This window comes from Xenopus tropicalis, chromosome 2 (assembly GCF_000004195.4).
Source record: "Xenopus tropicalis strain Nigerian chromosome 2, UCB_Xtro_10.0, whole genome shotgun sequence".
NCBI lineage: Eukaryota > Metazoa > Chordata > Amphibia > Anura > Pipidae > Xenopus > Xenopus tropicalis.
Genome location: NC_030678.2, coordinates 125,933,360 through 125,994,307, shown reverse-complemented (window position 1 = coordinate 125,994,307; position 60,948 = coordinate 125,933,360). Strand labels below are relative to the sequence as shown.

Genomic DNA, 60,948 nt, shown 5'->3' with positions numbered 1-60,948 from the left:
ATCTGCTTGTTTTCTGTAGATCAGCACAGCAACTTGTACATGGCTGTAATATGAACATATCACTCCCCTTCGCTAGCCAGTAGCCACAGTTTAAAAAAGACAAAAAAAATTTTTGTGATCATTTGATAACATTTATTGGCTAATAAAAATGCAAGCTTTTCACATTAAAATAAAATGACAGCTCTTCATTAAGCATAATAGATTCAGGATAGGAGCAGCTTGTGCAATGCATGGAGACTGGCTTCTCTTTGTTCCCAATGTGTCTCTTCCTCCCTCGCTTTGCATTTGTGGGAGGGAGCCTGGTGCACACATTAATATTCCCACTGCTGACAGGAGGCACATTCAGTGAGATCTGAGCAAGATGCAGCCCCTGTCCCTGCTGTATGGGAGCTATCAGAGATCCTGACTGCAGGTACCTGGATTTATCAGCCAGGGCAGCATCCTGGAACATTACCCCCTAGGTGGAATTACAAATTAAGGCCGCTGGGGATTTGAGACACTGGCTATAGAACGCTGCAGCAGTGTGAGCCATGGCAGAGGTAAAGTGCAGCAGCAGCACTGGGTCTCCCACTACTAATGGGCTGGTGGCGAATGCAGAGCTGGAGGTGAAGAAGCTGCAAGAGCTGGTGAGGAAGCTGGAGAAGCAGAATGAGCAGCTGAGGAACCGAGCCAGTGCAGTGAGCAACTGTACGCCAAGCCCACACCTGCTGCTGCAGCATCCTCCTTCTGTGGTGCATCAGTCAGGGACATGCATCCTCTCTTCCCCTGTGCTCACACGGCCCGCAGGGCTCTGCCTTCCCAGTCCCGTGCCCACCTTGCTGTGCACTTCAGCAGTGGCCGGCAGCCTGTTTTCCCCAGAATCCATGGGCTGTTTTAGTACCAACAAAAGGCTGCATTTGTCCTGCATCAATGCTGCAGAGGGGCCCCAAAATGACTGCCCAGTTCCAGGATCTACCCTACTGGATGAGGTGCAGGTTCTGGATTTGGAAGACGGGTATTGCAGTGGCGATGAGGATACCTGGTAATGATATACTGGGGGTTTGGAAGGCTCTGAAGTTGAGAACAAATGATAAGCTTTGTATACATTGCATTCACTACATTTAAATTTGTACCTTTAAACAGCTCTATACTTGGTTATGGGTGTGCTGATTTACATTCAGATTAGTTAGCAGTCGTTGGACTGGGTGGGGAACTGTTTTGTATGGTACTACTGGGTATGGGAAGAAAGATTAAAAGTATATGAAGGCATGCAGGAGCATTCACTCCAATAGGAAAACTACATATTTGCCAAAGAGGTTTTAGCTTGTTATTCCTCAGTGATTGGGAATAGTAATACAATCTGCTTTAGGCAATAGGATTTGCTTTTATCTCAGCCTAAATCTTACAGAGCTGCCATCATTTATTTATTAACTGCTTCAGCACTTGAGATTGAGTTTATATTCAACTCTCACTTGCCAAATGCCTTTGTGATTTTTTAATTAATGGTGAGGATCTTGGCATCAGGTAATATTTTAGGGCAGGTTAAATTGAAGGACAGAGGGCTGTTTTAGTTTGCACCATGCCATCTCTGCATTTCAATACTCTGTAGGATCAGAAGAGAAATGCTTGCTTTTCTTTGCAATTGTTTTAATCCTTTTGTAATAAGTGATATATACAGTATCTATAAGTAACAAATAATCTTTTGGAAAATACTGATATTAAGTTTATTGGCAAAGTGTGTGTGGAGTGTGTGGTAAAGTAGTCTCATGATAGCTAAATATATCCCTCACCTGATTTATACAGAGCATCATCAAAGCACATGCTCAAGCGGGAACCTGGAAGACAGAAGCCCTCACCACAAAGGCCAATCTGTAACATCTTTATATAGATCACACATTTTTTCATGTAATGAAAAGCACAGACTTGTATCTTCTGTACAGCTGAGTGAATGAAACTGTATTTCAACTTGGAACCACAAGCACATCTAGGGGAAAGCTCACCCAGGGGGTGGGGTCAGTACAAGTGTATTATTACCCACCTGTTGAGCTTAGAATTGCTTAGGTAGCAAAACAATTTCCTGCAATAGCCCTAAGTGTTCTTCAGTCTAATTTGTCAAAAATGAACAAATTTGCATCAAATTCAACTATTTAATTGACATAGTAACATAGTAAGTTGGGTTGAAAAAAGACATACGTCCATCAAGTTCAACCATAATGCCCTATATACTGTATAACCTGCCTAACTACTAGTTTATCCAGAGGAAGGCAAAAAACCCATCTGAAGCCTCTCTAATTTGCCGCAGAGGGGAAACAATTCCTTCCTGACTCCAAGATGGCAATCGGACCAATCCCTGGATCAACTAGTACTAAGAGCTATCTCCCATAACCCTGTATTCCCTCACTTGCTAAGAATCCATCCAGCCCCTTCTTTAAGTTATGTAATGTATCAGCCAGCACAACTGATTCGGGGAGGGAATTCCAGAACTTCACAGCTCTCACTGTAAAAAATCCTTTCCGAATATTTAAATGGAACCTCCCTTCTTCTAAACGGAGTGGGTGCCCTCGTGTCCGTTGGAAGGACCTACTGGTAAATAAAACATTAGAAAGGTTATTATATGATCCCCTTATATATTTATACATAGTTATCATGTCACCTCTTAAGCGCCTCTTCTCCAGTGTAAACAGACCCAACTTGGCCAGTCTTTCTTCATAACTGAAACTTTCCATACCCTTTACCAGCTTAGTTGCCCTTCTCTGGACCCTCTCTAACTCAATAATGTCCCGTTTGAGCACTGGAGACCAAAACTGAACAGCATATTCTAGATGGGGCCTTACCAGCGCTCTGTAAAGGGGAAGAATAACCCCCTCCTCCCGTGAATCTATACCCCTTTTAATACAGCTCAAAACCTTGTTTGCCCTTGCAGCTGCTGCTTAGCATTGCTTGCTACAGCCAAGTTTATTATCTACAAGGACTCCAAGGTCCTTCTCCATTATGGATTTGTTACTGCACTTAGCAAAAAAGCCCTTTGGTGAATCAAATATTTCATCCATATGAACAACCTGTCATATATGCCAAATAGAAATTGTTTCCTCACTGTCCCATTTTTTTATATGAATGCCAACATAATTGGGGTGAGTTATAGCCCCAGTCAGACTATTGAAATGAATTGATTGACTTGTTTTAGCAGTTTTAGAAAATGGTTCCTGACCTATTTAACTCTAAAACTCTAATCGAATTACATATTTTGATTACATATACAATATTGCCTACATTTTTATCAATTCAGCAGCAAGCCAAAGCAATAGGGTTGGGAAACTGGTTTGCATTTTCTGCAATTACTTGCCCCAACTAAAGAAGGGCAAAGACTAATAAATATGTCCATTACACCACTTTCCTCCTCCTGCATTTGGTACACAGGTGCAGGAAGGCACATTCACTTCATGCGGTCAACCCTGTAGCTCCATTGACAGGCCGTGTGTCAGCCTGTGTGGAGCTACAGGCAGCAGAGATTGACGTACAATGCTATATGTGTCCTTGGCCTTACTGATTTACCCTACTGGCTAGTTTTCATTAGGAAGCAATTTATATTTAACTTAAACAAGCACACTTACAGGTGATCCCACATGGAGATCAGTCTCAGCTACCGCGGCTACTCATCTCCCTGAAATGCATTTACACCGCACCACAATCTCTGGTGGCAAGGCATACTGCATGAGGAAACTTCACGCGAATTTGGAAAACAAAGCAACGCATATGCCTTTCCACTGGTGATTTACTTTATTGCTGGTGGAAACACATTTTGGGGAGATTAGTTGCCCATGGTAACCGAAATTAACCATGGACGACTGATATCCAAATAGGACATCACCCTAAAACCCCACTGCAGAAGGCCTGAGCATTGTAAACAACATGATTTATGTACAAATTTTACGCGACAAAATTGTATTTGTTGAAAGTTTGAGACTTCCAAAAAGGAAGGATCAAAGTTAGAAAGGTTTTCCCACCGTTTACGATCGTTCGGATACGAAAATTTTCTGACTATCGGATGGGCAATACGATATTATCGTGACTATTACGATTTTTCCGTAAGCATTTACAGGAAGACATTTACGAAATTATCGTATCTAATATGAATTTTACCCATTTCGGGATTCAAACTCGTACTTCTGCCCCCAAGTGTCAGTTTGGTAGTCCATTCTTTTGGCCCTATACCTGAGTCAATAAACTGCTGCTTGAGAGGGTAGTCACTCAGCAGATGGTAGCCAATGTCAGCTTGTGTATTGCCACTTTTACTTATAGTCAAATGTTTACCGCCAGTTGCTGATTGGCTGCTACAGGTAACCTTTCTGGTGCTGTTTTAAATTAACATTAGTAAAGTAGGTAGCCTCAGCATAGTCACTTCACTCTATATCAATGATGTACCTTGCTGAAAATAAATTAATTAATTAGATTAGCGTTAATGTTTATTTCAGGATCCTGTTAACCCACAGTTCAACTCTTCATCCTATAAATCGGCTTATTTACAACACATCATTAAATCTGTGTTACTGCAGGTGACAAATCTCCCTAAAATTACTTGCCATTGCATAACATAAAGAAGGGAGGCAATTTCCCATTATTAAGCCAGATCACTAAGGGGCACATTTACTAACCCACGAACGGGCCGAATGCGTCCGATTGCGTTTTTTTCGTAATGATCGGTAATTTTGCGATTTTTTTCGGCGTCTTTACGATTTTTGCGTAAAAACGCGAGTTTTTCGGCGTCTTTACGATTTTTGCGTAAAAACGCGAGTTTTTCGGCGTCTTTACGAAAGTTGCGCAAAGTCGCGATTTTTTCGTAGGGTTAAAACTTGCGCGAAACGTTGCGCCTTTTAAGTTTTACCGCTACGAAAAAGGCGCGACGTTGCGCGCAAGTGTTAACGCTACGAAAAAATCGCGACTTTGCGCAACTTTCGTAAAGACGCCGAAAAACTCGCGTTTTTACGCAAAAATCGTAAAGACGCCGAAAAAAATCGCAAAAAATACGAAAAAGTCGCAAAATGTTCATTTCCAATCGGAATTTTTCCAATTCGGATTCGAAATCGTGTCTTAGTAAATCAGCCCCTAAGAGTAATACTAATGTTATGCTATGGTAAGTAATTTTGGGGAGATTTGTCACCCATGGTAGTGCAGATTTAGCCACGGGTGACAAATGATGCCATGTGCCAGACAGCCAGACTTTCAGACTGTCTCCTAAATGAATTAGGATATAAGCTTTTCTCATCAAATTTAATCTGGTCCAATAGGTTCAAAATGACCCCTCCCTAGAATGGCCATCAGTTCCTCTCCAGCATAAAAACACTTTTAGATACCAAAGTTTTACATTTGAGTTTTTGTTTTTTTTGTACCTTCCAATAGACATTTTATTTTTTGAACCATAATTTGCATTTTGAGAGTTATAATTTAAACAAACTTGAATAGTGGAAAACATATACTGTAAATTTGAACATTGATAAATCACTCCCATAGTGTAGCTTGCTATCATAGTATAGCACTAATTTATCGAATTAATACTTTCAAACAATTATAATTGATGACTTTGGCATGATAACATTTTGCTGCTTTGAGTAAATGGCCTGTACATAACACCCCATCTGTTTAATGAACATGAATATGTTCATCTTTTCCTCTCTCTTGATAATCACTTCAAGCTGAATGACCAAAATGTCAGCAGAGGCAAACAAGTCTTGTGTTAGATTGCCATGAAAAATACTATCGGTGGTGGTGGTCTGGTGTCTAGCCAAAAAATAAAAAAGTGCCAAACCTATCAAATCTATATTTTAAAATGGCAAAGACCAGCAGTAATACATGGTAAAAATCCAATGTGGCAATACCTGCACTTCTCCCTGTGAATATATGCCGTGCCTCTAAAAAAGGCAGTTACCCTTTGTTCAACAGGACTTTGTGCTTACAGTTGGCTATCCAATTCATCCCATAATTAGGCAAACTTAGAAAAAAGTGACCTGTAGGGCAGAAATCAATCTCATTTACCTCTGCAGAAAGAACTACAGTTTTGATAACTTTTGGTATGTTATATGTTCTATTCTTAGCAGCTTTTCAACTGGTCTTTATTTTTTGTTTTTTAATTATTTGCTTTCCTTTTCTGCATCTTACCAGCTTTTGAAATGGGAGTCACTGACCTTGGCAGTGAAGCTAAAATTTTTTGCAGTTGTTACTTTTTTATTGCTTATTTTTCTATTAGGCACTCTTCATTTCACATTCCAGTCTTTCCTTTACACCACTGCCTGGTTGCTAGGGTACAATGAACCATAGCAACCAGGTAACAGCTGAAATTCCAAACTGCAGAGCTGTCAAACAAAAAAATGAAGGCCAATTGCAAATTGTCTTAAAATATCACTGTCTGCATTATACTAAAAGTTAATCTAATGGTGAACTACCCCTTTAGAAAATAACACTAACACCCACCTTGCAATATGGTACCTTTAATAAAGGATGTATGAACAGAACACTGGAATCTCTGCATCCTCAAGTCAAGTGCATTCATTTTAACAGTCTTGTTAGAGTAGTGCAAAGGTAAAGGTGCTGTTTTCAACTCCTGAACAGAACCTAACTCCATGGCATTTGTTAGAAATATAATAAAAGACACCGATAGAAAGAGAACAGACAGATGTAAGTGTAATATGTAGTGTTGGAATTTTTTGGCCTGTTTTTGCAATTCATTATATTACACTTTCCATCTCATTAAAATAAAAAACCATACCAGTTAGATTACTCTTGATCCATGTCAGTTTACATCAGGCAGGCCTCCTATCTACCCAAAACCCTCTTCTCTTCCCTCCTCCTTATTCAGGGCTGCCCTGTTTAACTGGGTAGTATGTTATATCACAAATAGGAAGTAAAAACATTTGCTACATACATGTTTGCTTGCATTGCCCTGCCTTCTTACGTATGTTATCTATTTAATTTCGCCTCTTTATACCTTATGCCAAATAATTTATATGGAATGGAATTTTTAGAAAGCCGGAATGGATCATGATCTGCCTGATGATATGGAGTTAACTAAGATCTCTGGCTAAAGGTGTGGGAAGCAACATTATGTTCCTTCATTATTTCCTATAAATACCATATTGTAATTGCAGCAGTTGTTGGACACAGTACCTCTGCATCCTGGGAAAATTGAGTAGTTTGTCTTTTCCATGCCAGGAACCGCAAATTGTGTTTACTTAGCTTTGTGATGTTATTCAAATGATAATCGGGGTAGCTCACCTTCCATTGTATGTGCAAGATAAGTTGGTAATTGTTTATCTAATGAAAATATAATTGTACGGAGCCATTTTAACCCTATAATATACGATATTCCTATTAGTAGATTAAATAAAGCAAAAAACAGATGTAAGCTTTATTCTGGCATGGTAACCTGTAGCAACCTCTTGAGTATTGCATCTTACTGATCCAGTTGCTGCTTACTGATCCACTCTCATTGGTTCTTATTTGGTTTATAAGGTTGAAATACACTCCCTTTTAATGTAGGACATATGGACAACTTATTCTCATGATGGTTAACTAGATGCCTTGTATATCATTTTGTACTATGATTCTCAGAAATCCAACTGAGAGCCCATGGTGGGTATCAGGTTTTTCATTTCTGCCCCATAGTCATGTTTGATGCTAATTTCTGACTGCTTTACATGTGAAAACCTTAATAATCTACAGCCCTTCTATTTATAGTAAAGAAAGCTTTTTTATAGATAACATGGGGTTTTTGAATTATTAAATCCAGATTTGAAATATATTTTTCATGTGTTCTTTCCCTTAAACAGCTCTCTCTCCCATTTGTGACATATATAGGTTTCTAGAGTCAGCAGTTAAAGCAGTGCCATTAGGAGCAGCTTGTGCAATGCATGGAGACTGGCTTCTCTTTGTTCCCAATGTGTCTCTTCCTCCCTCGCTTTGCATTTGTGGGAGGGAGCCTGGTGCACACATTAATATTCCCACTGCTGACAGGAGGCACATTCAGTGAGATCTGAGCAAGATGCAGCCCCTGTCCCTGCTGTATGGGAGCTATCAGAGATCCTGACTGCAGGTACCTGGATTTATCAGCCAGGGCAGCATCCTGGAACATTACCCCCTAGGTGGAATTACAAATTAAGGCCGCTGGGGATTTGAGACACTGGCTATAGAACGCTGCAGCAGTGTGAGCCATGGCAGAGGTAAAGTGCAGCAGCAGCACTGGGTCTCCCACTACTAATGGGCTGGTGGCAAATGCAGAGCTGGAGGTGAAGAAGCTGCAAGAGCTGGTGAGGAAGCTGGAGAAGCAGAATGAGCAGCTGAGGAACCGAGCCAGTGCCGTGAGCAACTGTACGCCAAGCCCACACCTGCTGCTGCAGCATCAGCATCCTCCTTCTGTGGTGCATCAGTCAGGGACATGCATCCTCTCTTCCCCTGTGCTCACACGGCCCGCAGGGCTCTGCCTTCCCAGTCCCGTGCCCACCTTGCTGTGCACTTCAGCAGTGGCCGGCAGCCTGTTTTCCCCAGAATCCTTGGGCTGTTTTAGTACCAACAAAAGGCTGCATTTGTCCTGCATCAATGCTGCAGAGGGGCCCCAAAATGACTGCACAGTTCCAGGATCTACCCTACTGGATGAGGTGCAGGTCCTGGATCTGGAAGACGGGTATTGCAGTGGCGATGAGGATACCTGGTAATGATGGTGGGATTGGGTTCAGACAGGAGCCAATACTCACATCACTGTTTGAGCTGAACAGATAGGTAGCTGTGTAATCCCTATTTAGTATCTGTTTCCCTTTAAAACGATCCTTCTCCTTTGGGGCTATGGCACATAAGCCTCTATTTCTGGCATTAGCTGCTTGTGTGCGCTGAGCACATCCGTGATTTGCATGTAGATTAGTTTGCAGTGGTTCCTCTCAATCTGAGGTTATGTTTTTTTCGCACAGCTCTGAACCTAGATCTGAAAGACTAAATGAAGGCGAGGAGGAATATTTCTGGCAGCAAAGGCCCTGATTAGCTAAAAAGGCTTTAGGCATTCACAGTAATAGTCTGTTCCAGGCAATAGGATTTACTCTTATCTCAGACAGATATTTATATCTGTTCAATTCCTCTGTTAACTCCTTCAGTGCTTGAACTACATTTCTGTGGTATGTTGAATGAGCATTTAATGGCACATTGCATAGGATAAGTAGAAAGATATGGGGTCATTTGGTTTTCACCATATTTCATAAAATTGCCTTTTGGTTAATTATCTGTAGCAAGCTTAATATACATCTGTAGTCCTGTTAGCACAGTTTGCACTACTATTTGTAGTCTGTAGGGTTTTAGGATTAAACCACCTTGTCCTAACATACATTACATCCACATACATCATGACTGATGATGCACCCATGATGGAGCCATGTAGAATGTATCTAAATTATCCCTTTAGTATATACATTTTATATTTTGTTTTCTCAAGATTTTTTTCATGTGCTGGATTCTGCAGTCCTCCTATTAATGTGCTTTGATAAATACCCATCCCAGTGTTTACACTTTTTTTTAACACTTTCCATCATGTCAGAGATTGACCATTGTCCTGTCCTATCAAAACTCTCCTAAAGAGTTAACAGACCCTATTTTTTTTTACTGAACCAGTACCAATGGGACACAATATGCAGAGTCTCATGTGCATTTAACTCCTTATGAAAGAATAGACTGTGTTAACTCATGCATTCCAGTGCTGCCCAACCCATAAGTAGGCCGCAATAAGTAAATACTCATTTGTAAGGGTCCTAACCCATTGAACCCTCTTACTTTGTAGCTAATTTACTAAGATAGATACTAATTTGTACAAGTTGCCTATAGCAACCAATGAGAGCTTTGCTTCATTTTTTAACTGGTAGATGAAACTAACTGATGATTGGTTGCTATGGGTAACTTGTGCTATTTAGCACATATGCTCTGAAATGTCTCCAGAGGGAGATTTTATCAATAATCTCGGCAACTGTAATTTTACATGTAATATATATAAAAAATTGACCTAAAACCTGTTGGAAGGAACAGTCTAAGTATAGCGCTGTGGAGTAGGTCTAATAGAAATTAAGGTTAATAACAAACCCTGAATTAATCTTTTTTGACACTTTTTTACTTCTTCCTGAATTATTTAACTGGAAATGAAAATGCATCATTATTTTGTGAAGAAGAAGGAATTTAATTTCCGATAAAAGACAAGTGTCCCAATCAGAAAGGCTTAGTTCCTATGGATGTACAGTGTAGTGCTTGTATGTTGATGTGCATTGTGCACAGTATTTCTTTAGGGAAGATATCAGCTGGATGTTGATATGCTCACAGACAGGCAAGTCATAAATAGGAATTGATAGTGCAATTAGTGTTTTAATTATTGATTTTTAGAAAAAATTATTTACACTATAAAATGTACCATTTCAAATTAAAATACACTAAATTGACCACAAGGCCAAATCCAAAGATTTTTTTACTAAATCTTAAAGCTAGCTATATGCATGATGACATTTTCTTTCTAGCCAACCTATATATTGGCTGCTACTGGCAAATAGAATGTGACAAGTTTTGCACCTTTTATGTTGTAACTCTTGGGGAATAATGTAATAAAAGGTTCAAAGTTTGCTGGCAGTCTTAAAACTCCTAGCCAACAATCGGCAGGTAGGATTTACTGATCAGCTGCTTGAAAGCAATCTTTGCCCTTTTTATTATATTATTAAAAGCACAGGTGTACAGCCCCATAAGAACACTCCATCCCATCCATATGTAATAACAGGCACTAAGTTTGCTCAGGAGCAGTAACCAAAATCAACTAATAAGATGTTTGCTTTTTAACAGGTGACCAGTACATGGCACCTGCTGTTACTGTACCAATGCAGACTCAGTGCCTTTTATTACATGCCCATATTTATTTTAGCAATTTTATTGAAGCAATAAGAATAGACTGAAACGGATGCAGTGTTCCAGCCTGCCAGGAACACTTTATTTCATGAAAAGCTGGAACATTGCTTCTGCAGCAGTCGGTGCCCATTGCTCCAGGACTTAGGAGTGTCTTCATGGTGCTGTACAGTTGTGCTTTTGACTGCATTTAAACAGATGATCAGTAAATGCTATATTCTGATTGGTTTCTATAGGTTACTAGACTAGTAATAAACATTGCACCTTTTATTATATAACCCTGTTAGCCAAAAATACTATGTTTTAATATATATGATATATAAATATAGATGGATGTTTAAATGTACAGTGATAGTTGGTGATGTAGGCAGTTGGTTCAAGCCTCTCCACTTTGTTATTGATTATGTTGCAGGGGGCTCACATTTCCTAAATGCTCCAAGAACTGCAGCCGGGCTCTGATTCAAGTAGACCAACCAGGCCTGTTTATGTCGACAGAGACGCAGCTGTTTCATTGTAGGGTGGTCAGTTCACTAAAAACTCCAGGATACGTTTAATAAATCTTGTTGCAGGAACACTGGTATTTTCAAGTAATCTGGTCACCCTAGTTTACAGTGGCCTTGATTGAGCTCTTTTGCTTATAGAAAATGCAGAATTTGTAGACTACAGGAAATCAGATTGATTGCAGCTAACAGTAAAGATTAACACTTCCATTAGTAGTGCTAATCCTTAGCGAGGTGTTTCTGTGATTTCACTGTGCCCCCTAGGTGAATGTTATGCTGCCCACTGAGGAGTTCCATGGCTATATAAAAGCACAAGGCTGCATGCTGAGTGCTTTATAAGACTCATGTAACTCTCAGGTGACTTTTAATATCCTTATATTTTACAATGGGGGCACATTATACACAAGTTTCTCTGGGGCATGTGACACATACTACATCACAAGGCATGGATTATAACTGATTACAACACACAGCACTGTTTATTAAATATTTTACAGACTGTTTATGGCTCTTGTGTACTGCACACACACTCACACACTTACCTGGTGTTAGGTCACAGCAAACACTGCATTCTTATTTCACAGTACTTACATAGGTAATGAAGTGTGCTTCTCATTAGAAACCAATAAGATCTTTGCTTTCAAAGTAGTAGGCATATCAAAACTTAGGGAGAGATTTACTAATCCACGAACGCTCCATGCGTGTTTTCGGCGACCTTTTTGTACCTTGCACGACTTTTTTGTACTTTGCGACAAAATTTGTGTGACAAAATCATATTTTTGTGCCGAGTACGAAAGTTTCGGATTCATTCAAGCTTCGTTAACGTGGCTTTCCTTGGGACAGGTTGGAGCTGCAGAGTGCCATTGAGTCCTATGGGAGACTTTCCTTGGGCCAGGTTGGAGCTGCAGAGTGCCATTGAGTCCTATGGGAGACTTTCCTTGGCCAGGTTGGAGCTGCAGAGTGCCATTGAGTCCTATGGGAGACTTTCCTTGGGCCAGGTTGGAGCTGCAGAGTGCCATTGAGCCCTATGGGTGACTTTCCTTGGGCCGGGTTGGAGCTGCAGGGTGCCATTGAGCCCTATGGGAGACTTTCCTTGGGCCAGGTTGGAGCTGCAGAGTGCCATTGAGTCCTATGGGAGACTTTCCTTGGGCCGGGTTGGAGCTGCAGGGTGCCATTGAGCCCTATGGGAGACTTTCCTTGGGCCAGGTTGGAGCTGCAGAGTGCCATTGAGTCCTATGGGAGGCTTCCAAAATCATGCACAGAAGTATCAAAGTCGGAAAGGTTTTCCCGCTGTTTACAATCATTTGGTACGAAAATTTTGGATCACCAATACAATATTATTATGACTAATACGATTTTTTCGTAGGCATTTTCATGATACTTGCGATCTTCAGAAATTATCATATCCAATCCAAATTTGTCCCGTTCGGGATTCGAACTCGTGTTTTCATGAATGTAGCCCTAATTGTTGATTGGTCACAACTGGCAGCTGCATTGGTGGGATTCTAGATAATGACATAGCAGTATAGCTAAGGTTTATTTACAGATCAGTTTATTGGTATATTAGTGCTACTAGTCAAAAAATATGCTTTGGTAGAAAGGCCTTAAGCATGGTCTAAAATCTATATACAATGCTTTTTATCAATAGTGATTGACAGGCAATCAGATTTAGGGTGATGGCACAGGGTGATGGAGATTAGTCGCTTGCAATAAATCGGTTCTACCTCAGGCGACTAATCTCCTAAAAATGTTTTCCCCCTGGCAATACTCTAAATCACCTGTTCATTTTCCTTATGTATGGCCTTAAAATCCATTTAATCTAGTTATAGGATTAAAATCTGTATCCTGTATATTCTGGTGTTGGAATATTGGGGTACAAGCCAAGTTATTTGGGAGGGGGGCAGGGCGAGTTGTCATATTTTAATGAGGCTGCAATAAATCATTTTAACTCCTGCGGCGTCCACCCTAAATATGCTCAAAATGCAAAGCACATGGCTGTGCACCTGACTGAGATTCTCAAGCCAAACTGGAATACTATGCAGTTCCGCTATAATTATATAGTTCCACCTTAAGGCACACACCTGTTGTGTCACAAAAGTATGTTAAAGGAATACTGTCATGGGAAAACATGGTTTTTTTTTTTCTTCCAAACGCATGAGTTAATAGAGTTTCCCCAGCAGAATCCTGCGTTGAAATCCATTTTTAAAGGCACAAACAGTTTTGTTTTTTTTTAATAGCCATGTTAATAGACATGTGACCTGTGCTCTGATAAACTTCAGTCACGCTTTACTGCTGCGCTGCAAGTTGGAGTAATATCAACCCCTCCCTTTCCCCCCCAGCAGCCGATCAGTAGAACAATGGGAAGGTAGCAAGATAGTAGCTCCCAGTAGATATCAGAATAGCACTCAATAGTAAGAAATCAACGCCTGGCTTGGGACTCCTCCAGTTACATGGGAGTAGGAGAAACAATAGGTTACCTGAAAGCAGTTCTACCATGCAGCGTTGGCTCCTTCTGAAAGCTCAGACTCGGGCACAATGCACTGAGATGGCTGCCTACACACCAATATTACAACTGGTAGGGGGCAGCTATCACAATGAACTATCATGTATTTTTTGAACACTTTAAATATTGGGATGCACACCACTAATCTTTCATGGGACCAGAATGTAAGGCATGAGCGGAGTGAGGCCAGTTGGCTTCTAAACCTGTTCGTAAATAGCCTCACCTTCCTAAATGAGCCCAGCTCATCACCTCAAACTTACATCATCAACTAAAACAAGACAGTAGTCACCTGTATGTTTTTACATAATTTAAAATGGTATGAAATTAAGTAATTTAGTTATAAGGAAAACAAATCTTCATGTCAGTATGATAGTTTAGTGCAAAAGTATATTTGCTGTGGCACACCTACAAATGTCTAACTAGGGTCTTTGAAATGGTGAAACTAGTTAGAGGTAAACTAAAATAAAACCTTCAGGGTGAAGACACACAAAGCTACTTAGTAGCAGCTACTTGTCATGGCTACTAAACTCCATAAAATACCCTGCCATAGACAATACGGAAAATTGCCTCTGCTAAAACACACGTAGAGACAATAATCAGTAAATAATCTGATTGTCAGTTTTGGTAGCTGAGACAAGTAGCTGCTACTAGTAGCTCTGTGTGTCTTCATCCTTATAAAGTAAGGACTCTAGGAAATACCAGCCATCAGATAACTGAGAATAGGCACGCCTTTGCTTCATCACTTAGGTACTGAAACACTCCCCTGAGAATCTACTGATAGTGTTGCTGTTCTTCAGGATGGTGTGTGGACAAAGCTTCTACTACATAACAAATGTTGTCTCCAGCTGCTTACAGCAACATAAAGCAGTAGAACTGTGTACAGCATTTATTGTTATGGTTTTTAGCAAAGGATGAATTTTGTAAAAAAAAAATCCCATTTTTGACAAATGGATCATGCTTCCGTTGCTGGAATAAGTCATTGAACCCAAAAGCCTCCTTGGGGGTTTGTAACAGTACACTCTCTCACAATTCAGCTTGTTCATCACAGATGCTTACAGAGGTCACAGTGCAGAAGTAATACACTGTATTATTCATTCTTCCCCATTAAAATCGCTAATGGGCCATCTGTCATATTAAGAAAATGATACCACATCCTGACAAATAGACATTTTTGGAGTTATTTTATGAAAATAAATGTTGGGTGGCAATCATTTTGGAGTTAAACTTTATTTAACCATGCATATTAAATTAAGCAGCCCCCATGTCATAAATCTGAAAACATATTTAAACACACGTATTTAAACATGTGATTGCAATTTAACAAACTGGCTCTGGTTACTTTTTTGGAGTTAAGTTTTTGAGTTTTTTAAGACATTATTGCATTCTATTAAATAGATGTCTGTTTTTATTGGTAACATGGCTGCAATGGCTTCAAAGTACAGGAGTCCTTCCTGCCACAGTTAAGATACAGCATAATGTGTCCCCTCAGAAACCATGTAACTGTGTCTTGGAAATGGAGAAAGACTGTTTCAATTTTGTACAGTCTGTTTGTTGCTTGGCTATGAATTAAACTGATACGTTTCAGGGGTAAATTATATGTCTTGTCTTACATTTCACTAAAATTGAATGCTCTCTATCAGTTTGAGACTGGGTCTCCTAGGGTCCGTCAGAGAGCCTCACAACTTTGGGCCCTTTTTCCCAACACTTAGATACATACAAACGGTATAGGCACTGTGAGCAATTAGGATGGGCTGATGGGATTTTCAAGGCCAGGAGATTCGCTAATAAATCATTCTGACTCTGCTCTAAACTCTTTTTGGTTTTAGGCAATGGAAATATTAGAATTGTCTTCTAATATATTTGTTTCTTCATGAGGGCTTTTTGGTTCATTTATACCCTTTTTCCCCTTAACTGGCTTTTAAATCTACTCCGGTATGACATATCCCAACAGAATCCCCCCCTTCCCCAGAAAAGAACATAATGTGCAGCACAATGCAGACATATAGATGGGGTATGTAAAGCAACAGTTAAGAACAGCAGAGGATAGCAAGTGTATGGGGCAGATTTATCAAAACACGAGTTTGAATCCCGAATGGGAAAAATTTGGATCGGAATCGAAAATGCTTACGGAAAAATCATATTAGTCACAATAATATTGTATTGGCGATCCGAAAGTCACGAAATTTTCGTACTGAACGATTGTAAACAGCAGCAAAACCGATCCGATTTTTCCGCGATAAAAATGAGAAAAAGTCATGCAAGCGCCGGAAAAGTAGCGGAAAATACAATTGGACCGATCGAACGAACGCTCGGAGCATTCGTGGATAAGTAAATGTGCCCCTATAAGTGCAAGATGACAATAGTAGGGTACCATGTAGATTAAAACCTTGGTCATTGCTGAAGTGCAATTTCCAGTGCCAGTTTTGTTTTACCTTTTGTCATACCAATTGCAGCCCTCCAAATCAGACAGACTGTTAACAGGCTGCTTAATTAGTCAGTTGCAAATTCATGACCCAGTTTAATTGTTTTCTTCCTTCTTCTTAAGCCTTTTAAGCTGTTGATACCAGTCTATCTTCTTAGTGGCCCAGGAGCTGGGTTACTAAACATTCCACAGGAAGGCCTGCAGATTACCTTTATATTCAGAGCAGGAACCAAGCAAGAAAACAGTCCCATTCCTTGAATCAGGACAGAATTGTAACTCCAGAGATTGTGTGGCTTTGACATTTGTGGCAGTTTATTGAGTAACACAGGCGAAAGGTGCAGTGGCTTTTGAATAAATACAATAATTATACTGGTCGCCGTGATTTGGAGTGAGGCCATATCAGCCTCTAAAAACCATTGCAGTTTCACAAAATGTGTATTAAAGGGGGATATATCATGCCAAGAACAAATAATTTTGAATACAGAAAAAAATGTCAAATTTCCAGTAAAAAGGTAATAACTCACCAAAAGTAACGTGGGGACCAGGTGCTCATACCCAGACTTTCAGCTTTAGGAGTAAATTTGAACTTTACATTCATGCTGGTGGCGAAGACTACCGGGTCCCTCCCTAGGGCTAAAGTTGTTTAGGTATGGGACCAGTTATCCACAATGCTTGGGACCTGGGGTTTTCTGGATAAGAGATCTTTCTGAAATTTGTCTCCCCATACTTTAAGTCTTCTAAAAAATCATTTAAGCATTAAATAAACCTAATAGGATTGTTTTGCCACCAGTATGGATTAATTATATCTTAGATGAGATCAAGCAGAAGGGACTGGTTTATTATTACAGAGAAAAAGGAAATCATTTAAAAAATTATTTGCTTAAAGGAAAAGTAACACTAAAAACTTTTAAGTAAAAAATCTATTCTACCCTGCTCCAATAATTGCCCTATCCTGCACACCATTTATTAGTTTGAATGCTTTATTAGCTATACAGAAGGAAGGCTAGGTTCGATCAATCGATCGTCGCATAGTGGATTCTTCCCTGCGTCACCGTATCACCCTATTGCAAATGACCGGAAGCCAAGTTTTAGCAGGTATTTTCTAATAAAGCATTCAGAATAATAAATGGTGTGTAGGATAGGGCAATTATTGGAGCAAAGTAGAATAGATTTTTTACTTAAAAATTTTCAGTGTTACTTTTCCTTTAAGCAAATCATTTTTTTAAATGATTTCCTTTTTCTCTGTAAATAATAAAACAGTCCCTTCTGCTTGATCTCATCTAAGATATATTTAATCCATACTGGTGGCAAAACAATCCTATTAGGTTTATTTAATGCTTAAATGATTTTTTAGAAGACTTAAAGTATGGTGAGACACATTTCCCATAATTCTGAACTTTCTGGGTAACAGGTTTCCAGATAATGGATTCCATATCCATTGCACATATTTTTTGTATTAGGAATTGAGGCACACAGTGACAATCAAAAACTGCATTTTAATAGCGGCTGCAGGTAGAGTCCCTCAAAACTCTGTGTGTGCCACGTCCCCTACATCTCCTTTTGTAGTTCAAATACTGCAGCTCAGCTCATGCTTTGTGCAATAAATCTTACCTTTGTTGATACTACATTCTTGTTTCATGCAAATTATTCCTTATTTTCAGGTTATATGTCTCACCTACAAAGGATCAGAGGACATTTGACTCATCCGTGAGTCCACTGCAGTGGTGTAGGCAAGTTCTGGACCATCCATCGCCTGAGATAGAAGCAGCTAAGCGATCCCTGTGCTTCAGACTAGAGCAAGGTGAGCAAGAGAGATGGATTCTACATTTTCTATAAACACTTTTCTTTTAGTACTATGATCCTCAAATACAGTACAGTATGTATATTTTTTCTGCAGACACTGAGGCTGTACCCTCTATACCTGCTTCCTCTGGCCGCACCGCTCTGCAAGTGGCAGGTGATTTTGTTGCTGATTCAGTGCAGAGGGCTATATGCTCTGCTGTTATTCTCCCTGTATTCCTTATCTAAGTGACTGTTCACAGCTAAAAAGTGCTATAATTTTCAGAAACTCTTGTCGTAAACTGTTGTAATCTGAAAATGCTATAAGTATGACCATGCAGAGCAAATCTGGTAAAATGCAATAGAATATGAAGAATCATCCTTGATGAGCAGATAAACTGCACTGAAATATCTATAATATCTTCACATTTTTTGCGTGTACTAAGCACAAAGCCCGTACAATGACATTTTGTTTTGCAGTAGACTTTCCATAAGCTCATTGTGAATACATTTCCATACAGGAAATGGCATTTCCATTTTATGTACCTGTTCACGTTATTATTTCTCACTAGCAGGAAATTAATAGATATTATTTAAACATTTGTTCAGAGGCTGAAATAAAGTGAAATGCCATAAAGCTAACATTCCTGCAGAAGGAAAGTTCAGAGGTTTATATTTTTTACTTTGCAGAAACATATAAATCCCTATACCTTGAAAAATGATTGTTGAAATGTATGCATGTATATATGTATATATATATATATATATACACCTGTATGTGTATATATATATATATATATATATGGATCATAGGAAGCCGGCACTCACGTAAAATCGATGTCATTCGCCTGGGTGCAGATACCACAAGGAAACGATTTGTAGTTAAAGTTCAGGAACCGCTCACACAGGTCTTATGTAAGTTGAAATAAATTTATTGAAGGTGAACAAACGACTTTGTTCACCTTCAATAAATTTATTTCAACTTACATAAGACCTGTGTGAGCGGTTCCTGAACTTTAACTATATATATATATATATACTGTACATATAATGAATTCAGAGTTCTGTGTGTATTTTCTTAGCAGATTGAACCATTTTTCTGTCCAAATGGCCACTAAACTTGCTGTTTTGTAATCGTGTCAGTCAGATGGTCCAAAGAAAGTATCTGTATTATGAGAATTCCTCAACCTTGGGTTGACTTCACCTAACATAACTGCAAGGACAAGCATAGAATGACAGAATAGATCTTTATTGATAGGAGCTGCCCGAACACCAAGGGGTGATTTATCAACATTCTAATTTGAATGTTTGCTGTGATTCGACTTATTTCGAGTTATTTAAATTTGATGGTTTTTAATACATAAGCAAACATTCTAGTCTGGTAAAATTTCAAGTTTGTTCAAATTGAAAAAAAATTGAGATTTTGATAATTAACCTTATCTGAGTTAAGAAAGGTCTCGGAGAACAGGAGAAATGGGTTGTGTGAGGTGGGAGGTTGGAAGGCCTGAGTGGGAATGATATAGTATTCCCCTGTGTATTTGAGTTCAGTTAAGCTTCCTGGGGTTATGGTTCTGGGTGACCAGCCAGTGCAAGGTTTATCCTGCTTTCACTTGCCCACCTGACAACAGTGGAACTATGGTGACTGGCATAGCAAGACAACTGGCCTGTGTCAGACAAACATTGCTGTAGGGATGGCTATTAGTATTATCATCTAGTCTGTAATTTTTCTTTTTTTTCCACAGCTAATAATGCTGTGGCCTTTCACCTCCAACCTTATGGGAAGGGGTGATTTGGGGTTAAGAGCAGGGCCTCCTCTGCCATGAGGCAAGGTGAGAACCATTTATACTTAAACATACCTAAGGATTCTCAATGGCCAGTCAAAAGGGGGCCAAAGTAAATGGGACACAGCCCCCAGATTTAAAGGGCAAATCAAGCAAATATATCCTATTGTATCCCAGACTCAACACAAAAATTAAAAAGAAAAATCACATTTTTTATTATTCAAAAAACATACAAACCCCACAAAATGCCGATCTGTGAGAACCATGCCTAAAGAGGCAGTGAGTGGCTAGTTACCAGAGGTGGCAAAAATCCGCTTTTGGTAAATTTTAGAGCCACATTTTCATTTTTTTAAATGAAAATTTGTCTCAGCTAGGGCAGAGAACGCAATAGCACTCTCTGCACTAGCGATGTGACCCCCTCTGGACACGCTCCAACGCTAAAGTTGTAAGCGCGAAGCAGAAGAGAAGGGGCGGCATCGGGGCTCAGGTGGCAGCAGCTCCAGGATCACCACTGGTTAAGGATAATACATCTCCTTTGTTTAAACTTGTGAGATATTTTAGATTAGATTTTGCCTTTTTTTAAAACTTTACTATATTTTAGCTTTTCTGTATTTCTTTTCAAGTAAAACAGAATGCATGTGCAGGCTTCATACTGTCTTTCTTATTTGCTGTGTTATGAACAGGCAGGTATGCCCCAGTGTCAGGGAAGAGCTTGAAGAACAGCTGAGATTTGCTTCACTGGGTCGTGTCTTTATGATGTCTCTTATCTTCCAGGATTCACCTGATTAGTCTGGTGCTTCCTTTAATCTCCCTGCTCTTGTTTCTGTCTGGCTCAAGCTGGCACAGACCCCATCATTTATTCTCTAGGGTTATGGCTTGTTTCCTTTGCAGAATTTATGAGATTCTGCAGTGACTTCAATGCCATTTACTGGGTCATAGTATGTGCCTTTAAATCCTTTATCTCTCTGTTTTGACAATTCTAAATGAATCAAACACTATACAGATAAAATAAATGATGCCCAATATAATGCACCAATTTAATACAAAAACATAATTATTGAATAAAATAATCTGCCTCCTTTTTCTGATATCGTGGTGTTTGAACAGGGATGGGTTTTTAGACTATACCCATGACAGGTTCAGCTTTTCTCCCTGAGGAACCAGTAGGGAAGAAAACCTTTTAAATAAACAGCAGCCTTAATTAATTATGGACATATGAAGACACTGATATTTAAAGAGACAGTCTACACCTAAAAACACATTTGAACAAAAAAACCCTTCCCTTCTCTAAGCAGTAGCCTTTGGGCAGCTAATTATCAGCGGTTTCTTTAGTAAAGTAGAGTAATCTCGTCTAACTAACTCTTAGGGGCTGATTTACTAAGACACGAATTCAAATCCGAATTGGAAAAATTCCGATTGGAAAACGAACATTTTGCGAATTGTTCGTATTTTTTGTGATTTTTTTCGCCGCCTTTAAGACTTTTCGGAAATTATCGCGACTTTTTCGTTACTAATACGATTTGCGCGAAAAAACTCGAGTTTTTCGTAGCCATTACGACTTGCGCGAAAAAGCGCGAGTTTTTCGTAACCATTCCGAAAGTTGCGCAAAATCTGACGATTTTTTCGTAGCGTTAAAACTTGCGCGAGTTTTAACTCTACGTAAAAATCGCGACTTTTCGCGCAAGTTTTAACGCTACGAAAAAAATCGCCAGATTTTGCGCAACTTTCGGAATGGCTACGAAAAACTCACGGTTTTTCACGCAAATCGTATTGGTAACGAAAAAGTCGCGATAATTTCCGAAAAAATCGCAAAATACCGATCATTACGAAAAAAACGCAATCGGACGCATTCGGCCCGTTCGTGGGTTAGTAAATGTGCCCCTAAGTCTTAGGGACAATAGGCCTCATTTTAAAATCCATGGTTAACATTTAAAGTGCCAAAAAACAACCATGCCAATTGCCCCATGGGGTGTACAGTGGTGTAGTTCTTTATGCTCTCACATGGTAATTTAATGATAGGTGCAAAGTTTACCTAGGTTTGGTCACCCATAGCAACCAAGCAGATGTTTGTTTTCAGACAGCTGATTGGTAAATGCTACTTATTACTTACTGACTTATATACTTACTTACAATGGCCTTTAGTTTGTGTTTCTTTAAAGGACACGTAAACCCTACACTTCCCTACCATGTATATAAGTTAGGCATATCTCCCTAACCGAACCACATCATTTTCCACTATGGGGCACAATTTTATTAGTGCTCTTGCCCTTGGGTTCAGGAAAACAGTAAATGATCACTAATATATTCTTTATAATGTTACTGTTTATCTAGCTGTCTATCCACTTATTCTTTATTTCTCTCTCTCTTGTTTGAGGGTACCTGGGCTTAAAATATTGAGGGCTAAATATAGTGGTCCTTCATAGAAATTCTATTTTTCAAAAGGTTTGGCAAAAAAACTTACATTGGTTATTTACCTATTTCACCCATAATGCAGCATCTACTTATAAATAATAATAGTATATTCATAGTATTCAATAGTAAAATGCTCAATAGTAGAAATAAAAAAATGCTATCTCCTTTCTCTTGCAAAGCAGCCACCATGCTTTATGGCATAGCGTCTATATAAAATTCCAACAGAGGTTTTTTACCACAGTTGTTAGCGATCTGGAACCCCTTGTATAAAAGCTAAGGAAGCCAAAGGAAACAAGACCACAGTAGTTATGTTTATAAAATATGGATACATTTATTAACACAAAACTTCACCCCCACCCACTCTCTGACATTAGGCTTAAATAGTAGCACATTCCTCCAGAATGTTAAACTCTATGATATTACATTTTGGAGTGATTTGGCTTTGAAATATTTGGACTCACTTTAAATTAGATAATTGCAAACCTGTTGAACTGGCTTTTGAGATCAAAGGGGAAACAATAATCTGTGTTCAACAAAACCATTTTTATTTAAATTTAATAAAGCTTGTATTTGAATGTGTTCTGCATATTTATTTACTTTAAATATAGAAACTAATTAAAATAAAAATGTTTAATTTTAATACCAGGTATGAGCAACTTTTTTTGAATGATGCAGAATTGTGATAAAATTCACGGTTTCGTGAGTAGATAATTGTTTGTGCGAATCTACATTCGAATTTTGACAAGTAATTTGATTCTCCAATAAAAGAAATTGCAAGAAAAAATGTTCATTGACTCCAATGCATTTGGCACAAAAAAGCCCAATTGACGCTAGAAAAAAACATTTGGTGTGAAAAAAAGCATTTTGTGAATTTTCAGCAATGGGAAACAGGACAGTTTCAATCATCACTACTTACTAACATTATTTCCACCCCCACATTCTCATTGGAATCAGCATTATCATTAACAGTGAAAATGAGCACTTTATAATGTGCCCAACCCTTCCCTTCATCACTACATGTTAATCATGGTTTAGGGAAAACTAATTTTATGATGCAGGGAGCAAAAACAAACAACTTACTATAATGTAGCTGCCTAGAGTGATTTATTGCCTGAATTTCATTTTGCATTATAACATGGAAGTCCTTCAGTAAGAGTATTACAGTCCATGTTCCCTGACGTAGAACCTCTTTCTTACTGTAATTCTTGTGAAGGCTTCTTTCGCTGCTTAAATGGTATCTTATTATCCATGGGTGGACAATACTGAAAGGTTAAGGGGGCTTAAAATCCCCCCAAAAAACCTGTTATCATCTGTCTTGTACCTGTTACAGCATTCTGTTGTGTGAGTGCACAATTCTGGATGTAATGGAGATACTTGGATACATGTATCACCTTGAATAAATCTTTCTATAACTAATAAGTGGCTAAGTTTCATGATTTTCATGATTTGCAATCCCATCACTGTAAGCATGAATGCCTACATTTGTCATCATATTTGGTTTTACATACTGCGCAGTCTTGCTACCCTTTAAACAGGTGAGGCCGCACACCATAGGGGTGGCTGTGTGTGTAGAAAGGCCTTGTCTGAGATGGTACTTTTTTAAAAAATATGTTTTATGTGAAGATGATTTAGAATGTTTTCGTGCGGGCTGGTTGAGAAACTAAAATTGATTTCTGTTATGCAAAGTTGGTGTTTAATGATCACCTATTGGTATGTGCCAGTTTCTGGGAGTCCGCGAGATTATGGAGGTTTTGTTTAAGTGATGTTTCTGAGGGGAATTATAGGCCTGACCATGTCAACAACTTATTCATCTCCAGCACTTCCAAACACCATACTTAGGGATCCCCGAAAGACACAGAATTAAATAATTATTTAATAATTATTGTTACTTATGATTTGTTGTGCCACTGGCTTAATATTCATTTTTTGCTATTTGTCAGAGTTTACAAATGATTGTTTCAACCATTAAGCCATAATTTCAAGAATATCTATGACAGTTAAGGTAAAATGACCCTAAAATTGGGCTGCTGGGAGCAACTATGAGAGCAAATTTTTGGCCTAGAGACATTGCACCAGGATCCCCACAGGGACCTGCCCCAAAGTACAGGAATCTCTGCTTTAAGTAAAAGGGATGGGAAGCAACGCTCTAGGCTCTTAAAAGTGTTGCCTTAATTCCTGTGTGACCTCCATGTGATCTTAGGCAAGTCTCCTAACAAACAAAACTCACAAACGCTTGGATTGTAATTTTAGTAGGGCAGGGACTTGGCTATAACTGAATAGATCTTTTGTGCAGCAAGTAAATATTAACTTATTATCTTATATTACATCAACTTTCATGCAATTATACTGGTTATTCAGATATTTCTGAATATTTAATACAGAGGGTAACCATTTAATCATGTGCTTGTGTTTGAAATTCTAAAACTTACCCTTTGATATTCATACATTTTTAAAGTTTATTTGAAATTATAATCATTAATCCTCTTTAATAGCTGCTCAACCTGAACTTTTTCATCAAGTTGTATGAGTGGCCTGTGGGCTCCTAATATGTTGTTGGTAATCCTATGATTGACAGTTTTTTGTTAATACATAAAGCTAATCTGGATCCATTATAACCAGATTCAGTGAGAAAAAGTTCTCATGGATCACGTGAAAACATATAGATATGATTTCATTCGAGGGGAAAAACTTTTCTCCTAATTAAGTTACTTTTTTTTCTGTAGACATCAATAGAGTTTTCATGTGATAAGCAATGAGACAAGTTTTTCTGAAATGAATTGCATCAAATTGAATCTGTTCATGTGATAAACCTTTTTCTCACTGAACTGAATCTGGCCCAATGTGCCGAAACCATTGATGAACTACACATTTAAACAAAGGAACAAAGTAATTTATAGTGATTCTTTTATCTGTTGGGTGAGTGATAATTACACATATTATTATGCATTTTGTCTCACCGTGTTCTATATTACTGTGCAATTATATCTTTTCAGCAAATGCTGGTAACAAACAGAATAAAATCGGAGGTGATACGTTACGTTTCTTCATAAGTGCCTGAAATCTTTCAAGTTCTTTTATAGAATTTAATTTTAAATTTCCCAAACCATGCACTGTTTTAAGTATAAAACTTAATACTAATGAGTCATTTTTGTTCCCTTACATTTAGCTGGTCGATGGAGGAGTCTCTTTTCCACTCCTGTATCCATGTCTTTTCCTTATAGTCCTGTTGCGAGACTCACTCCATATTGCAACACTCCCAGCGTCCTTAAAAACACAACTAAAGCAATACTAACACCTGAGAAAACAGGTAATCTTTACAGATTATTTATTCCAAAATCATTTTCAGATATTTTATTTTTCTATTTTTTTTCCTCATTTAAATCCTCATAGTGTATGGTGAACTTGGAAGTGATTTTTTCCAGTTTTGTATTTTTTTATTTGCACTTTGCTTTTATATCATTCATTTTGTTCTGTATCTGGAGACGTACAAAGAGTTAATGTGTGTTTTGTAACTATATAATGTTTAATAAATATTCCTTTCTTGGGAATCCTGGGAATGTATCTTATCTAAGAGAACTGATTGGATTTTCATCATAAACTTTGGTTATGAGGACCACAAAAGCTTTAGTTACCACTTTGCGCCCTGCTATGTTGATGTTTCAAAGTGATAACTGTATAATGATGATCACTCTATAATAATGTCTAATGGCAGTACAGTTCTGCTATCACCCTGAAATTGCTTTCTCCACTAGAGGTACGGGCTAATAGAGCATGCACTCTCGGGGAAACAATAGTTTTTATTTTTTTAGCCCCCTACAGTGCTAGGCTGCCCACGCCAAGAGGGATGTAGCTCCCGGTGCAAGCAGCCATGTTGTGGAACAAGCATGCGTATAATGAGTGAGTGCCCCAACTTGCTCATTAGGCACATCCACCACTTCTGTATCACATGCAAGTGCATAATGAGTGGGTGGGGAGTCTCGCTTATTATGTGCACGAGTGCTAAATAACAGGACTTTCGTTAAACATAAGCTACCGTTATTTTGCAGAATAAGTTGTGTAAACCATTACTATGTTGGTAGAAATGGAAGCTGTATTTGTTTGATTTTCAGGGTTTATTTATAAATGTTCAAAATGATATTGCCAGCAGGCGCTGTTCTTTTTTTGTTTTTTTTTATTAGCCCACACCTCTGGTTGGTGAAGCAATTCCATGGTGATAGGTGGACTTTACGACAGTGTACTGTAGCATATGATCAATGCAGTGTTACGTATATCTTTAAAAGAAAATTAATTTCCAATGTCTGTCTGTCTAGCTATCTATTAGACAGATTTTTATTGGGCCTAAGTGTGCGTTTGTTATCCTGTGTTGATGGGACAGGTAGCCCATCCAGCTCCTAAAAATTACAATAACTAACACATCAGCTGAAACATTGATGTTATGTGGTTTTTGTAGCATCTGAATTGCTGAATGTTGCCTATCCTTGGAATTCACTGTTTTATGGGAGTAATAACAATGAGTAATGACAATTTTCTGAGATTGAGGGACTCACAGCAACCAATTATTGATTAGCTGCAGGTAGGACAATGAAAGCAATATTTGCATTGGTTGCCATGAGTTACTTCCCAGGTGCATATTGGCCTAGTGTCTATAAATTAGTATTTCTCAGATGTACTTATGTAAAAGACTACTACAAATGAAGAAATATTTCCTTGAAACCAATTGAATTTAATATTAACACTGGATAACAAAATTAGGTTTGTCATATCACCCATGAATATCTGTTATTTTTGCTATGCCTTTTTGCCATTTTAATTTAAAGGGGACTTGTCACCTTAAGAAATAATTCCAAATCCTTTTTGATCATGTTAGTTCAGCAAAATAAACTTGACTCACACTTCATAAATTATATAAATCTTGTTTCACTCAGTCTTATATGTACATGATTACAGCAAGCTAGCAGCTGCCATTTTGTAAACACTGATATTGAGACAAGCTTTGCATCATCCCAATATCTTGTTTCTGCCCCACAATCTGACACCAGATGCCCATGTACAGGGTACATACATGCAATGACATCTAAGAAGTGCTGAAAGGAAAGTTAAAGCAATTGGCTGAGGCACAGAGGTGGGGCAGGCAATATATGATTGACAGCTCAGATTTTTAAATACATTCATAATAGGTATTGTATGTCTTAATTAAAAAAAAGAATTTGGGTTTCATGTTTTATTTGCAAAGGACTTTTTTTCAGACAGCTTTTTATATGTGGGCGACAGGTCCCTTTGCAATTGTTCTTCATCTTTATTTTTGATTTTGAATTATTTGCCTTCCCCTTATTATTCTTTTTAACTTTTAAATGGGGGTTACTGTCCCCAGCAGCCAAAAATGTATTGCTCTGTGAGGCTACAATTGTATTGTTTGTTTTTTTATTACTTATTCTTCTATTTAGGCCCTCCTCTGTTCATATTCCTGTCTTTCTTTCAAACCAATGCCTGGTTGCTAGGTTAAGTTGGACACTAGCAACCAGATAGCAGTTGAAATTACAAACTGGAGAGCCGCTGAACAAAAAACTCAATGATTAAAAAAACACCAATAATTTAAAAATAAAGAACACTTGCAAATTATCAAGTGATGAGCAGGTTACTGATACAACTACTTTTAATGTACCCCGTTTCCAGATATCAGGGTATCCACACTAGTATAATTTGAGGTTGAAATAAAGGAGTCTCATATATATGTACTTATTGGATTATTCTTATGTTTGGTTTCCAGGTTACACTGTAAAGACTTCCCATCTGAGCCCCCAGTCTTCAGTAGACAGTGAACTGAGTACGTCTGAGCTAGAAGATGATTCCATCTCTATGGGATACAAACTACAAGATCTCACAGATGTTCAGATCATGGCTAGATTACAGGAAGAAAGTAAGATTGCATTTCTAGTGTAGTTTTGTTATTATATTGTCTATTTTTTTTCAAATACATTAACAATACTGGTTTGTCTACAAGTGAGATTAATTTGGATAATATGGATGGTCAAACACAGTACTGTACAGGCACAACATAAAGGTTCGGAAAACTTTGCACATCTTCTCAAAAAAGGTTAACTCCTTGAATTAGTATACATAATTATTTTTCTATTTCCAGTTATAAATAAATTCATCTTTCAAATTTTGACCTTCCCTAAAGATTCAAAACATATTTGTGGGTAAAGTACGTTGTAAAAGGGCCCAGTGGAGCAATATAAGTGTTAATCTAATAAGATAATGTGAACATATTTAATGTATCCACTTAAAATCCTATATAAAAGAGTGTATTTATAGAAACTTATGACTTTGGCATGAATTCACTATAAAGGCATTATGTAGAACAGGGATCCCCACACTTTTTTACCCATGAGCCACATTCAAATGTAAAAAGAGTTGGGGAGCAAAACAAGCATTATAAAAATGGGGGTACTAAATAAGGACTGTAACTGGATAGTTGGTATCCCATATATGGACTGGCAGCCTACAGGAGATAGTTTGTCAGTTTACCTGGTTTTTGTCCAACCAAAACTTGCCTCCAAGCCAGAAATTCAAAAATGAGCACCTTCTCTGAGGTCACTGGGAGCAACATCCAAGGGGTTGGGGAGCAACATGTTGCTCTGAGCCACAGTGTAGCCCACTGATGTAGAATTAGTGTGAATAGGGTCAGAATGTATCAGATGAACATGAGTTCTCTTCTCACATAAAACTTTATTCTTCTCTTCTCACATAAAACCTTATTTTTTTTTAATTTACTGCGTTAGTTTTTATTTATGCACAGAATTTTCCCTGATAGTGTAACAATGCCATATGTTTTCATATTCATACTGTTTTTTTGTTTATTATTGCATTGATTTTTATAAACAAAATACTATAGATAAAGAGCCTGGTTTTATCTGTGCAAGCAACATAGTCCATATCACAAGTCCAATATACACACACAAGGGTCATTCCATCTGGAGCTACTAAAATGTCCACTCCCCCCCCAAAAAAAATGAAATGCATAGAACATCTACACAGTCAAATTTCTTGGATGATAGTGTTTCTTCACCTTTAAATTCCTTGTGTTCAGGACATGTGTTTTTCATAGCAACTGTACTGGGAGCACTGAAGTATTCCTTTATCCAAAGGGCTGATACATGTTCCTTTTAAATACAGCAATCCCAAATGCTTTCCATAAAGAAGTTGGCAGTTATCTTTTGGGAGTATCTAGTCATTCTATAATGTAAACATTATAAGAACATATCTGTTTTGGCAATTACTGGCATTTACTATGACAAAAGCACATTCATTTATACTGGACAATTTCCTATGTATTGCAGGCCTTAGGCAAGACTTTGCAACTACCTCTACCTGCAGTTCAGTATCACGGCCTCGCTCCAGCTTTTCACTGTATTCTGGGAAGAAACTATCATGCTCTAGTGATCAGGATTCAGATCGCTATAGTGTTGAAGAAGATGATGAAGATTTTGATCATTTGCCACCACCTCAGCCTCGACTGAGCCGTTGCTCTCCACTCCAGAGAGGCCTTTCTCATTCTCAGACTTTTTCTAGCATTAGAGATTGCAGGAAGAGTCCAAGCTCCCAATTTTTAAATGGATATCAGCAATATAACTATTCCTCTCAGCCTCAAACAACAGAGCAGTCACAAAGCAGGACAAATGCAGGTAAGGCATTCAATAAAACCCTTTTCTTTGTTTTTTTTTCCAGCACCAGCCATTAGTTTAACTGTTTTGTAGCCCATATGTTATCATTGCAAATAACTCACTCTTCAAACAAAAACTATATTTTTTTAGCTGTAATATTGGTGTGTAGGCAGCCATCTCAGTGCATTCCGGGTCTGAGCCAGCACTACACAAAATAACTGCTTTCAGATAAGCTATTTCCTACTCTATATACTGTCAACAGGAGCCAAATCACATAATACAGGGTTTCTCCTGCCTGGTTCTAGTCTTATGTCTACCACTATGTGGGGCAAGACACCATTTAGCAATGCAAATGATTTCTGAATTCTTTTGATCTTTGCAGTTTTAAAATTTTCCAGCCTTAAGAAAACCTGCATCTTAGAAGGATAAGGGAGTCTGGGTGTCAGAAAGCAATGCCTCTTATTGTATTAAATGTATTTGGGACGAAAGTTCTCACTGTCTTACAAATATATTTGTAATGCCACTACCATCTGTATTTCACTGTATTTTATGTATTTTGAGCATCACTACTTCTGCCCCTCACTAGATAATTAATTTAGAATCTGGAGTTATTGTTCATAGTCAATGTACCATTATTTGCAAGTGCATATTGTCTTTATATATCTCTGTATCCTTTACTGTACAAGTTAACTGAGGCTAATATCACATGGAACAGTTATGGGACAGTGTCTTTTAGCTGGCAGACAAATGCGTGAAGTCAGCCTAAATTTTTGAGAGGAAGTTTTGCCTGTTTGCCCACTTGCTAAAATTTGCAGTTCAAATGGCTACATCAGCCCTATATAACACCTATATGATTGAGATTTATGGGGCACAACCCTGAAGCAAAATGGGACAAAGGAGGCAGACTTCCTGCATATGGCCTGGTCATGCTCACAAGTGGCCCAGTTTTAGATTGAGGTTATGGATATCCTAACAGATAAACTAGAATTTCCTAGATTGTTAACTCCTTAGGTGTGTGTGTATGTGTATAAAAATTGCCAGTCATGCCAGACACAGGTACAGAACACTCCTATTTTAGGCAAGAAAAATAATTGCAATGACGGGTATTGGGCCAAAGTCCCCCACAGTACAAAACCATATAATCTACATAAAATCTACAATTAGTATTGATGTTGGTATGTATGGTTTATGTATGTGAGTGTATAGATATGTCAGTATAGGTGTGCTGGGTTCACTTGGAAGGCTTGAACTTGATGGACTCTGGTCTTTTTTCAACCCTATGTAACTATATTACACTGGTGAATCAGACTACACCACTAAAGGTGGCCATACACTAGCAGATCCGCTCGCTTGGCGATGTCGCCAAGCGAGCGTATCTTCCCCCGATATCCCCACCTACGGGGCCAAACGATCGGATTATGTGGGCGGCAATGGGGCAGTCGGATCGGGGACCGCATCAACGAGCCGATGCGGTCCCCGATCCGACCGGATTTTCTAACCTGGCCGATCGAGATCTGGCCAATTTCAGGCCAAGGGACCGATATCGGCAGCTATAGTCGGCCCGTGTATGGGGACCTTTAGACTTACCCTATTAGCAAGAGGTTTCCTTAAAAGTTTTGATAAAATCTGTTCCTGGTGGGAGGCAGGAATGGGAGGGCAAGGCTTCTTAAGATAAACACAAAAGATACACAGTGGATAGCACAGCTTATCACCTATCCCATGGGTATGATGCCAGTTAGTAATAAGCAGACTTCTGCTACATGTAAATGAGGACTGATTTACCAAACACAGTAGTTTATTAAACAACCTGATTTTAGACAGTTCTTTATTTTTCTTTTCTCTTGTATTGTGTGTTCTATGTTAAAATAATAAAGCATTACCTATAAAAAAAATCCAGACAGTACCTGCAGTGCTATTAGCCCAGGTAGCTGAATCAATCAGCAGAGGTGTCAGGAAGCTGCTATCTTGCTACCTTCCCGCTGTTCAGCTGGTGGTGGAGGAAAGGGAGGAGGGTGGTATCACTCCAACTTGCAGTGCAGGAGTAAAGGGTGAATGAAGTTTGAAAGCAGAAGTCACATGACTGAGGGCACCTAGGGATCTAACATGGCTAGCCCCATGTCAAATTTCATAAATATAAACAAATTGTTCGCTCTTTTGAAAAATGGACTGCAAGTGTAGAATTCTGCTGGAGCAGCACTAATAACTGATATGTTTTAAAAACACATGTTTTCCTGTGACGTTATTCCAGTATTGACAGTAATTTACGGCATCCCTCTTATCATAAAATGCCTGTTTATCAAAATGTACAAATTAGGAATAAAGCATTTCTACATCTCAGTAAATACTAGGTTATTTCTTTTTAAGAAGCACTTAGAAGGGAAGGTAGAATAGATGTAAATGTGTAATCATGCCACGGTAGTGGAGATGGCTATCAAGTAATTATTGTTGATTGTACCAGCAGAGTAGTGGCTTAATAGGAGTATGTATTGCATTATTTTCCTATTTTAAATATGCAGTTGTTATAACCTTTTTTTTCTTCTTTTTTCTGCTTAGATAAACTCCGCAGAAGTATGCCTAATTTGGCTCGAATGCCAAGTACAAATAATAACCCTGTTGTGTCAATGACCACTGTGCGCAACAGCCAGAGCTTTGATTCCAATCTGCATGGTGCAGCAAATGGAGTTTCCAGAATGCAGTCCAGTAGTACGTATTTTGGTTCCCGCCAACTGTATTTATGCACTATAAAATATCAATTACTCACAAGGCTGACTATATATATTTACAATGTATCCATGTTATATAGGTACAGTTTTGTAAAAGCCAAATATATCCAAGTGAAGGGAGGCATAGTTAGCACATGGTGTTGTTTAATAAAAAAGTACTTTCCCCCCTCTCCATAGGTCCTGTCTTTTTCTGGCTACAGGCATCACGCTAGACTTGGGGCAGTGTAAATACCCAACATGGTGGAGATGCTGCTAATAGTACAGTGGTTATCCAGCCTATCAGGTTTTGGCATTGCCACCAGTCCTAGTGTGTTTGCTGTATGCTTAGTGGTTCAGCTGGAGAAGAAAGAGAGGGGATGGATATGTGGGGAGTGGGCAATAGACAACTCCATTGAGAATAATTTCAAAGTAACACTGAAACATCCCTGTATTTAACAAAAACAGGTGTGTCAGTAATACTTTAATCTGATGGGGACTATTATACGATGCAGATTAACTAAAACAGAGAGGGAGAGTCTGACTATATTTAGCATGGACTCTTGAGATGAACATGAGATGAAATTGGTTCCCCCCCACTGGCCCACTGTGCTATTGCGCTTTTCCCATTTATACTTTCTTTCTTCTCTTAGGTCTACCTTCTTTTTTTCTCCTTTCTTAACCTTTTCTATTCCCCTCACCTCCCCAACCATAACCCCTTTTGCACAGTTGATCAGCTCACTGATACCCAAGTTGTTTTATGAAGTTGTTATACAGGTTGTTGTTTTATTATGCTATTTATATACTGATGTAACAGACATACATACTGAGTGATATTTGGCGATCTTTGTAGTGTATGCTTTCTGTTTTGATACTGAGATTTTGCAATAAACCCTTAGAGAAAAGAAAAAAAAAAATATTGTGGGATATGAAAACAGGCACAATAAAGAGGCAGAGGCATCAACTTGGAAAGCAGCAACTTCCATCAGATTAACAAAATAGTGCAAAGTACTGTAAATTAGGAGATAAATATTCTACCTTTTTTGAAGTGATGGTAATTTCTCTGCTCAATTGGGAACTGTGTGGTGAAACTGTACAGCACAGCTAATACAGAGGTGTATGGTCACTAGAACTTACAAGTCCATGTGTTCACATCACTTTAGCAGCTGAAGCTAGGTATGGAGTAGTGTCTGGGCAGTATTATAAGCTCACACTAGAAAAGGGTGCCAAGTTGCTAATGTATTTATTGCAGAAAAAGGGGAAATCTCCCGGTAGCAATACTCACTTGTTTTGATTCTCTGAGTAGCCAACAATCTTTAACTGAGTGACAGAGTAATATAAGTAACAGTGATTGATGTTTAAGATTGACTTACTTATTATTTTATGAATCTTATTTGTTTTTGTTTAATTTCTCTAGTTCCTTCTCCAGGCCAGCTTCAGCAAAGAGTACACAGTGTAGGCCATTTTCCAGTGTCTGTAAGACCCCCTCTGAAAGCCACTGCCTACGTCAGCCCGACTGTGCAAGGTGGAAGTGGTATTCCTTCATCAACCAGTTTACAGTCATTATCTAGCTCTGGAATTCCTATGCCAAACAAGACCACAAGTGCAGCAACTATTGGACGCAGTGCTCTTCCAAGGCCAGCATTATCAACTGCAAATGGCAGCAGCATACCCCGCAGCAAAATAGCACAGCCACAGAGAAGGTAATAATTGGAACTTTCTAACATGCTCTACAATAATCCACATCCCATGCACTCTAGGGAACAGATATAGGAAGTACAAATTACTTCTTGAAAAAAACTTAACCAACTGATAATTTATGTCTTAATGAGTGACCTAGCAAAAAAATCAGTATTTCCATTATACATCATATACTGTAGCTTGAACCCCCATTTTGTGATGTTTTATGTGCAGTCTTTAAGATCATAATACAGAAAAGCATAATAAAAAGGGGGTTCTTTCTGTAACAGGAAGAAATGTGGGAATAAAAGTTCTTACAGCTCTTTCGGATTATAAAAAAATGCTTACTGTATATAATAATGTTTTAAATATGGCATATCATATATATATATATATATCTCAAATATCAAACAGGTTGGCACTCATGATAAAGCAGTTGTAGAAGCCTGGGTGCAGTCCTCAAAGGCGTAGATAATCCAACAAAGAAGGGGCCGCTTCACACAGGTCTTATCACGAAATTTAAGTAGTTTATTAAGTGAAAAAGAAGAACTGACGTTTAGGCTACTCCTGTAGCCTTTCTCTATATACAGAGACCTGCAATGTGAAGGGTTATAGTTTTCCATTAATGACAGCTATCCCTATAAATATAAATCCCTATAAGTATATAGGAATGGAATCAATGACTATGATGGTTTAGAGAGGTGATTTGTTTAGGGACTGACCTGTTACTTACAAAGGGTGATATAAAAGAAATGCCTGTCATAGTTAGAGGTGGGTCTAGGGATTCTAAGGGACAAAAACTGGAGTAAAAATTATGATGTTTTCCTTCTGCAATTTTTACCCCATTGCTCACTATAAAAAGCATCATATTTAAAAAGCAGAGCAGCAGGGGTGAAGCTGCAAGTAAACATTTGTTTATTAAGCTTTACAACTGAAGTAAATGGTACTTTAACTATACCTGTTTACTTGTTCCCATGAAAATTTTTCTTATAGGCACACTGTAGTTACATAGTTAAGTTGGGTTGAAGAAAAGACCAAGTTCAGCAAGTTTAACCCCTCCAACATGCAGAATTTCTGTGAAACGTATAACGGAACCATCCAAAGTAGAATCTATAGCAAAGGCATAAAAATACCATTGTGCTGAGAGTGTCAGTTGCATAGTTCTAGGTCCCCTATTGATGAATACCAGTGGCACCGCAAGTTTAAATGTGTCTGGTACATGATGGTTAAACAATGCAGCTTTATCATTATTCTTATAATATTATTCCTATTGGATCACAAGTTTTTTGGCAGGGCTCGCTTTATCTCTTGTATTGGTTGTTTTTGTATGTTTTCTTGTATGTTTAATGTATACAGTTACTGTTCAATGCTGTGGAATATGCTGTTAATAATAATAGTGTCCATCTGTACTTTTTATATAGTTGTCAGCTTGTATTTTATCATAAATGGAGCTGTGGTTGCACATTCTGCATTTTTAAGCTTATTAACATTTTTAGATGGTCTATAACGACAGATTATAGATGCTTGCAAACAATTATTTCCCACTTTAATTCAGTAAATAACAATACTTTGCCATCAAACTTATTAGGATAGATTTATTTTAATTAAGATATCAGTTTGGCTAAACTTGTACAGAAACTAAAGGGACGCTAACACAAACATTTGGGCATTATAACAAAAGGAATTCTGGGGAATGCACCTTGTCTTAAATTTAGAAGCATATTGGTTTGGGGGTTGTGGTCAGTGAGAGGTTGCTGTTATGTATAAGAATAAAACTGATATAATCCTATTTAGAAATGTCACATGTTCCTCTACCATGTCTAAGCAGATTAAAGGAGATTAAACTGAAACTCAGATTTGTTAGAAAACCTCTACTAATTAATTGCAGTGCAGCACTGACCAGTGTATTTTTTATTCAAAAGGAGGGTCACCTGGTGTTCTTTCCATCAGAGAGCTGTGCCGCCACTTTATTTTATTGTCTTAAAGATCCCTTGTGGCGTCTTGGGTAGGTACATGAGTAGGACAGTAATTTAGGGGTACTGTGTACTGTGCGTTTGCTCTGCAGCTAATTAGTAATGTATCTACACTATATTTGTGCCAAAAGCAGAGATTTTTGTGGAGCTATAAAGTCTGTATATGTGAAACCATTAGAAACTCACCCTTTTCCTATTTTATATACCTTCAAATTAATTGGGCTTCATAGAATTCCTTGTCCTTACAAACCCCAAGCCTCAGAAAGTAAAGGGAGGAGGTGGCGACCCATTGTGTTGCATAGATTTACTTTAACTCTATTAATTTATCTTCCTTTAAAGCAGTCTTTAGGGGAGTGAAAACAGGGGCAACCACCAGGGTCCCACGTGTCACTTACAAAGAGTGGTTATAATACAGGTATAGGATCCGTTATCCAGAATGCTCGGGGCCAAGGGTATTCCGGATAAGGGATCTTTCCGTATTTTGGATCTTCATACCTTAAGTCTACTAAAAAATCAGTAAAACATTCATAGCCATGTAGGATTGTTTTGCATCTGAAATGGATTCATTATATCTTAGTTGGGATCAAGTACAAGGTACTGTTTTATTATTACAGAGAAAAAAATTGATTTAAAAAATCTGAATTATTTGATTTAAATGGAGTGTATGGGAGACAGGCTTTTGGTAATTCGGAGATTTATGGATAATATGTTTCCAGATAACAGATCCAATACCTGTACAAACAATTTGGCAACAATAACACTTTATATTATAACTGCTCAACAAGTGACCTTTAAACTATTAAAGTACAACCCCCAAAATCCACAGTTGAGATACTGACCATTGCATCTTAAAAACAATGAAAGCATGTAATTAAATGCACTGTTTTCATACGTGCGGTAACCTATAGCAGCCAATAAGACATTTTCTGCACCCCTTTGGCAGTACTCTATTTAGGTCTGTTGCCACATACAGCCCCTGTGGGGAATAGCCCTTAGTGTTTATGGCAGCTCAGTAAACTTTAAGGATAACAAGAAATTTGTTCACTTCAATAGTGATCCCAAGTTGCTTTTCTATTGATGGTATTATTAGTAGTAATGTAAAAGAGCCTCTGCATGTGCAACTGCTGTAAATAACCTAGTTCCTGTCTTTTACGTCTAATAGCGAGAGCGGAAGTTGTTACTCTGTAGATGGAAGAGATTAGTTTTATTGATTCCTATGGGAATATAACAGATTCTTGCCACTCAGAGAACAATAAAGCCAATTTGTATACAGCTTCAAATATTATAAGTTAAGGTCTATATACCTGCCATTGTTAAACATGTTTAGATTGGTTTTTTTTAAACAATGTTTGTTAAGTTTTGAAAATTCATTTTAGCTATGTTCAAATTACATATTTTGTGTTATTATTTCTTTCAGTTTTCTTCAACCACCGAAAACCTTGGCTTCACTGAGCACGCTGCGAGATGGAAATTGGAGGGATGGATGCTACTGACATCTTTTAAAGGAGAGCACCTGTGTATAAAGAAAGCAATGAAGAGTTCTACATGTCCCAGCTGGCTGGGAGAAACATGTATATAACTCTTTGAGATTTTATTATTTGTAATATATGTTTTATGTCAACAAATGATCATACTGTAGCTCTTACATGTTTGACGTGAGATCATTTCAGATCAGCTAACTGAAGTTCAGTCCCTCACATGTGCAAGATTCTTGAGGAGAAACTGTTGAGGCTCCCTCTGCACGTATGGGTTCATACATCATGGTAGAACATACAACATATGCAAAGAATTATCACTTTGTTCTGATTTACACATAGTAAATCACATTTTCAACTAACTGAACTTTTTTTAATGATAACCAACACATTCATGCTAAAAGCGGGGGTTTTTTACACTGAAGTTCTTGGAGCACTGCAAACTATAATATGCCACACTTTTTTCATTTTTGCTTTTGTTTTATTAAAGGCAAGTACATACAGACGCAAAATTTGTGACACTGAACAAAGCTCAAAATGCTGCTTAATGATTTGTGCCATAGATGCCAATTTATTTTTGGCATTATTATCATTTGGTGTGTCTTGGGAACCAACTGGTAAAATATCCATGGGATATGTGTGTTTTTTCCTTTTCTCTCTCTTTCCTTTTTGTTTGCAAAAGCACAAGGGTATAAAGTCACTACAGTTTGCTATGGAGCCATCTTAAAACCGTCCTCGTTTTTGTGCATTTACATGTTTATTTATTTAACTATTTAATGATTTGCAATCATTGAATATTGATTGACTTTTTGCAGCTGTACTGTATTATCTTCTAACAACAAGGGGATTTGCTTTTTTATTATTAAAACTGGTTTACTTGCTGTCAAATTCTGGAACATAAGCTCTTAAATGGACAGAAAACATTTTGATAGGCATTTTACAAAATTTTTATTGCACTAATGATTTAATATGACTGTATGATTTCATAATTATGAAAACTGCATACTACTGTTTTGGAATGTTTCAGTAATAAAGAATATTTTCATCATTTCCTGTTGTATTTGTTTTAATGGTTTCCGATGTTTTTCTTACTTTTGTAAAATGATGTATAATAAGTGTCATATACTTGATTTTTCTTGACTTTAAATTAAAGTGTTCAGGCAGCAATGTTCCTGAGGCTGGTGATGCCTGAGACTGCAGCCCCAATACTGCCCCCCCTTATACGTGCTTACCTCTTTGGCTTAGCAGCAGGTCATGAGGCACATCACTAGTGCAAAGAGTGCAAGAGCGCAAACCGACATATGGCTCTTCCTGTATGGTTACAGGCTTTTTACCACCCCTGGTAATTGGTCACTCACTGCCACCTGAGGCAACATTCTTACCTTGGCTCGTGACAGGAGCAGGAGTCTTCAGAGCTTCTCTGTACTGTTCCAAGCCACAGATGGTTAGATGGATACCAGATGAGGTATGGGTAGGGGAAAGCTGGAGATGACATATCTTAACAAACACTTGCATATACTTTGGGGACCAGAGCCCACTGATACTTGGCAGTGAAGATTTTGGGTGCATAAATTGTTACATTAGTAGCCAAATTGGGCTTACAGTGAGTGACTTGGTCACAAGCTGCATCTGACTACAAACAATTTTAGCAACTGTTGAAAAGTGTGCATAATATATTAGTAAGTAATATCTTTACCTCTATGTTTCCTGTTCTTGTTATATTTGACAATGTTCATTGAATAATATTGGTGAAAAAGACATTGATAGGTATCCAATCAATCTTTGGAAATCAGCGACCAACTGTCACAAACAATAAACAAAGAGATGTTTGGGAAGACAGTGTCACTAAACAAACAAAGAAGAGAGTCACCTTCCCCAACTGAATCCATGTAAACAATATTGACCATCTCCCAGAAAACTGGTTTATCAAGAATATGGTAAGCTTGGAAATCCCATGGGACAGTGACAGCTATGTGTGACATTCAGTATAACAGGTCATTGGAAATGAATGGAGACCTATGGCAAGGGAAATATCCCTTGGTCTACAGCGACTACTACAGGGCAGTGTTTCATTCTAGTTACGGGATGTTTACAAAACAAACTTAGAGTGGCTTGGGTCTGGTCGTTATGGAGGGCAAATGGATAAAAACTGGAAGCCCTTCCACTTACAGGAGCAGAAGAAGAAAGAAAGGAACAAGGAACAGGTGATGTATCTGGAAGAAACACCTTTAAGAATAGCTGCACAGACATCATACCTTATACATGCACACACAGACAGTAGCGCAGTATAGTTAGAATATATTTATTAGAAGCCTTGTATGCTGGATGCTTCTCTTCCTATAGGATTCAATGTAACTGTGATAATATTGTTTGATTGTACTGACTGTAGTAATTAAAGTTCTATGTTTATAAGATATCAGAGTCATGGATATGTTATCACAGGTTGATAGAATATATGTGTTATTAAACAAAGCCTGACAGGTTAAAGTCGCTAACCCGGTACTTAGGGGGGCTTATATACATATATACAGTGTTCAGAGTCAAGGAAAGCCTGACAAGTTATAGTCAATAACCCGGTATTTAGGGGGGCTTTTTACAGTTCTATTAATGGTTTCCTTATTTTGGGTAGTAACTCTGATTAGAGCATAGATTACACCTGGCTGCTTTAGAGTCATGCTTCTGAGAATTTTAAGGAAGTTTATAGCAAGAGGTGTTTAATCTATAAAATATATGTATAGGTGCCCAGTAATAAAATTTGGCGAATTTCCGCATTTCACCATTGGCGAATTTTTTTCGCGAAACTGGCAACAAAATTTGCAGCGGCAAAAGAATTGTCTTGGGCCAAAAAGTAAACGTTCAATATAAAATAATTATTACCGTGCTACCACTGTCTCTAGTTGGCTAATTACAGTCTCCTTAAAGCTGTTAGATATATATAATGCCTTTATTTATGGTTGGTGCAATAAACAGAAGCTGCATTTCATGTTCATGTTGTTAAATAGTACAGATTTGCAAACTGCAGTGCATGGCAACACTGACACTTGCACCATCAAAATAGGCTTCCATAATTATTTGATGAAGCGGAATGGGACAGATTGGCTCATCACTAGGTGTGAACAATACAAAGGCTTACATTCTGAAGCAGTAACAGCAGCCAGACAGGTGGGGGGCCACGGTCTGCCAGTTGAATAGCACTGGTCTAGGGCATAACATGGTGGGCAGGCAGGGGTTCTAGGCACATGCCTCTTCTCTCTGAACAGATGTCTCCTATCTTCCCCCGTTCTCTGCATAATGGGTCCACCTAGCATGTGCAGCTGTCAGCAGAGTTTACATACCAGGGCTTATTTACAAACTAAGCTGCCTAATTTCACAAGTGCATAGCAGCCAATGAGCTGCTAGTTTTGATCACTCTTTTACCAGATAGAAAATGATTGGCTGGTATAGGTAACTGTATTTTTATGGTTTAGCAACTATCTAAGTAAATATCAACCTCACTATTAGAGCGAGAGCTTATTTGTTTTGTGATCCAGGGACCCTATGACTGTAAATAAACAGAATAGATGCTCTGTGCAACATGCCCCCATAAAATTTAAAACCTATTTAATATAGAACTAAACTTCAACTTAATAAAAAACTAAACTAAACCTAAAAATTAATATTGCTTGAAATGTGATATTTCATATACTGAACTTATAGCACCAACCAAAAGGTTCAGCATCTCTGCAGCAGCAATGATCCTTCAAACTTGTCATTGGGGGTCACCATCTTGGATTCCTTTACAAGGATCAATGACACTTACATGCTCAGTGAGCTCTGAGCAGCTGTTAAAAACCTAAGCTTAGGGGGTTGTCGCAAATTATCAAGCAGAAAATGAGGTTTGCCTGTCATATAAGCTGTGATGGGTACCTGTAGATTGCCCTGTGCGACAAAATTTGGTCCCCATACATCACTTATTAAGAAAACAATTGACAAACACTGGCCGTTATTACAAAATGATAAGGTTTATGGTAAATTGTTTGTCAATAAACCCCTTTTTTCTTACATAAGAGGTAAATCTATAGGGGATAAGGTTGTTAGGGCTGACATTACCCAAATTAAAAAAGAAAAAAATATCTTTAGGAAAGGAACATTTCCATGTATGGAATGTGGCAATTGTACAGGCATAATTAAAGGTGACACCTGTACACACACCTCTCAAGGATATCCAATGAAATGAAAGCATTTCACCACTTGCAAAACAGAAGGGGCTGTTTACCTGCTAAAATGCCCATGTGGCCTGGGCTATGTGGGTCAAACCGCTAGAATGGTACATGTGTGCCTTAATGAACACAAAAGTGTTATTAAAAATTACAAGCCTGATGATGAAAAACAAGCTAAGGAGAAGATTAAAAGCAAATTTAAAGGTGGCCACACACGTGGCATTTTTCGATCTTGTGTGCGACCATCAGTCGCACGAAAGATCATTCCAATCGGCCACTACTGTTCAGGGCTGAATATCGGTCGCCTCGCCGACTTGCCATACACGCACCGAATATCGTATGACACGAGGTTTCGTACGATATTATCGGTGCGTGTATGGCCAGCTTAAGAAAGAAACACTCCTAGCAAAACATTTTCTTGTATTTTGTAAATAGTATTTGATATAGATAATCCAGCACTGGTGGGTGATAACAGAAATAAAGTTAAAGTAAACTGTCCCACTGGTGAAAAAAAAGTTTTTGTTTAATAATTGCTTTGTGAAATAGTACATGAATAATATAGTGTTTTTCTTTAATTATATTTGAGTATCACATATGTTGTTTGCAATATTTTATGCTATAAGGTCAACTGACATTTATAGTCTGGATTTTGCAATAATGGACTTCTGCGGATCTTTGTAATGGACTTTTGGTATGGACTTTTTAAAAAAATGTTTTTGTGCTGGACTTTTTCACAAACAAAGTGTTTCTAAATAGGATTGGTATTAATTATCCTGTCAATCACTCACCTCCCCATTGGGGGGGGGGAGTTTTACCACTGTTTTTAGTATTGTTTCTTCACTGTGTGGTTATCCTGATGAAGGGAGGGATCCCCCCCCCGAAATGTTGATTCTTTGTGGTACACTGGCAGAATAAATGGGATAAGCTCCCCAGCCAAAATTGTTTGAGTGTAGTCTCTATTTCTGCTTTCTTCTGTACATTGTTGGGGCATTGCCATATGTCTAGGAGAATTTGCACCACAGAAAATTGCCTAAGGTGAGTGCAGCTGTGAACTTTTTTGTTTGCTGTCATATAAGCTGTTTATTCAATTCTGATGCTTGCTGCACTGAGTTGCAGAGCTTTTAACCCCTCTTATCTCATTGGGAGTCCCCCCTTTTTGTAATGCTCTTCCCTGTTCTCCTGTTCCCAAACAACATTCTTCCCATTTTTCTGAAGTTTCATGAAGTCCTGCTGAAAGCGTGCATGACGGCTGAGACATCATTTCCAGGTATCGGGGGAGGGAAAATTTAAGTTTTATATTGTGACAACTGTATTCTATATATGCAGTATATTGTGAGTCGGCCCCTAAGCTCAGTAACTGACAGCAGCACAGAGAGTGAATCAGCAGAAAAGAGGATGGGGAACTACTATTCAAGGAATAGTATAGTAAACTCTGTTATCTCAACAAACCTCCAGATAATACTTAAAAGAGAGGAACTTTGGCAGAGACAAATTTATATTGTTAAAAACATTCCCACAAACCATATGTATTTAGATCTTGAGATAGGAACGAGATATAATGGATGAGGAGAGGAGGTGATAAAATCCTTTTCAACATATCTAACTAAGCTTTGCTGGACATCTAATAGCATGTTTTTTTGTTTATTACTTAAACACACAAATACTGATTGCCTTAAACTTTCTATAAAAACTCTATGTAAAACTTCATAGCTAAACATGTTAAATTCTTTTGTAAAAATGGGCTTTTTGTGATGCATAGCAAAAAAAGTTATTCTCCAATGTCTCCAAATTTGCTTCATATTTTCCTCTTAAAGATCATGGGGAAAAATATCACACATAGGGGGAGATTTACTAATCCACGAATCCGAATCCCGAAAGGGAAAAATTCGGATTGGAAACAAAAATGTCCCCGTCTTTTCGGCGCCGTCGCGACTTCTTCGTATTTGTCGTGACTTTTTCGTTGCCGCCGCGACTTTATCGTATCTTGTGTGACTATTTCGTCGCCGTCAAAATTTTTCCATATTGAGCTATTGTAAATGGCGGAAAAACCAATCCGATTTTTTCGCGATGGCGACGGAAAAGTCGCGGAAAATATACGAAAAAGTTGCAACGGTGACGAAAAAGTCGCGGAACATACCGAAAAGTCGCGGCGGCGGCGACGAAAAAGTTGCAAAAATACCAATCATTACGAAAAAAACGCCTTCGGACCGTTCATGGATTAGTAAATCTGCCCCATAGTCATCTATGTGATTTAAATTGTGTAAATTTGTGATAAAAAATTACTACATATTGTACAGGTAAAGAATTTATTACACTGAATGCTTGAGAAGGAAATGTAAAATCATTGGCAAACGTTAGGCACCCCACAGTGATCATAATAGCATTCCCCATCCCCCATCCAGTGCTCCTTTTACCGGAAAACTGCACCAGTCCAGGAAACTTCTGTTGGAAGCATCCATTGATTTTAATTTTATTTTCTTTTAAACTTAAAAAAAAACAAATAGGATTGTTTTGCCATCAATATAGATTCATGCAGCTTAGTTACTATCAAGTACAAGGTACTGTTGTTATTACAGGAAAAAAAAAGAATCATTAATAAAAAATAGAATTATTTGCTTAAAATTCACTCTATGGGAAATGGTTTTCTTGTAATTTAGAGCTCTTTGGACAATGGGTTTCCTGCTGAGGGGTCCTATAACAACTGTCAGGAGCTGTTAGGGTTCAGACCTATTGAACCCGACTTTGGTTTTAAAGGAATAGTAACACTAAAAAATGAAAGAGCTTTAAAGTAATAAAAATATAATGCACTGTTGCCCTGCACTGGTAAAACTGGTGTGTTTGCTACAGTAACACTACTATAATTTATATAATAAGCTGCTGTGTAGCCCTGGGGGCAGCCATTCAAGCTGGAAAAAAGGAGAAAAGGCACAGGTTACATAGCAGATAACAGATAAGCTCTGTAGAATACAATAGTGTTGTATCTGTTATCTGCTATGTGCCTGTGCCTTTTTTCCTTTGAATGGCTGCCTCCATGGCTACATAGCAGCTTATTTATATAAATTATAGTAGACTTTCTGAAGTAAACACACAACTTTTACCAGTGCAGGGCAGCAGCACATTATATTTTAGTTACTTTTATACACTTTCATTTTTTGCTGTTACTGTTCCTTTAAGAGTCATAACAATCCCCACTTTGTTTTTTCCATCAGCATAAGTTCATGGCTTCATATAAAACAATAACCTGCAGCCATTGAAGAAGGCACAAAACTGTTTTGATGAAAAAAACAATGGGTACTATTATCTCTCTTCTAACAAGGATTCAAAGTCTGACAACTGCTGCCACCTGTATTTTTATGCAAGTTAACAAATCATGCATCAAATCAAAATCACTGAAAAAGTTTTTATTTAGCTTATGATCTCACAGTCTGATCTTCTGTTCATTACACAAATGAAATGATGAGGTTTCTCAGAACAACACCGACGTATTAAAAAGCTACTCTAAAACTAGTCTATTAGTGGCAGAAAATTTATATTAACAATGACTTTGCCATTTCTTCTGGAGGATTGGTACAATACCAGGATTAGGGTAATTTAGAAACAAAAAACATTGTTAGATACAATTTAATGGCAACACCTGCAGGCCTTAGCTGGTGGTCTAGTGTAACTACTAATACAGTCTTATTATGGCAACATCATAGAATATAATGGATGAAAAGAATGAACTAGTCCCATAATTCTGGTTTTAAGTCAAAATTACTTTTAATCACTTTTTAGCCCACCCCCTAGATAAGGAGCAGAGCAGACCTTTGAGTGAAAAAAGTATTGCAGTCCTTCGGGACAGAGGACTTCAGCTTACAAATTGGCCAGTGAGGGAGGCACTTCAGGTTTACAGCGAATGGTGGAATGTGGTGCTGCTTGTGGCTCCCTGATTGGCCAATTTGCGCAGTGACATCTTCTGTGCCGAAGGACCTGCTAAGCTGGCTGCTTGAATGCCTGCTAAACCAGAGAATTCACAGGGTTTTCTTTGCCCCATGGGGGCGGCAAACAGGGACAATTGCCATGGGAACAGCAGCTCTGAAACGGGGTAGATCCCCGTCGTTCGGGGACGAATGGTAACCATATAGCTGATGGACTTCCATTCTTGTTTTGCAACAGGTGTCTCCACCTTCCCAAGTTTCAAAGTTGTTTTAATAATTAAAATTTGGCTTCTTGCATGTTCCCTGGGGTAGCTGAAATCTGTCCAGCATAATTACACTCACACAGACACATACTTAAATAAACAGCAAAAATGCTAGTTCAAGTCAAACAGTGTCTTACTGGAATCATCAGTATGTTTCCACATAACAGAAATAACTAAGCCTGACAGGTAGTAGACCTTTAGAAATTCAATTGTGGTTCCCATAGGCAAGCAATAGCCTGCTTTCTAGTATCAAAATTCAAACAGGCTTGACTGGAATATTCTCTGAATTTTAACTCTATCTATATACATAAAGTGTAGCCAAACCCCACAGTGATAGTGATATTGCAACACTTGCAATCACTGGGATGTTTTTATTACTAATGGTTTTCTCAATTTAAATATTATTTGTGGTACATTTTGGTGCAAACGCATTTCCCACAAGTGCCAGTCATTTTCCGTCATTGATTTTTCTGTATGAAGTCACCAATTGGCTTTTTAAGTCATTTATTTAAAATATTTACCAAAACTGGAAGAGACAAAATGATTCGAATGTTGCTGTATCAGGGCTATTAGAAGCAGAAAAATACAGCAGGTGAAAAATGTATTGTTAAATATACAGAGGAAAAATTAACTAATAGTGCAAAAAGAAAAACAGGTCTTTAGTTCAAGTCTGAAACTAAAGATGAGAGGTACTGCAGAAAAGTTCTGATCAATTGGGTAGAAGACTAAATCAGATTTGGTGTGGTTCCAGCCATCACTACTGTCAGCCATTGTACAGAGGCAAAGTACCCTTAGAAATGGTCCCAGTAGGGGAATGAAATGTTGAGGATACTTAAAGGTGGCCGATTCTAGCTGCAGATATCGGCCCCTTAGACTCATTTGGCAGCTAATTGGCCCATGTAGGAGCACCAATGATGGGCCTGCCCGACCGATATCTGGCCTGAAATCGGGCAGATATCGATCAGGCAGGTTAAAAAATTTAGTCGGATCGGGGACCGCATCGGCTCATCGTTCTAATTCCGAATTAGCCTGGATTCGCCCAATAGCGCCCACCCGATGTCGCCAAGCGAGCGGATCCTGTGAGTACGGTTCCTTTGCATTCTGTATATGGTTTGTTTACCAGCACTCGTTATTGTTGCTGTTTGTGGATGTGCAAAACTTTTGCAGTCTCTCTCTATATAAATGTATTGATTCAAATATATTTATTATATTATATATATATATAGTATTTTACTACACAGTTAACTCAGTCACATTGCATTTCCACTCAAGATGCCTTCAGTGTGGCATCTTGACATGTTCTCCTTATCATATTAGAATTTGTATTGTTGCTTGAATGTATTAATAGGTTTATCTACTTATATTGTTTGGATGACTGCTGTGTTATCTGATAGAGAAGTAAGTAAGAACCACAATAGGAATTGTTTGTCCTCTGTCATATCAATCCCCAGTTTAGGGGCCTTGCCTTCACTTAGTCTAACTGGTTTTAGTGGTTTTTTACTAGGATACATCAAAGAAGCAAGTTTTACATAGAGTATTAGTTACTACAGTATATATTTGCTCTGGTGTCCTGTTACACAAAGGAAATATATATATATATATATAGCTACACAAATATATTTTCATTTTTTAACAAATAAATACATGCAAGATCTTTCAATACTGTTGTATCATATTTAATAATACCTGGATTTTAAGAAAATCAGGATTTTTTTTTAACAAATTTGTTATCCTGGGTGTTTTTTGTATGTATTTTTTATAATTACTTCAGGTTCAGTGAGCCTTTGGCTTAGCCTTAAGGTTTCTCTTCCAGCAGCGCTCATTAGACTGAGAAAGCCAAAGGCTATGTCTTAGACTCCAAATTCAAAGCATTGTTTTCACAGAGAATTTTCTAGAGAGAGCATTGGCTCATTGAAATTCGCAAGCAAAGGTATCGTACTGGACAATGTGCAGCAAAGAAACAATAGACAGGCAGCTTTGCAATGAGAAGTTGGTTTATGTGGTTCCCCAGACAGTATTCCAAACAGTTATTATAGGTTTATAATCTTTCTTATTGTTTTGAAGCTTGTGTGGTAGCTTTGAAAGACAGAAACAACATAAACTTATGGAAAGTTTCAAAAGGTCAAAGCACCCCCAAGAGACTCTGAGCTGCTTGTACAATAGAGGTGATGTTTAAGGCTAAAAATTCTAAAACTGAATAAAGAAATATAAATAATCATGTTTGGAACAATGTATTTATAATATCAAGTCGAATTACTGAGCAAATCCAACTCTGATGTGCAAATTTCTTGATGCTGAACACTGGTCGTGTGGGGTTTATGCAGGCTTTTGTATTTAGATTGGAAATATATTTAGAGAAAAATAATGTTTATTTGTTTGTATGTATTTATTTATGTTATTTTACTTATTTATAAGTATGTATGAATTATTGCATATTTAACTAACATTGATTGGGTCAGCAATGGAGCGTTAAAGTACAGGGTGGCCACTCAAGGAAATAACTCTGCTTGAGGTATAGGAAGCAACATCTCTGGGATTTATTTAGTTTAATTTGGGAGAGATATGTTATATGTGTTCCACATATTGTTTCCATTACATAGAATCCATAGTCACTGTTATTTGTTATGTTTCATAACATAACAAAACATCTCTCCTCATCTCTTTTGTCTTTAAACAGATATGTATTATGCCTTTGGTAACAGAGTACCATAACCCTTGTAATTATTGCCTGGCAGAGAGGAGGTACCTAAAAAAAGATGTTCACATATACAGTAGCCAGCTGCAAGTTAGACAATTAAAGCAAACACTTGATTGGTTGCCATGGGTTACTTCCCAGATGCAAATTAGCCCAGTGATTATAAATGAACCCCAGTATTGCCTACAGAGGTGCAAGAGGCCATGTGGATAGCAGTGTAGGGACCCATAGGGTTTAATGGCCCCTATGGCTTTAAATCCTTACAGGTTAAGTTCCCTTAGTTGTGGGGCAGAAGGGAATGTATCTAATTAAGTTCATTAACATATGTGTGCTATTGGCTAGCAGGTATAGTGACCACATCCTGCCTCACTTTGGTATAGTGCTGGAAAAGGAGTGGCACCTTCCTATTTGCTTCCACCTGAGGAACAGGGTGGATGTGTGAGCCCAGGGCATTGGCTCAGGCCCAGTTGAAGTCAAGGGAACAGGGCATTAGATAGTGGCAGGTGTAGCTCCCGTACCAGTGCCACTCTAGGTGTGTAAGGTAGTTATGGTTGAGCTAGAAAGAGCAGTTCTGAGCTCCTACATAGGACTGCAGTTTTGGAGGTATCTCTCCCAGGCCATATTGCCTGTAGTGTAGGGATCCAGGTGCATAGGGATCTGTCCGCAGGGGAATGTCAGTCTGTATTACACTCTGTATGTGGTGTTGCCTGTACCACTGGCCTCTGAGAAGCTGTATTGTGAGTAAACCCTGTGGATGTTAAATAAATGCTTATTATTTTGTTGTTTGCAAGAACCTCTGGCTCCCTCTGTTTTTATTTTTCTGCATTGCAGCAAGAGAGGTGTAGTTTCACAAACCCTTACCTTCCTCTTCCACTTAGCGAAGGCCCATTCTGGCTGAGAGAGTACAGTGTAACCCATGTTCTACTGGTACTAGTTGGGGAAGGCAGCTATTGAGCTGAAATAGAGCTTACAGCAGCTTAAATTGTCACTAAACATCCAAGAAGGAGTTGTATTTAATTATTGGACCCCTTGACCGCCCCTTCCTTAACACTGATTCTGTTTCCCAATTTTTTGTGGGTTTTTTCACATTCTAAGAATATCAGAAAGTTAGTTGGGGCTAGTTTTGGTAATGTCATTAACAGAATATCTTTTGGAGCCTAAAGAGAAGTAGCAGAATTTTCTATTGGAACTTAAACCTGCTGCAGACGCTCAGAATTAATGTATGGCTTCAGATTATGTTGGTTTGGTCAGCTAGACTTCAGGTTCTAAACACGTTCCAGTTGAGGTACATTATTTGGACATTCATGTTGTTATATCCATTATTGGAATAATTTTATATGTGTATGCCACATAATAATATAGGATACCAGGAATTATATTAACAACAGACATAAAAGGGTACAAGATTTGTGAACCTTGACACTGATGTTTCATTTCTCTATTTTCAGGGTAACCCACAGTACTTCCAGGCAAAGATTGTGCTTATTGATAACCAAGGCCACACACATATAACTAAAATGCAACATGAGAAAATAAGTTGAAATATCAAATTCCTTGACCTCTTTTATACACATCAGAAACTTACAATGATGAAAGCTGCCTTTTTGTTCACAAACTCTTTACTGCAGACCAGATTAATTTTCTTTTTCCCTTCTGTTAATATGAATACAAAAAGTGGACGGCAGAGGGCAGCAGCTGCCTTATCATGAATCTGTTCTGTTCCCAGCAAGGATGTCACTTCATATACTTTCATATACATTTAACTCACATTTTAACATTTGAAGGGAATTGTTCTTCATTTTGTATTGCTCAGTCTGAAAAAAATATAGGAGTAGACTGTGGAACAAAAAACACAAGGTTCCTTTTGCTGTATGATTTTTGAAACACTAAAAATTAAAACATATATCAAGAAAGAATGCAGGTATATCCAAACTCCCAAAATATATTAAGACAAAATATTATTTCTAGTAAAGTCTGCTTTTAAGTGTATCATAAAATGTAGCAGTATAGGCTGTAGCAACTTGGAAGCTAAGAAATACTGTAGGTGCACATCTATCTACTACACTGTGAAACAAAGTATGCATCCCTTTCTGCACAAATCAGCATTATTTAGCTTTAAAGTCTCTCAGTGCCAACACATTATGAATGTATGGCTGGGTATCCCCATGAAAACATAGTTTTGACCTTCCAAATGGGGCAGCATGAAAGAGAAGATAATAACCAAAGGAAGATTGAGATATCAATGTGAGGCCATGCAAAATAGCTATCACATGTGAAGGTTCAATAGCCGAAAAGCTATGTTTTCCTGGTTTTTACTGCTCCATCTGCATGGCTAATGTGGAATCAAATTTCAGAGGGATACTATCATCATAACATTTCCATTTCTATAATAACAATTCTAGTTTTTTAGACAAGTGATACATTGACAAAACCTACATATGATAGGTTTGAATTTCAAAAAGGGGCAGCTGGGTGATCACTTGGCAGCATTTACAAGAGCTCTTGAAAACCTGCAGCCACACAATAAGTGCCATCACTGCAGGCACTACTCATTGCTTTAGGTGAACCTTCACCACTGGGTGCCCTGTGCAGGTTTCAATTTACCTACCCTCTGGACAGACTTTTAGGCTTATTGGGTAATGCTCTCTTTATGGGTTAAGATTTTATCAGGAACACCTTTGCTCTTGATATAGTTAATCTTGATATAGTTAAAGACAAGAAAATATGGTCTTAGTTATGCATTTGTATTTTCAAAGATATCCATGCCTATAAATAAGCAATCATGTCCAAATCTCAAACTAATTCAATTGCCTTGGGCCCCACAGCAACAATAGATTCTATATAACCAAACATAATTTTTCTTAATAGTTCAGCTATAAAATTCTGCAGAACACATTGATTTAATTAATAGGTCATCTATACAGTATAACAGACCGTGACCATTATGTGCAAGCTGATTGCTGGCATGTTGGCCACAGCAATTGGCGCACAACCAGAATACAGGGGTGTATCCATTTTTTATATCCTTTTCAACTTAAATATCTTTGATGTAACTAATACTAATGACTTAGTTCTACTTAATGTAATCGAGCAGTAAAAGATAACATGCTCCTTTGATCAAATGATATCATGTATTGAATATTTTGTCAAGAGAGTGAGAAGGGGTTGGTATAATGCGGGACCAACTTTTTCTCAAACAGTATTTAAAATATTACAATCTAGGTTGCTCTAAAGCAACATTAAGATATCCATTTACAGAACGAACATACCAAAAAAAAAAATACAAAATGTAATCTCCACTGCATTGAAACCTTTCTACAAATACAGTACATTCATAACACTATAGACTGTGAGATATTTAATTTCCAAATAATCAATAGAAAGCATCAAACTAAGGATTAGATTCTTTGAATTACAGAGGTAAAGTCTAAATCAGCATATGTGTATGTTACCCAAAGGTTTTTCAGGTATCTTTTAAATGATTTTATTATTCATAGTTCAGATACATTGTGGTGGTAGTGGAGTCTCATACATGCAAGTGTATTATTCAGCTGCTAAGGGAAGGGGGTGTTCGATGGGAATCCATGCTCTTTATTCCTGGAGAATCTACAGATTCCATTTGTAATGATGTTCATACATAATCACAAGACACAATTACACACACTTCCTGCACTATGAAACACACTAGGCTAGAAAAACAGATTTGATCAAAGAATTCCTTGGCACAGAGACTTTACAGATGTTTGGGGGGAATTATAATCCAAACAAAGTGTAACAGTAAGAAATTGGAACAATTTTGTACCTATTCCCTGCCCTATTTTCCATCAATCAGGCAGCAGTGACCAGACATTCCAATCCTTAGTCTGGGTCTCATCCTTGTCAGATAAGGTAACTGACTCTCACAGTATCTTTGCCAAGGAAAGAAATATATTTGTCACTTGTCATTTAGTAATGCAGATGTCAGGGCCAGAATTAGAGTGTGTGGGAATGTGTTTCTCTAGTTTACACTAAAGTGCTACAGTACGAACATATGCAGTGAGTGTGCCCCACATGCAGGCCTTTAAAGCACTCAGTAAGCATCTTTAATAATACCTGGGAGGCCCCAGAAAGGGCTGCACATTATAATGGGAGGAATCTAGTAACTGCATTCCACCATGGGACCTGAAACCTTCCTATAGTGCAAGAAAAAAATGGTTTGGCCATATACCAAAATCTAGAGTTATTATGGGATTAAATTAGCTTGCTTACAAACAACTAATGATAGTATAGGATGTACAACCAGCTCACCTTAGTTACTAATAACCTATTTAAACTCTGAGGATTTATAAGGCTGTGAAATTTTGTATTTTGCTTCAGTTTTGAAAAAAGTATAGACATTGGTCTTTACATTTACATGCTCTTTAAATAAATACATATTTTTGCATTGGACAAAATATCAGCTGGACAATGTTTCACATTTTGGCACTGGTATCCACTCTGTGTGTCTGCACACTGGCTGATGCCATGTCAGTCAGTGCAGATACAAAGTGGAGCACTTTGGCTTCTCTCTGCCTCTTGTACAGTAGGCTAAGTAATATTTACAAAATATTTACAAAATGTGACAAAATTCTAAATCACTCTCTCATCATATCACACATTGACTACTGTAGCTCTTGGTTAACTGGTCCTCCTCTCTAAAAACAATCACCACTAAGCTTATACACGTCAGCAACTGCTCCTCCTCTGCCATGCCACTCTGGCAGTCTCTGCACTGGCTTCCCTGCCTTTTAAAATAAAATCCAAACTACTGCCCTGACATTCAAAGCAGTTCATAGCTTTAGTCCATCCTACATCTCAGAACTCATCTCCAGGTAATTACCTAAATGCTTGTTATGCTGCTCTAATAACCTGTTCCTCAGCACCTCTCTCATTACCTCTTCCTATGCTCAAATTCAGGACTTTGCTAGAGCTGCCCCCTTCTCTGGAATTTCCTCCCATGATCTTTCTCCTAATCTCTCTGCCTTTAAGCAATCTAATATAACACATTTCTTTAGAGAGCTTTACCCTCATCTAGCCTATGCCCAATCTCTTCCCTTGCTGACTCCTGATCTTGTCCATGCCCATACCTTGTGTCTCATACTCTTCTTCTTTGAGATTGTAAGGTATTTGGGGCAGGGTCCTCTTTTCTTCTTACAGTGGTTGTATTTTTTGTATGTAATCTGTATGTTTGTTGTATACACCCATTAATTGCACAGTACTGCAACATATGTTGGTGCTTTACAAATACGTGTTGATTATGATAAACTTTTGTACGTGCCTACTCCTATTAACCTGTTGCAAGTTAAAGTGCCCATTCAGCCTGCTCTGATGAATTGCTTGTAACTGCACACATGGATTCCAGGGAAATTACCAACAGGCTGGAACCAGTGATAAGTCCGTATAGCAGCTTTCATCTATATCTACAACTGCTCTTATCCAAGCAAAATGGACTAATAGTGCTGTTTTTGACATCCTATATTGGCACAAACTGAAGCAAAATAATCCCTACTACAAAAAAGTATGTCACAAACTGTGTGCGTATCACAAACTCTAGCTTGCAACCCTATTGGATATTTAGGGAAAACACTAGATTGTGGCATATCCAATTAATCCATCCAGCACTTTGTTGATAAATATGCCTTATTTTGCACCTTAACCCGCTTATTCTCTTCTTTTGGATAGTGAAAAGTGTGTAGCGTTCCTATGTGCTAAAGGGTAAAAGCCCCAAAACTGCTGTCTTATGCAATTATGTATATTTATTCCCATATGCTTATTTCTTTTTGAAACAGAAAAAGAAAAAAATAATACAGGATTACTTTTGTCACTAAAAATCTTCAACAAAAGATTGATCATGCTATTGGGGTTAAGCAGATGTGTTTTTAATAAACATTATTGTGTAATGCAAATATTTCGGTGTCAATGAAGAAGATTCACTGTTAGTCTTTGCATACTGTGATTGATTGATCTTGTTGCTGAGCTTATTATTCCAGCTTTCTAAGCTAAATTCTACATTCCACTGTGATTGTGGTCAGCTAAGAAATCTATACCGTACTTGTAACAGCACAACTGCTAACACATTTCACAAACACAGTTATACTAATTCTGATATTAATGAATGTGGTAAGCAGACAAAGGGGCAGATTTATCAAAATGTGAGTTTACAGCTTAATACATAAAAACTCACCCACGTTCTATTCATTCCTATGGGGTTTTAAGAAATGTATTTATCAACTGGTGAACTTTTTAACCGCTTATAAACTTCTGAAAATCCCATAGGAGTGAATAGAATGTGGTTTAATTTTAATTTATTAAGCTCTAAACTCAGCTTTTGATAAATCTGTCCCTAATAGTTCTAATTGTCTGAGTCCTCATTCAGAGACATTACTGTAACATTGCACTGGCCAGTATGAAAAGTCTAGCCATGAGGAAATAAGAAAAGTGTCCGACTCAGTTTGCAAAGCTTACCCACTACTTCTCCTCTAAGACTAAAATTATGGGGGCTAAGCACTTACTAGTAGCTTATTCAGTGGAAGCAATGGAAGACAACCAAGGGCAAAGGGCAGTGACTGGCCAACTGAAATGTTCACCTGACCAGCATGCCAATTTGGGCCTGGACATTCTTCTCTAAAAATATCAGGTCCTAAATCACCACCAATTTGTTAATTTCATTGCCTCTATCTACCCATTTGTCTCAGCCCTTGCACATAGGATAGAACTCTTAACCTGTCACAGTAAGACATGCAACCCTGGGTAGATATTTTTGTTCCCTGCAGAATCTTCAAAATGCTATTACTAAAATAAGACATGACATGAGAACAGAATGTACATAGATTTGAACCAGACAGATACACTTACTATCTGCTGAGCGATAAATTGCTAGAAATAACTTGTTTCCTTTTTGATAAATAACCTTATGAACTTTTTATTAATGTTTAGTCTTTATTTACTGAGCAAGTTTTGACAATGATAGTAAAACTAAGATATGTTGTGCTTCTCATACTCCAAGGAATTGGCTCAGATGTTCTATAAAAGTTTCCAAAGGAATCTTATACAGGATGACAAATCATGCCATGCATATTAAAAAGTTTATTGCACTTTGATAAAAACGTACTGACAGCATCTCATGGATAAACAACCCTCCATCATCTTGGCAATTGTGTTAATCATTTTCATAAATTCTTCCTTTGTATATGGGGCACTGCTCTCATCTGTCTAAGCTAGTACCTTACTTATTTAACTAAGCGCAAAATGCTTATTTGTGTCTGCCAAGACTTGTGGAACAAACTTATACAAGGTCTTGTGACTGTTTTCAGTGTACCTAGTCATTAACATATATAGGTATGTGTCACTGAATAGTGGAAGGGTCAAGGTAAGCTAGTTAATTAGGGCATGCTTCCTGCTCTCAATGTGCCTGAAACTCTATGAAAATCAGGGTGATTGTTTTGAGAAATTAATGTAGCTTGTGATTGTGGTTGTCGTTTAATAAATTAATAAAGTAAGGCTATCAGTATTGGTCATGTAAGATTAAAATGTTTGGGAACTATCAACATTTTAACTATGTTCACTTTGCCTAGCTACAAGACAACCTATATTCTCTATTCGTCTATTGTGCAACTTCTAATAGAAATAGGGCCAACAATTGGATATTGCAGAAATGGAAATTTTGTTTAGAGATGGGAGATGAACTGTTTATCACAAGTTGGATGCTTGCTTGCTTTTGCCAAACAATATGGGCTTTTTCTCCTGGTCTGATCAGAGTCTCTATCAAAAATCCATTGGAAAAACAACCATTTGTCCACATACTGTATATATATATATATATATATATATATATATATATATATTATGTGGTAGAATGGCCCAACAAATAAGAGAAAAGGTGAGTTTTCCCTTCAAGTTCTCCATAGTGGGAGATGTAACCTTTAAGGTAGAGGTTGATAAACGGAGAAGGTTTGCTCTGTTTAAAAGGTTGTGCTGTCTGGCCCTGAAAGCTATAGGGTTCTGGATAGAACAAGCGGATCAGGCGATCCATTCCAGAAGTCCAGCTCGCCTATTGGAGCATACTTTCCACAGGAAGGTTGTCCTGTGGAAAAGGTATTTAATGGCATAGAAAGGTGTGAGACAGTCTCTCAGAGCAGGGCACAGAGCAGGAAACATACCTCTCTGTGTTAGGACTCCCAGAGGGGCTGGGGGTGCTTCCTGCCATTGCGCAGAGCAAAGGGAGCCCAGACTTGAGAAAGCTGCCAAGAGACTGAGGATCTAAGGAGCTGAAAGGAAAGCCAGGAGGCTGAGCTAATCCCCCAGAAGTGTTGTGAGTACAGGGGTGACCCCAACATTTGTGTTTTCCCACTGGTAGTCGACAAGGGGCCCAGGTTAGTGAGGGAACTAATCTTATGTGTGAAGGTAGCGCCCAGAGGGCAGGATTTATTCTTATGATTTGTTTTGTATGCTGAAATGGGCACCCCTGTGTAAATAAACTGCCTTAAAGCCAAGAAAGTGTCTGTCCTGGATCCCGCTAGTTTACAATATATATATGCAGAGAATAAATGCCGCACTCACAGGGCTTAGTGGAAAAAATAAAGGTTTTGTTTATTTTAAACATCAACCTAGCGTTTCGGCTGCTTCCACAGCCTTTCTCAAACTTATATATATAAGTATGTTATATAGTATGTTTTTTCAGGGGATAACCTAATTTTGGAGTAAATTCAAAAGCTATGTAATTTAGGTATATTTTTATTGGGAATGTGCAATCAGCTGCGCTGACCTGAGGCAGGGTGGAGTTATGTCCCAATACATGTGGTCCTAAAGACATTCTGGTACAGATCTGGATTGACCAGCAACATGGTGGATGCATCCTGTGTGCGATTCAAATCAGCGCACAGGCTGTCACTATTCATGAGACACTGAGCCCATTCTGCTGAAGATATATCTGGGTTCCTGACTTTCAGCTTAAATTTTGTATTTCAAAAAGCCACCATAATGGAGGGCTTGGCTACTCTATGCACATTGGGTCATGATATTATATTATATTCTCTTACCTATTCTACTTATGTAAATACATGAAGGTTAAGTAGAATGCTGCTGTCAAAGTGTGTTCTGTATTTAATGTCCATTGGAAAGCAACAACAACTATGCAACAAGCATATGGAAAAACACGTCAACCTTTGAGTGGTTATATTGAAAGAGAGTTAGTTCAAACACATTATCAAGCAAAAGAAGTACTCTCTAATAAAGTTCCACCCTGCTGTCTAGCAAAATCTGACCCCAGAGAATTTCCTGATGGACCCAGGACATAATAAGATGCAGCCAAGACCCATTACACCATAAACATATATTAATTATAAAATTTAGCACTTTTTGCATTTAATTGTTGTGAAGGAGGGCCCTGTATGTCCAGCAATGTTGCCACATCCTAATATTTTGGGCAGTCACAAAAATTCACGCAGGCCAGCTTTTGCAGTATGGTTGATTTAGGGTACTTTTCTATAAATTGGTATGCTGTCGTTTTCTGAAGCTGTTTAAACTTGGGTAATTTTATCCTGCCAAAGGTTTTATAAACATATTTTATATTTTTGTCTTGTAAACTATGATTTCCTTTAATCTGCATTAAGAAAATTCAAGCTTTATAAGACATTCTAGAAGTTATCAGCCAGTTTCTCAGACATCTAGTTATAACTAGCATTTGTCCATAAAAATGAATGATGTGTTGCTATGTTGCTAGGATTAGTAGATTTCAGAAACAAGTCATTGAACCTGGCTGACATTGTTTCCTATACAACATTAAACATTCTTATGGCACATTATTAACATAGCTTAAAGCTTGTGATACGCCATTTTTTTTAACCTTTTTACTGAGGACAGCAAAAAAAAAAAAGCATTGTTTTGTTCCTCAAAGAAAAACTGCACGTATATGTAATTTATTAAATAATAATTATAGCATAGCCAATTTCTACATCTGTAAAGGGCGGAACACAAGGACTGTGAAGATGATCATAAATGCTGAAAACCTTTGAAGAAATTCAGTGATCTCAAATGAAGCATGACTGCCTGTTTTTGAAACAGTCTCATAATAATTGGAAACATTCATTTTTTCTAAATTTCTCTGATTTAGCTGACAAAAATCACCAAAGAAAAGAATATTATGTCAAGGAGGAATTGTTAGAGAAATCAGTGCATGCAATGTCGTATAAACATAACTGCCAAACATGTTTGGGAAACACCATCACAGCAATTGTGAAACAAATAAAAGAAAAAGGAGTGAATCTGTGAAGCAATGTGTCTTCTTGAAATGCAAGATTTTGTAGACAACTTGCATAAATCAATCATTTTACATATTAATGTTCGTTTTATTTGTGGCACCTCTCAAATTTTAACAGCAGATGGCAACCACGGGACTTCTATGCATCCCCACAAAACAACCACAATGGAGCCATGAACTTCTTTTAACCCCAGATATTCTAGTTAAACACATAGCCATGCTCCAAGCTATAAAATTTAATGATCACTTCCTTCATAAATATCATGGAAAAAATGTATCTCTGGCTTGGCTTAAGTAATATCAAAGGGTTCATTTTCCAGAATACAGGAATCTTGGGATCATTAGCTTGTAGATCATTAGCTTTGGAGGCCAGTAAAACGTTCTACAGTTGTTCTACAGCACAATGATTTAGAAATGACAGCAAAACTAAGGCTTTTGTTTAAAAAACCTTCAAAGAGCTGAAAGTAAACATTAATATATTCAAAGTGGGGGGTTGAGCATTTACAGTTGATACAGAGTATTTGGTATAGGAGGAAAATGTGTGAACAGATATAAATTCGAATTAGGCTATCAAGTAAAAAACCACACAAAGTCCATGTTCTACTGTGTGGACTTTCCAGAAAACAAACACCAAAGAGCAATGCACTCCAATTTGTGGTATTTAATGGTTCATCTACACAACCTTTACTTACTGTATTTGACAAAAAGAGTTAACCCTAAATGTTGTGTTGGAATTCCAGTTAAAGGGGTTGTCCACCTTTTCTCAGTGCTACCCAAAAATGATAGATTATGTTCCCCTGAGTATGATAATATGTGCCATGCAAAGACGGTGTATCTATGTATGTGAATAAGCTGTTGAAAACTTACTGACATAGCTGTCCCCCAGCACTGGATCATGTTACGTGCCTGTATCTTTAGCGGCCAATCAGAGGAGAGGCAGGAAGGAAGAGACAGGAAGCAGACATGCGCAGTAGCTTTAGAAATTCCTACTGCCAGTACTCAGGACACAGGATTGTGCAGAAAGGGGTCGGCGACCCCCGGTGCCTCCACTGCCGTATAGAGAAACGTTATCTTCAGAGGGAATTTTTTAACAGTAGACATTTTCTTAAAGAGATACATTACATATTTTATTAAAATGGCATACTGCATGTTCACAGTTTGCACCAGTTTTTAACTTGATTGTGTTTTTTCAAATACATTTATAAAATGCATATTTTAGGTAAAAATCAGTGCTTCTAACTGGATGCTTAAAAAATAGGTCCCAGATCATAGGAAAAAACACATTCTTGAAAGAGTAAAAATCAAACCTGAAAAAAATGTGTGAAATATAAGAAGACTGCAAATGATAAACTGATTAATTCTGCCCCTAGGTGTGTTTTGTGAATTACATGTCATGGTTGGACAGTAGTTAAATGATATCTTGTGTTTATTATGTTCAGTTGCCATATTGTGGTTCAGTATATCATTAGAACCTATTGTGATCTATGGCATTATGTGGCATGTATATTTCATGTTTATTGATGAAGCACAGTGTGTGGCACAGGACAGAAACAGAATGTGAGTGAAATCCAGGGACAGATAGCAAGTTGTGCTACATGCAGTACATGTATGGTTTATATGAACGTACAGCCATTTAACCACTCCTAGTTTAACCATGCCTACTCCAAGTTACAAGGCTACAAGGCCTCCCTTTTCAAAAATGAAATTTGCTTCGTATATTTCTTCCCAGAAAGAATTTTATGGGTCATACCCATAGAGCAGTAATTACTAATACAACAGCAATATTTGCAAACAGGTCTTACTGGAGATAGTTATGGGTCACTATT

At 37.9% G+C, this 60,948-nt stretch overlaps 1 protein-coding gene across 5 annotated transcripts; it reads left to right on the top strand.

Moving 5' to 3' along the window:
• Window positions 1-260: 260 nt before the first annotated feature.
• Window positions 261-38,822, top strand: slain1 (SLAIN motif family member 1). 5 transcript variants are annotated; one of them, XM_012956338.2, is made up of 8 exons: window positions 261-1,021; window positions 17,971-18,110; window positions 25,448-25,588; window positions 28,049-28,198; window positions 29,622-29,966; window positions 32,499-32,648; window positions 34,062-34,347; window positions 37,715-38,820. In XM_012956338.2, exons 1-8 carry the CDS (start codon window positions 531-533, stop codon window positions 37,788-37,790), a joined length of 1,779 nt encoding a protein of 592 aa, XP_012811792.1. In that variant the 5' UTR covers window positions 261-530; the 3' UTR covers window positions 37,791-38,820. The 5 variants fall into 5 exon arrangements, with proteins under 5 accessions (XP_012811792.1, NP_001106409.2, XP_012811794.1 ...); XM_012956340.3 differs by lacking the exon at window positions 261-1,021 and adding an exon at window positions 7,910-8,062; XM_012956337.3 differs by lacking the exon at window positions 261-1,021 and adding an exon at window positions 7,915-8,677.
• The last annotated feature ends 22,126 nt before the right edge of the window (window positions 38,823-60,948 follow it).

Excerpts from the sequence above, each read along its gene's own strand:
- slain1 (XM_012956337.3), top strand. The coding sequence starts at position 8,181 with ATGGCAGAGGTAAAGTGCAGCAGCAGCACTGGGTCTCCCACTACTAAT. Across the intron at positions 18,111-25,447 it reads GTGCTTCAGACTAGAGCAAG|CTGGTCGATGGAGGAGTCTC; the intron begins GTGAGCAAGAGA and ends CCTTACATTTAG. Across the intron at positions 25,589-28,048 it reads ACTAACACCTGAGAAAACAG|GTTACACTGTAAAGACTTCC; the intron begins GTAATCTTTACA and ends TTTGGTTTCCAG.